The 50,798-nt window shown below is 35.6% G+C and overlaps 1 long non-coding RNA gene, 3 pseudogenes and 4 gene segments (V, D, J or C); 1 reads left to right on the top strand and 7 right to left on the bottom strand.

The window, feature by feature from the left end:
* Nucleotides 1-4,705: 4,705 nt before the first annotated feature.
* On the bottom strand, nt 4,706-5,224 carry LOC122143897 (annotated as a pseudogene).
* Nucleotides 5,225-5,683: 459 nt separating this feature from the next.
* On the bottom strand, nt 5,684-6,351 carry LOC122143882 (annotated as a pseudogene).
* Nucleotides 6,352-19,965: 13,614 nt separating this feature from the next.
* On the top strand, nt 19,966-23,867 carry LOC122143907. Its single transcript, XR_006159427.1, has 3 exons — nt 19,966-20,076; nt 20,214-20,399; nt 23,810-23,867. It is a non-coding gene; the product is annotated as an uncharacterized LOC122143907 (long non-coding RNA).
* On the bottom strand, nt 23,361-23,971 carry LOC109095103. The segment is given in 2 exon segments: nt 23,361-23,746; nt 23,823-23,971. Coding segments are annotated over 2 exon segments (420 nt in total).
* Nucleotides 23,972-27,294: 3,323 nt separating this feature from the next.
* LOC122143889 lies at nt 27,295-27,909 on the bottom strand. The segment is given in 2 exon segments: nt 27,295-27,717; nt 27,811-27,909. Coding segments are annotated over 2 exon segments (384 nt in total).
* Nucleotides 27,910-31,800: 3,891 nt separating this feature from the next.
* On the bottom strand, nt 31,801-32,332 carry LOC122143884 (annotated as a pseudogene).
* A 754-nt stretch (nt 32,333-33,086) lies between these two features.
* On the bottom strand, nt 33,087-34,026 carry LOC109051799. The segment is given in 2 exon segments: nt 33,087-33,761; nt 33,843-34,026. Coding segments are annotated over 2 exon segments (372 nt in total).
* A 9,958-nt stretch (nt 34,027-43,984) lies between these two features.
* Nucleotides 43,985-44,476, bottom strand: LOC122143900. The segment is given in 2 exon segments: nt 43,985-44,274; nt 44,361-44,476. Coding segments are annotated over 2 exon segments (333 nt in total).
* Between the last annotated feature and the right edge of the window lie 6,322 nt (nt 44,477-50,798).

The raw sequence follows: 50,798 nt of genomic DNA, 5'->3' as shown, positions 1-50,798 counted from the left end.
CAGTAGGAGGTGCTTTTGGAACATCAGAAATATAGTGGTTTCCACAGTAATAGCTGTAAACAAAGCAGCTCAGCTCATAAATTATAGGTTATAAGGTATAATGAAAATGTGATCGAAACTTTTCTGAAGAGTTTCTAAATCGGTTCCCTTCAGAGGTTCATTCATATAAAAACTTAAATTAGTGAGAATGAGAAAAGTGTGAAAAAATATAGCCTATATTGATGAGGAAAGTCCACAGATGAGTTAAGCCTACATTTTATTTTAGTCATTTTAACTTAGGGCTGTCAATCAATTAAAATATATAATTACAATTAATCGCATGATTGTCATGAGTTAACACGTGAATAATCACAACTTAATCGCACATTTTTATCTGTTCTAAATGTACCTTAAATTAATATTTTTTCCCATGGTTTTGAATACAAGGCTTAAGCTAGTCCAGGACTAAAATGCATGTTTGAGCTGTCTCAACTGAAAATATCTTGCTCTGATATATCTTAAAATTCATTGTTCTGTGTCAAGATGCACACCTGTAACATTTTGTTAAGGCATTTTTGTAAATGTTGCTTAAATATCTTAATTTAACTAAGGCCTAGTCCTGGCTTAAGCTAAGCCCCGTTTGTGAAACCGGGCACAGGGCTATTTTGGGGATTTCCGCCTGGCATTTTTCCTACCCAAATTCAAAAGCTTCCCATACCCACATGCAGAGGTGTACATACAAAAGTTTGGTATCATTTTACAGGAAATCCTTTGAAATTACATAAAACACTGTTGAAATTGATACAAATGATTTTATATGTTGTCTGTGTTATAATAAATGTAAAAAAAAGGCGCTTTTTGATTTTTTTTTATAAACTGAAGTTTGAAATTGTATAGCTCAGGTTCTGAGAGGTCCAGCCTCCTGCAAACAATTTTATTTGTTTCCAGCACATGTCAGCTAATAGAGGAAAAAGGACATTTGTTTCTATCATAATCTATGCAAAAGTTATTCTATTCCATCTAAAGGGAGGAATAATACCCATTTTCCGCCTACCCACATTTGAAGTCTCCCCATACCCATATACAGTGGAATAAATGCAATATCTTTATATCCTTTTACAGAAAACCCTTTGAAGTTACATAAAAAGCTGCTGTTTGTGACAAATATTATTATTTGTGTTGTTTTTCACATGATGAACCACCTCAATACAAGGCACTTTTTTTGTGTGTTCTAAACACTGTCTTTGAAAATAGATAACTCAGGCCCTGTGTGCTCTAGCAAACTGCATTACATTATAAAACATATCTGGTCTATCACAATCTAAAAACAGAATCCACATTCTCCAGCTTTATATCATTTCATTCATGTGCATTTTGTATTGGTATACTGATTCAGAGCATCTGACCTCAGCATCCCTGTATCACTTCTGCATCTCCAGCATCCTCTCTGTCTGTTTGGTCGCGAGCTGCGGGCTATCCGCTAACCGGAGCTGCTATATGGCCTTCAGAGCGTCAAAGAAACACATTTATGTTCATCCACACAGCACTGTAATAATCCATGTGTATTTACTGTATATTTACTTAAATGCATAATGTACTGTACTTTTCTGTCAATAAAACAGTTTATCAGATTGTCAGCTGACAGCTGTGCTTTCACGTTTCAAAATAAAGATTCAAAGATAAAAAAAAGTAACTAACACGCTTATAGCCTCACCAGACGCGCGTCCATTCCTCTCCACGGCGCCGGTGATCATCCATAACTTGTAATATGATTATTATAAATTGTTTTTTTTTTCCTAGACGCATATGCAAAAGCTTTTCCGCGTGCAAGCTTTGTATACAATAAGCCGAAAACTACATATCCCAGGGTCCACCGCAGTCATCCCCGGTGGACATGGAAGGGGTCACTCACTGCCCCCACCCTTCCCCGCTGATGACGCAGAGGTGTCAAATTCCACAGCTCTCACTGGCTCACTGCTCAGAGTGACATCAGTTCTGACTAATAGCGCTTCACAACTGAGCTCAGATTTATAGAACATAATTCTCTTCAACCCGAGAGCGCATCTGATATAGAAAGCGCGTCTTTCGAAGAACGTGCGCCTTTTTTTCCCTGATGCGTGTCTGGACAAAACGCTTTATATCTCACCGATGGAAGCACGCAGAAACGTAAAAAATGGTCTTGTTTGAAAGAAGAGATTCTAATCTAAAAGATAATATATAGTATATAGATATTTGTGGCTGTTTGCGGCTGACTGAAGCGGTGCTACGAGTGTAAATAAAAATTTGCTCTGAGGTGAGAAACTTCACATTGCGCTTTTATTGAAGATCATTCGATCTGTGATTGTCACACAATAAAATGATCTACATCGTCGAATTTCTGAGAATGAGAGCTTTCTTGTGATATATGACTTGACTGTTTTGTGAAAAATATATGAAATACACATTCTTCGCAAAAAATTATTCGCTATTGTTAGGCGGAAATTTGTGTGTGGGACAAATATATTTCTAAGCTTAATTTCACTACTTTATGAATCATAAAACCCAAAATTCTTTGTAAAGAAGACACTCTAAGCTTTCAAATGAACCCATATATGGGCTGATACCATATAAGGAAGGCTTTGCAAATGAAACACAAACATTTTGTACATAGTTTTTGGACCCAGTACCGGGTCCGCAGAGTTTAAGTTTAATAACGCAAAAATGACAGATGATGAGGTTGTGGGATGTGATGCATCTGAAATACACAATTGAGTTTAGAGTTACAGTGTGTCCGTTTGTTTATGTAAAAATAAAAGTTGTTTATGAAGGCCAAAAGTAGCAAAAAATGGACAGTATGTGGGCCCTTCACAATTTTAAAAGAAAAAAAGTGATATAAGTCGGCAATATAGCGTTAATTATTATTATTATTTTTGTTACTGCATATGTTTATGCATAAACATATGTAATAATTAAAAAAAATAACAAAATGTATTATAAATTCATTTTAAGAGGAGAGAAGTATCCTCAGCTTAACAGAGCTGCTCACACTTACATGTGACCCAAAAACTAAAAAAAGAAAATAACATGTTTGTTTGGAAACACAATTTTAAAGTTAAACTTGTATTTCTATTTAAGATTGAAATGATTGAAAGTGTCTGTTGAGCCGTTGAGACTGTTGAGAGTGTGTTGATAGTCTGTGTAGTTGAATTGCTGAACTCCAGAAAATCAGTAATGAGGTGCTTTGACAGTTACAGATTTGAAAAACAAAAGGTTGGGAATAAAGAACCCTAAACTCTAACACAAAAAACCATTTCAGCATAAAAGGGTTCTTCATAATGCTATAGCTCTAAATAGTACCATTACTACATTTAAAGAACCTTTAAAGAGTCATCTTTTTTTAGAGTGTATTTTCTATATCTGTTGCATATATTTGCACGATCAGGGATATAATACACTGTAAAGAGTGAATGTGTGTAGTCATGTATTCATTCATGGTATTTTGACTCAAATAAAATCAGTTAAGCTGATGTATATTTGTTTAATGTGTTTAGAATATCATGATCTGATCATGAGATGATGTAAAATTTTCCTTATGACTCCCAGACACACTTCACCTTATTACATGGAGTAGACAGAGAATTTCTATATACCGTAGTCATTTTGTTGTCCAAGATGTGAAACTTCAATGTTTTTGCCATTTAATCTTTATTTTATTTGATATCAGGAATAATTGATTTCTACAGAAAAGGGACACCATCAGTCTGTAAGCATAGAAAATTGTGAAGAATATTAGACATGCCACTTTTCTTTATGACTTTTCTATTCAAACACACCTGATTCAACTTATCAGCTCATTAGTAAAGACTCAAATAACTCAAATGCATGTGCCAGCCACTCCAGACCTCCTCCTGCAGTCTGTCTGATCCAAGCTAAGTGCGGATCACTACTAAATCCAGAGAATGTACAGGTGAGTCTGTGAGATCCTCCAGGTTTAATGACCACTGACTCAGACTCAGTCTGTGTTTTACACCAACAGACTGAAAAACAAACAGTTCAACATTAACATTCAACAGGTTTTCAAGACAATCTTACATTCTGTGAGAGCAAACATGAAGATAAAACCCAGTTTAGACAAGATATCCATTGTCATGTTCTGAAAAGAAGAACTTAATGCAGCAAAGTCACAAACAAGTTTTGTGTCTGGAGATGAATAGAGTGGGGGCTTTTTTAAGCAGACAAAGAGAAGTAGGTTTGCATAGGGTGCCCTCTAAAGGTATATTTACATTAACATAAAAATTTAGCATAGTGTTTGTTTATCCTTTTTACTGATATCTTGTATCACTGCTATTATATGCATAGCTGATGTATACCCTCCACTGTTACACCTATTAAAATTTTATAAACTCATAAATTATGCAGCAATGACTCATTTGGAACAAAACATCAAACTAGACTTTTGCATTTTCTGAAGGAATAGTCAGTAGTGTTTGCCCATGTAAATCTCATCCTGGTTGCCAGTGCTTAATGGTAGAATTGGGTAAAAGGCAGGCCTATGCTTAATTTCTTCTAAATTTAGCTTTATTAAGCAAAATTAATGAATTCAATAATGAATTAATATTTTGTGACAAGCTCTTGGGGATGACACAGGAATGGGGATGATATAGGCCAGAAAGAAGGAATTTTTTTTTTTTATAATTTAATATGCCCTGAGAGTAACAACTTGGTTGAGACTGTAAACACAAGATTACAGTGTTATATTTTCATATATTTAAGTTCATTCTTGTAACGGGGTCAGTAGTTTTTGTTCAGCCCTCCTGTTTTTTTGTCTTACTGTGAGTCTCTAGCACAGTAATAAACAGCTGTGTCTTCGGGCTTCAGGCTTTTCACCTCTAAATACAGCATGTTATTGCCGATGTCTTTGGTGATGGAGAACTGTCCCTGTAGAGACTGAGCAAAAGTAGTGGTAGTGCCAGTGTCTATAAATCCAATCCACTCCAGTGCTTTCCCTGGTTTCTGATGGATCCAGTGCATCCAGTAGCTGCTCACTGAGAATCCAGACACAGTGCAGGACAGAGTCACCTGATTCTCCAGGCTTTTTCACCACAGAATCTGAGGAGGTCAAAGACTGACCACTAACAGCTGAAAAACATGGAACAAATACTATTAGATGATTTAGAACAATGAAATTAAAACCGTAATATAGAACAAATGGGAGTTTCTCACATGAAATAATCATCAGCAGGAGTCCATACAGTAGCATCTCCATTACCGCAGCAAAACAGTGATAGTTACACTGTAGTTGTTTTAGTCACTGGACACACGCACTGACTTTAAGTTCAGCTTTTATCAGTTTTTTAGTCTGGGAGACACTGACCCTTCCCACAAAATTATTTGCATCTTGGCAGGTTTGCAGATCTGTAGTTTAATGCAGTAATCTGAGCATTATTACAGTAGACAAGGGGAAACTCTTCACTTATATTTTAATAACTGAGCAAAGTTATTTTACTTCATGTTGTGTTTTTTTTGTACTTTTTTCTCATGGTGTGTTATTTGATATTGACCTAACATGACGAAAGATTAATTATTTATCATCAGCATTGCTCAGTCATGTTCCAAAACAGTTTCTAGCTCAGCAGGGAAGTTTTTTTTTTTTTTTTTTTTTTTTCTTGATTTATGCTTTTTCTTTAGATGAATTTCATTAGTATCAGTGTCATGTTTATTTTGTGGGGTAAGGATTACAAAATCTGTTTGTGATGGTGCTTCAGACAGGCCTTGTATCACTTCAGAGACTCTTCCCCTTTTTCAGCTTGCATAATCCAACATATCTTTTGTCCACCATCATGTTTCTCATGAATAGTTCTTGAACAGCTGCCTGTATTTGTGTTTCCACTGTGTCTCTTGCACAGTAATACACTGCAGTGTCTTCAGTCTTCAGCTGATTCATATGCAGATAGAGATTAGAGCTGTCCTTAGATGCTGTGAATCTGCCCTGCACTGACTGAGCTGAGTTCTTATTATTATCATCATAATAACAAATAGTCCAGTCCTTTTCCAGGTGCCTGACGGATCCAGTACATGTTTGTGCTACTAACAGTAAACCCACTGCAGGCACAGGTCAGTTTGTAGGAAGCACCCGGAGACACAACTACTGACTGTTCAGACTGTGTGAGCACAACCTGACAGTCAATACCTGTGGATAAACACAACATTTAGAATAGAATTATGAATATGTATTTCTGTAAACTTAGAAAACAGTTTGTTTTGTCTGGTGAATTTACTTACAAGACACAACAGCCAGCCACAGCAAGAGAAATGAAGTGAACATGGTTTATATGAAGGTTGAGCTGGTGATGAGTCCTCCACTCCACAGTGTAGCTGTTTAAATATGAAACAGACATCAGATCATTTGCATTGAAACCTTGAATTAGCAAAAACTGTGGAGTCCGTGGAGCTTGAGACCACTGAGGTTCATTTCATGGTCAATAGTACCACCTATTGATATGGAAATTGTACTTCTGTGACATTAGTACATTTTTTTGTTTGTTTGTTTGTTGTGTGTTGGTGAGAGTGGTTAGAGAACTATACAGACTCAAGTGCTCTTGTCTAGTTTTCATTCTTGGCAGTTTTTGTGTGTAGTACTGCAGTTATTTCAGTCACTGTCTCTCTTGCACAATAATATACAGCAGTGTCTTCATTCTTCAGGCTGTTCATCTGCAGATACACCTGCTTTCTACTGTTGTCTCTGGAGATGGTGAACCATCCTTGAACAGACTGAGAGTAATATATAGACTGGCTATTAGATCTGATCAATGCCAGCCATTCCAGCTCTTTTCCAGACTTCTGTCTGATCCAAGCCATCCAGTAGTTAGCCATGTCCAAACCAGAGGCAGTGCATGTCAGTTTATGGGATTCTCCAGGTTTCATGACTGGAGCCTCAGACTCAGTCAGTGTTTGACACCAACAATCTGCAAAATAAAACATGATCACTGTGTGTACATTTAGATAAAGATACAATTCAATATTCTGAGTGGTAAAGTCTAGAATCATACATTGAGAAGCCAGCAGTAATGTAAACCCCAAGATTTCATGCTCCATAATTGTGTACTGAAATATTGAGCTGTACAGTGATTCAGAACTGATTATGAAGGGTTCAAGAAGATGATGAATTTGCATAATCCAACATTTAATAGTTCAATGTTCAGTTAGGGATGTCTTGTATTTAAATAGGGCCATCATATTACTGAATCACATACATATGCATCTTTTAGATCCATACAAGGCATACAAAGTAATGATTTGAAATCTTTGTAAATTAAATACTAATATTTATTAATTTATTTGATGTATATCTGTATATTTCTGGTATTTTTAATTGACTTTTAATTAAAAATAAATAATTACCAGTTCTCTAAGAAATTATCATTCTGTCATTAATTACTCATTTTCATGTTGTTTCAACCCCAAATGTCTTGCTTTCTTCTGTGGAACAGAAAAGTAAATATTCTGGCTGCTTTTTTTCAATGTAAAATAAAAGAGGTTTGAGTCAAAATCCAAAATGATGAAATAAATGCCATTAAATGTCTTATTATTTTTGTTTGGAAAGACAAAATGACACCTTGTTTTGATTTTTGGGTAAATTTTCCTTTAATACGAAACATTCTGTTAGTTATGTGTATTATGGGAATTATTAGTGTTTATCTGGTGAGAACCTAGTCATTAAAGGAATAGTTCACCCAAAAATAAGAATTTGCAAAACATTTACTACACGCATTACAAACACGCAGCTTTTTGCTTCATAAGACGTTAACTGATGGACTAGAGTTGTGTTGTGGATAACTTGTGGATTATTGTTTTTTTTTTTTTTTTTTTTTCAGTTACAATACTGACAAAACAGGATTGGATGTTATGTCTGTAAGTCTGTAAAACTGTCTAAATAAAACCCCCTGAAATTCCCTTTTTTTGTAATTTTTTTTAAAAATTAAAACACTCACTGTGTACAGCTGCCAAAATCAGAAGGATTTTTATGGAGAACATTGTCTCTCCTCTTCAGATAAATCACTCATTTACTAGTTTTAAATAGAAAATATGGCAGTTGAGTTTGCATTGATATATTTGCTGTGTATGAGGACACACAGAAGTGGGTGTGTTCAAACAAAACCAGTTCACTGAGTGTCAGTTTTTTTTGTTTCATTTATCATGGAAGGGTGCCCTCTTCTGGCATCACAATTATTCTTAAATGGGGGTCAGTTGTGCACCCAAGGTTGTTATGTGACATTTGTGACCCGTGCCTTTCAAGGAAAGTTTGTTCACTCGGCGGCCATATTTGCAACACCTCCGGGCAGCTCAAACAAGACTAAGTCCTATCTAAATGAATGGAGGAATCCTGAAATCTCCAAAATTGCTTGCTGAACGCACGATTAAATTACATATTTCAAATCAGCAACAAAATCTGAAATGAACTGCCCCATGGATGTTGTTTCTTATGCTGAAATAGCTTTAAAAAGCCAATGCGCATGCGTAGTTCCAACGCGCTTATGACTGTGCCTGCGCATCGGCTGGTCAGCATGTGCAATGACTTTATCAATCAACAGTTGGCTCTTTCATTTAGAAGGCAGGACTATCCCACCATATTGCGTGTTGCAGTTTCTCCCATTCATGAGTATAGGACTGAATTGTCTTTGTATTTCTATAGACTTTGCACGTGCTGGCAAAATGAGTCGGAATGTGCACGGGCTAATTTGGAGCTACAGACAAAAAAAAGGGAAAAATTTGGTCAATTTTGAGGTTTCCACAAAAATCACAATGATCCAAATAGTAATTAAACATCTAACATTTTCTTTAATGTATGATTTTTGAGAGGAGAACCTTTTTCTTTGCTTGCTTCTTGTGCTGCCGATGAATCGCACAGATAAAGACACAACCATTCCGATGCCCGTTCCACCAACGCGCGATCCCAATAAATATACACATACTGTATACACAGAATTACAATATTCCGATGCCCGTGTCATGCAGTCATAATCTGTAATTTCTTACGTGAACGTTTGGGGAACTGTTGGGGAAGAACATCTGATGTGTAACAAAAATTTGCAATGCACTATTTGTTTCTAACAATATAAAAAAAAAAAATTTGATAATTTTCTGTGATTGTTTTTCTTGTACCTCAGTAAATTTGTTCTGTAGTCCACAGTGTGTGCACAATAATATACAGCTGTGTCCTCAGTCTGAAAGTTTTGACCTTGTAAGAAAACTGTGTTGCTGGAGGTTTCAGCTGTGTAACTGATCTTATTCTTCATTGTGTCACTGGTGCCTGTATTTCCAGAACTACAGAACCAGCCAATCCATCCCAATGCTTTTCCAGCTTAGTGTCGTATCCAGTTAGTACAGTCACCTCCTGATGCTGAATATCCAGTGATCTTACAGCCGATGGAAAATGATTCCCCAGGTTTTATCACCATGAGAGGAGGCTGATTTAACTCAATGCAATTTACACCTGGGAACATACATTTAAAAACATTGTCATTGACTGAAACGAGTTGTGTACATTATTGTCACAAGACCTCTGAACATTACTGTAGACTGATCATTATTTAAAGGAATAGCAGCTACAAGACTTCTTAATAAGCCCGTAGTATAGTGTTGATACTGTTACTCACTGGGTGGTGTAGATAAAATCATTAGCAATAATCTAAAGTACATGATTCTGTCCAAAGTCCTTTTAGGCAAGTCGTGCCACTCGGCCACCATCTTGGCAATGCCTCTGGACAGCTATTTCAGACTAACAAGACCAGGCTCCTATCTAAATGCATGGGCAGAGAGTCAGAACTGCACTTTTACTGGTCACCGGGACATAAAACTGCATGTATAGAAACAGCAGTAAAATATGATAAAAATCGCTGAAAAAGTTTGATGACTTTGCCCCAAAATAAGGTTTAAAACGCCTTTTTCCCCACAGGTTATACTTTTACTACGCATACGCAAGGGTCCACGACACCAACTTCATTTACGTCTCTATCCAGAATGCCGGTGTTGTGCCAAGCACTTAAACAAATGCTCAATGTCATTTGTTTTATCAGTGTACAGTACAATAATTTAAATTATTTTCTTGTGTCTTGTTCTTCTTGTGTCTCACTTTTACTTTGCTTTGTCTACCCCTGATATGGACAGATTTTTTTGTAATCTCATTGTATAACGTTATGTGTTCTGTAAAACAAAATTATTTTTTAAAAACCCTTGAAGAAATGCTGTACTTATTGACGTTAGGGATACAGTCAGCATATAACCAGAGACAAATTATATAACGTTACCATCTATATTTCCACAACGCACACATACACTGCATATCAAATCTGCCGCCTTTTCAAACAGTAACGTATTTTAGCGGACAAAAAAACGTTAGCATCAAGACAGTAGTCCGGTGCCTTCGCGTTGTTATCACCCTCTTCTATGTGGATTCCATCTGATCTTGCACACACCACAACTCGCTGTCGCCGACGCCAAATCGTCTCCGCTGTCATCTATGACACAAATGGCAGACTGTACAGTTATTCAGATTTTTTGCAGAAATTTCAAATTCCTGTTTTGGTTAAGGAGTATGCAATTGTCTTTCATGCAATTCCTTCTGGTATCAGAATGCTGCTGGGAGGCATTCATTTCCCATGGCCACTGACTCACAATATTGATTTATCTGATACTGCTCTGGGGAGTTTATGCTTTTTCTGCGGTGCACCAGACGAAAAAAAAAAATAAAACTATTAGGACTTTATACCAAAAAGATATTGTCACTATACCTTATATAATCCCATATTGGAACAGGTTAATAGAGAATATCCCTTGGAAAAACGTTTGGTCTTTGCCTTTCAATTATATGCTTACTAATAAAGTGAGAGAAGTTACGTTTAAATTAATTCACAGATTCTACCCAGCAAAGTGTGTGCTTAAGCGGTATAAACCAGATATTGAATCTGAATGCTCTTTCTGTAAAAGGTCAGATGAGGATATTTCCCATTTATTTTGGAAATGTTCATACACAGAAAAATTTTGGTCAGATGTCCTTGAATTTATCCATACCTTTTTCATTATGGATTTCTCATTTTGCTTTAAAGATGTTTTCTTTGGTGTGGTCAACCTTAAGACGGACAAGGAAGGAACGTATTTCATTATTAATCTTTTATTTCTACTCGCTAAATATCACATCCATAAATGTAAGTTCAGGGGCTCTAAACCCTTCTTTCCTGTGTTTGAGAGTGAAGTCAATGAATACTTGGACTCCATAAGTTATTCAAAGAACTGTAAAGCGCTGAAGACTGTGCGTATATATTTAAAACTTGTGACATCACGTGACTGAATGAAATTGGAACTCATAACTGTAAGTGATGCTATGAATTGGACTGCTTGTTAATTAGCCTTGCTGGACTTTGCAGACCCCACTGGATATGTTTAATTTATGTATGTACTTTATTTATTTATGTGCGTATTTGTATGTGTTGTTTGTAACTACAAATGCTGTCAATAATAATAATAAAAAAAAATAAAAATAAAAAAAAGTCTCCGCTGTCGCAAAACCTCAACTGTGCGCATGCGTCAGTGGAACCAGACGATAGGCTTAAATGTATCCCGGCTTTACTGTTAAAAGCAGATGATTGGCTTTCCAGCGGGAGGGGCGGGACATGTGCATACAACCGCCATCTTTGCCGTTACGGGTTTTCCTTGTATAATTGTATTGAGGATTGAGGAAGTGGCATGTCCCTTATAAATTGTCTCTGTTCTGGGACTTCCGGTGGAATGGCGAGGGAAGTGGTCGCGTTCTACTGAAGCTGCTCACCGTCCCGGATTTGTTATCATGTAAGACTGATATCTCCATTTTCTAATATCAAAACTGTAGTATACTCACCCTGCGCGGTCAAATCCCTCGCTTCTAAACGTTCGGGACGGGAGTGGCGGAGCATGACTATGCTATGCAAACGGAGCTTACTAACTCCTCTGCTAAGCGGGGAATAGAAGACTTGACTCCAATAAATACACCAGAAAAAAAAACAACAGGAAAAAAAAAGCCTAAAGATACACCTGAAGAAAGTGCATGTGACGTTTTGAAGAAAGACATTTTGGCGGCTATTAATCAACTTGGACAACGGCTAAATGACCGCATGGACGACATTAGTTCTCAAATACGACAACATAGGGCCATGCTAGCCTCTGTTGCAAAAGCAACACAGCTTAACTCGGAAGACATAGAGGTGTGCAAAACAAAAATCAAATCCTTGGAGCAACAGGTTGGCTCTCTCCTCAAAGAGAAGGGGGACCTGAAAGAACGGCTGGTGGAACAAGAAAGGTACAAAAGAAGATGGTGTCTTCGGATTAAAGGGAAAAAAGAAGATGTAAATGAAGACATCAGAGCCGATATCGTCAACCTGCTGTGCAAAGTGGCCCCAGACCTGGCTGATAAGATGGAGGACGCGGTGGACATCGTCCACAGGGTAGGAAGAAAGATAGAGAACAGGCACAGGTAATCGTTCTTTTCTCAAAAAGAAAATATACGAGATGACATCTGGAAAAGAACGAATGTATCAGCGGCGTGCAGGGAGGCGGGGGTCCGGTTTGCAGAGGATCTAACTAAGAATGACCTTCTGGCAAGGCAAGAGATGTGGCCCAAGATTGAACAAGCGAGAAAAGAAGGGAAAACCGCAGGTTTCCGAGGTCCATATGGATACATCAATGGCAAGCGCATCGAGGTGACACCTAAAGGAGCGGGCTGAATATGTGAAAAAAAAAAAGACATTATGGGGAAAGACTTTTCTAAAAATGGGACGTTCACAGTTATTGCTTTTACCTCCTTAACTGATTTTTTTCTGTTATTTTTAAGTGTTCGATGTTGCCACATCAAAATGTCATTTCTTGTTCATCGTTTAATGCAAGGGGTTTAAAAGACTCTGTTAAAAGAAAAGCGATCTTTCTTTTTTGTAAGGGACTAAGGTCAAATATTTTCCTTTTTCAAGAAACTCATTCTGATGAGTCGGATGTCAAATTTTGGTCCCAGCAATGGGGAGACAAGATGATATTTAGTCATGGTTCTAATCGTTCCGCAGGAGTTGCTATTTGTTTTTATAAGTTTTATGGTGAAGTTGTTGCACAAAGGACAGATAGTGAAGGTCACTGGGCAGCTTGTGTTTTGAAAATAGAAGAAGTCATTTTCATTTTGATTAATATTTATGGTTACAATAACGAATTTAGAAACAAAACTTTGCTTTACAAAATTACAAATGTTATAGAGGAGCTAAAAAAACAACCTATGTTACTGATTTTGTAGTAGCAGGTGGGGATTTTAATATGGTTGTAGATGAATGGATAGATCGGTGGCCCTCAAAATATACTCAGTGTCATCCAAACCCCATTATTGGTCATTTTATGAACGAAAATTATCTTGTGGATATGTGGAGAACAAATAACCCTAACATAAGACAATTTACATGGTTAAAACCTAATGGTAACAACAAATCAAGAATTGATTACTGGTTAGTTTCTGCTCCCATAATGCATTTCAAAGTATCTACTAATATTTCTGTAAACCCACTTAGCGATCATTGTGTAATAAGCTTTACCATCTCTAATCAGACTATTTCAAGGAGTAGGAAGGATTATTGGAAGTTTAATTCATTCCTCCTAAAGAATGAGGTTTACTGTCATGAAATTAAAGAATTAATTTTAGACATTAATAAAGACACCATTTTATCCCGGTCACAAAAATGGGAATTTTTAAAATTTTCCATAAGAAAACGCTCTATTGCTTTTAGTAAAAGACTAGAATTGGAAAAAAGAGAGAAGGAAAACTATTTGGTGAAAACATTGCTCGATTACTACTCTAAATTGGATTGGTCAGAAGAGGATAAAATAGAAATTTCAAATATACAGACTCAATTAGACCAGTTTTACCTTAACAAAGCCCAAGGGGCATTTGTTAGATCACGGGGGCGAAGTGGATAGAGGTTGGGGAAAAAAATTCAGCCTTTTTTAATAGGCTTGAAAAACGAAGACAAGAAAAAAACACAATTTCTTGTCTATTAATTAATGGGGAAGATTGCACAGAATCCAAATCAATAGCGAGAGAAATTTATAACTTTTATAGTAACATTTACTCTCCTAGTTACAATGAACAGGAGTCAAAAAAATTTTTTCTAACAATAGAGGATAAGATCCCAAAAATTGATAATGACTTTAAAATGTTATGTGAAGAAGGTTTAAAATTAGGGGAATTAGATGAAGTTATTAAAAAAATAGCATCTGATCGTTCGCCTGGTCCAGATGGATTAACTGCTAATTTCTATAAACATTTTTGGGAAGACATAAAAGGATTACTATTTGATGCAATTATAGAGAGTATTGATAAAAAAGAATTGATGACAACGATGAAACAGGGATTAATTAAACTAATACCCAAACCGGAGAAAGACAAACGAATATTAAATAATTTAAGGCCTATCACTCTCCTCAATACAGACTATAAACTCCTTACCATGGCATTGGCATTTAGATTAAAAGTAGGTCTCTCAAAAATCATAAGCAATTCGCAATCAGGATTCATGAAAGGTAGATTAATTCATAATAATATCAGATTGGTCTTAGATCTAATAGATTACAATTATTTTTGGTGGAAGATGATGCTTATCTTTTTATTGCTTGACTTTCAAAAAGCTTTCGATTCGGTTGAACATCCTTTTATTTATCACGCATTAGAATACTTTGGATTTGGAAAATATTTTTTGGATATAATTAAAATGTTACAAACAGATATTAGTAGCTGTGTTTCCCTCCCTGAGGGTACAACCACAAGATTCAACATTGGTAGAGGGATAAGACAAGGGTGCAGTTTATCTCCACTGTTGTTTATTATAGTTGCTGAGTTATTGTCAATCTGGTTAAAAAAACTCTGAAATTGAAGGCATTAATATAGACGGAAAACAAATACTTATCAGTATAGATTTTCTATTGACATGTGATTTTGAGGTTTCAAAGTTACCCGTGACATTCTCTGCCTTCCACCAACAAGTGCTGCTCTACTGGAAAATGGTTTACAAGCATAACTTTAGTCCACATAACGTCCCGATTTGGAATAATAGGATGATCTTAAGAAGGAAGAAATCAATATTCTTGAAGGATGGTTGGAAAAACAAATTTGGTCCATTGTTCATTTGATGAATGAAGAAGGAAATCTATTAAAATGTGAGGAATTTAGTAATAAATATAAAATAATTTGTACGCTGGAGGACTACAGAAATGTTGTTGATTACATTCCAATGGCTATGATTAATATAATAAGAAATAATTTGGATCAGTCCCTAAACCCGAAATTACATAAAGCACAGATCAATGGTATAAATTTTGATGACAAAAAATGCAATAACCGGTTGCTGAGAAAATTTCTAATTGATGAGATCTATCCTGGGTCCTCTAAAAGAACATATTATTTTAAAAAACCTAAACAGACAAGAAATTAGATCAATTAGAACTAAGTTTTTGAAATTTCCTATTCCTCCTAAATTTAAAGAAATCCATTTTAAAATGATAAACGAAATTTATCCTTCACAAGAATTTATTCAAAAAATATTCAAATTTGAAACGGAGAATTGTTATTTTTGTAAATCATTGTCGGAATCAACAGAACATCTTTTTTTTGAGTGTGAGATTGTACATAATTTGTGGAAGGAAATACATAACTGGCTGATTTCTAAGTCTATTCAAATAGATTTTTTTTCCTGGAATGGGATCAAATATGGACTTTTAATGAAGAATAAGAAAGTTGAATATTTGATAAATAATATAATACTATTTGTTAAATTCTATATCCACAAATGTCGTTTCACAAAATCTCTTCCAAATGTGAATGCATTAAAAAATTACTTTTCTTTATTTTGTAAATCCTTAAAGAAAATTGATACAGTCCCTGCTATCAACTTCTTCTCACTTATATCAGAATATCAGTTGATATAAACCCCTATGTTAGGGAATTTGAATTGTTCTTAAGTTTATTTATTTTTAGTTATATTTCCTTGGTTAAGTTGTTTTTGTTTTATGTACTTATTAATTTAAACACATTATAGCTGATAAGGTCTAACTATTTTGTTTAAATAATTGGTGCTTACTACATTTTGGTTAGGGAGGATTTTTCCTTCGCAGGTTTTTTGTAAGAAGATGTAATGTGAGATAGTCGTTTGTTATGTGGTATGTCTTTTTGTTTTGTATGGTTTGAAGTGTAAATAAAAAAATAAAAAAAAATTGTCTCTGTTCTGTCTCTCGGGTGTGACCTGTGACTCTCTCCACCGCAGGACTTAAAGAGTCTGCATGCTTATGTTTGTATGGGGATTTGCATTTGTATCATTTTTTTTTTAGTGAATTAATTTAATTTGAATGAAAAAAAAAGAAAGTTTATTTAAATTAAATTGACAACACTGAAGTCTTTGCTTTTTGTAAATGAGCCATTAAAAATCATTAAATATCTTCTGTTTGTTTCTTCTTGACACCTATTTTACTAAAAAATTAAGATTTTTCTAATTAATCAAAAGTCGTTATCCCTTATAGTGAGTGCACGAAAAATGTACAGATCTCAAAGCAGCACTACAGAAATTATTTCTCACATTCATTTATTTTGGTGTACTCATGGACTTTTTTCGTTCTTAAATGAAACGCATTGATCAAAGCTGTTAATTTACAGATATTTAGCAAAAAAAATATGAGAATACTGTATAATTTGTGATGAAGTTACTCTAAGGCCTATTTCTGTTTCTTCATAATTTCTAACTTCATAATTGTTTCTGTCAAGAAACAAGCAGTCAGTGAGTGATGTTCGAAAGAGGCAACAAAAACTGCTTGACAAGAGCGCCACCTCTTGGAAATGTAACAGTACTTCTGGAGCATTAGTGAAGTCAACTGTAAAGGTGGTGGTTTTTGTATTGCTTTGACACTGAACTCATTCACTGTGACTCTCTAGCGCAGTAATACACAGCAGTGTCTTCAGTCTTGAGGCTGTTCATCTGTAGATACAGTTGACTGCTGGAATCATCTCTGGACACTGTGAACCTGCCCTGAACTGACTGGGAATAGTACTTCTGAGAACTGGATGTGCCGATAGTTGAAACCCACTCCAGTCCTTTACCAGGTGCCTGTCTCACTGCAGCTGGCCAGGAGCCACCAAATGTAAATCCAGAGGCAGTACAGACCAGACGAAAAGATTCACCTGGTCTTTTTACCACATCTTCAGACTGAGTGAAGGTCTGACAATGAATATCTGTGGAAAAGAGAGAAATATAATAAACTGAAAAGTCAGGAAAAAAGTTTAACTATTTGCTTGCTAAAAGTATTTACAGTAATATTATTATTATTATTTAGAAAACAACAAACCATTTAAAAACAGTAGTATCAGGACTGAATTAATTATTGTTGTCATTGCTAATGATTCTCTTTGACAGAAAACACATACAATCAGTGAACAGAAACACTTCAGTGGCACAACAGCTTATGAGAGATAAACATCCCAGTTTTGCATGAACTCCTCCTCCAACCTCAATTCTTCTTTGCACATGTGCATAAAAAAAAACAGACATTTGTACATAAATAAATTAATATGTGTCATTAAATTTGTGACAATAAATTTGAAAATGTGACATTTATGAGAATATATTTCATAATTGTTAAATGACTATTTAATATTTTTAAAGCATTTTCAGCTGGATGAAATGTGTGAATGGATTAATAAATCCGTATGTGTTAATGATTACTATATTCTGGCACAGCTTGTAAATGACTCTGTACTTCAGGTAAAGACTGTTTATATGGGGACTGGTGCTGGATGCTGATGAAAGGCTAGAAATGCCCCTGGTATTATGTATATCTGATTCTTGCATGTGTTCAGGCTTTTGTACAGAGCTGTGGCTTGTTTAGTTACTGTGACTGTCTTGCACAGTAATACACAGCTGTGTCCTCAGTCTGAAAATTATTTCCCTGAAGAAACACTGTGTTTTTGGACGTGTCCTGGGTGAAACTGATCTTGTTTTTCACTGAGTCTTTAATGTTAGTGCCACCACTACTACAAATATATCCGAGCCATTCCAGTGCTTTTCCAGTGGGTTGACGGATCCAGTGAATGCAATAGCTTGATTCTGAAATTCTGCAGGAGATGGAGAATAATTCTTGAGGTTTCACAACCATAGATGAAGGTTGAGTAAGCTCAACCCAGAAAACACCACCTGAAAATAATAATAAAATAATTATTATTAGTTATGTCTCAAAACGTTTGTTAACAGAAGCTTATTTCACTGTTATAGATTGAATAAAAGATCAGTCAAGCTAACAGGATGCAGCTGCCACCAGCAATAATAGAGCTGATGAGAAGATGATGATTAAAAATGATGTGAATTTCTCCTTCTGTGCCTCAGACACACTTCACTTTAGTACTTGGAGCAGATGGAGAATTTGCATATAGTCACTTTGTTGTCCAAGATGTCAAACTTCAGTGTTTTTGCCATTTAATCTTTAGTTTGTTTGATATCTTGTATAATCTGTTGCACCATCAAGTTATTAGTTGTTCAATAAATGCATTCTTAATATAAATATAAATCTCTGATGTTTTGATATGAAGGCCTGTTTAAAGATTCTTATTGGTCGTTGAAGGTTTTATTTTGTTGCCTAATTCTTTTTATTTATTTATTTTTTTTAAGGAATGATATTTTTGATAATTTTAAACACTGCACTTTTAGCAATTTGTAGCATAAATTGAGACACGTCTTTATACATCTATTGTATAATTTAGGTCTTATAATTTGATGTTTATCAATAAAATCATATAGTGAAAGTAAAAAAAAAAAAGTGCCAAATAAATGCATATATCAAAAATTTCAATGAATACAACAGACACCTCCTGGTAATGAAACAGCATGAGCACAACTCATTGTGATGAAACATATTCAACAAACAATTTAAGTGTAATACTTAGTAATTAATGAACACTGTAATATTTCAGCAGAACTGGGTTTCCTACTAGGCCACAGATGTGTCTGATCACAGTCATGCTGATGTTTGGGAAAAACAGCACGATTTCCAGTGTGATTTTACTTGTATACAAAAGTTCAATAAACAAGCTAATACTGGGTAACTTACAATTTAGTTTTGTCAGTATTGGCATTTACTTTGATTTTGCTCTGTCAATGCCATCGAAGAACAGTTGTGCCTCTACAACTAGCTGTTTTGTTCCTGAATTATTCGGTTTTTGAATTAATCATTCACTGGATCATAAAGACAATTACTTGTCGCCACCTACTGGTGAAACTGTGTACAAACGGTGAAAAGCCTCAGGGATCCTCAACCGAGATACCATTAGCATCTGTCAAAGTGAACATCATGCTCTGAGATCCCATCTGTTTCTGTGACTTTATACATATTTTTAACTACAGTCAGTTAGAAATAGATTTTCCTGAGAAAAGACATGACCAAAGGGAAAAAAAAATATTACTTAGTAGTTCTTTGTAAAACTGTAAGGCAGGATAGACCAGAGATTAAGTATTTGTCTGGGGACTCAGGTTCAAACTACATGCTGTACTGTCAAATAGAAAAATTCAGCTAAGCTTAATAATAATCACCTTGCTGTTGTATGGAACATTCTCAACACAAGTAAATAATGAGAGCTTCACTAAAGACATCAATATCAAAAGTCCATACTGTATGACTTGTGCCTCCATCCAAAATCTCCTGAAGACATTTGATAGCGTTGTATAAGCAAAAATCTAATTATCTTAATGTTTAATTAATTTATTCACAGAGGTTTTATATTGTGAGCTCACTGAGCTGTTTATATGGTTGTTTTCAGATATTGTTCAGAACTGTAGCAGTATTCATCACTGTGTCTGTCTTGCACAATAATATACAGCAGTGTCTTCATTCTTCATATTATTCATCTGCAGATACATCTGTTTCTTGCTGTTGTCTCTGGAAATAGTGAAACGTCCCTGAACAGACTGAGAGTAGTATGTAGTACCACCAGATGAGATGTATGCCAGCCACTCCAGACCTCCTCCTGCAGTCTGTCTGATCCAAGCTAAGTACGGGTCACTACTAAATCCAGAGAATGTACAGGTGAGTTTGTGAGATCCTCCAGGTTTAATGACCACTGACTCAGACTCAGTCAGTGTTTGACACCAACAGACTGAAAAACAAACAGTTTAACATTAACATTTACAACAGTACACATGAATAAGTCTGATTATCAACAGGTTTTCAAGACAACCTTACATTCTGTGAGAGCAAACATGAAGAGTGAAGACAAAACCCATTTAGACACAATATCCATTGTCATGTTATGAAAAGAGGAAGCTGATGCATCAAAATCACAAACAACGGAGTGGAGGCTTTTTAAAGAGGACGGGGAGAAGTAAATTTGCATTGGGTGCCCTCTAAAGGTACATTTACATTTTCTGTGTCTATATGAACTTTTATAACCATGTCTGCCTTTAAATGTATTGTATGTTTATATGTAGTAGTTCAGAAACATAGTAGTGTCTCATATTTGCTGTAATGAAGTGCTCGACAAAGAAGATAATTAAACTAACAGTCTTTAATAACACTCTTTAAAAGACACAGGAAAACATAAAAGATAATATAAACACAACCATGTAGAACAAAGATGCTTCTTTACTACTATCATCGATTCTGCACTGATTAGACTGAAAACCTGTTTGAAAGATCATCATTCAAAGATACTGATGTGCTGAACATTTGCTGATTATAAATGTTCACACAGTGGAATGTTATAGAGCTCAAATTAATTGTAATTTGTGAATGTTTTTATTGCAGCATAAATTCAACATTTCAATTCGATATATCCCTAAAGTGTTATGGAAAAAAATATGTACTGTATAAATGTTTTCTTGATTTATTCAAGTTTACATCAATTTCTAAAACACTAAGAGAATTAACAAGAATTAACAAAAAGTGAAGTGTGCTTAAACATGTTCTTGGACCCTCAGAGATCACATAACTAGATTTTGTTCAGTCCTGCAGTCTTTTGTCTTACTCTGAAACAGTCTTTTTGTCAGGATATAAATGAGAGGGAGAGGTAAGTGAATCCAATCACAGTGTTTTATTTGCAAATCACAAATGCAAGGTGAGTTCTTAGTGACTTCTGGTGCAGGTTCGGTACAGATACTCATTGCGGGGCTGAATGCAGGTGAGCGTGTCTTCAATAGATATGTCAATGCCAAGCCGTCACAGATGGTTAGCACTTGTCTCTCTTTCCTTCAGGTGCAGGTACAACCAAGCAAGCTCGGAGAAACACACTGGGCGTTCGGAGGAACATTGGATCACAGGTAGCAGGGAATTAAGCAGGAGTCCTGCAAGCAGGAGGACAATGACACAGAGGTTAGTGTTTCAAAGGTGAGTATACTTTACGTCCTTGAGTCCACGGTGACTCAACAGGTCGGGAGACAACGGCATATGGTCTGTTCCTGTTGGAGGCTTGACATCAAACTGGGGCTGTGGTGAATGCTTTATAGTGCTCTGTGATGAGGTTGATAATAATGTGCAGGTGCAGGTGATTAATACTCCGGGGAGCGTGATCGCTGTGGGATTGATGAGACCGGGCTTGACTGGTCCCTGACACTTTTCACCTCTAAATACAGCATGTTTTTGCTGGTATGTGAAGTATTGGTCTTTTGTGATGGAGAACTAGCCCTGTAGAGACTGAGCAAAAACAGTGCCAGTGTCAATACGCCCAATCCACTCCAGTGCTTTCCCTGGTTTCTGACGGATCCAGTGCATCCAGTAGCTGCTCACTGAGAATCCAGACACAGTGCAGGACAGAGTCACTGATTCTCCAGGCTTTTTCACCACAGAATCTGAGGAGGTCAAAGACTGACCACTAACAGCTGAAAAACATGAAACAAATACTATTAGATGATTTAGAACAGTGAAATTACAACAGTAATATAGAACTAATGGTAGTTTCAAACCTGAAATAATCATCAGGAGTCCAAACCGTAGCATCTACATTACCGCAGTTCAGCTTATAACAAAGTCTTTCAGGGGTCTGGGAGACACTGACCCTTACCATAAAATAATTTGCATTTGTGTGTTATTATACAGTAGACAAAGGAAATCTCCACTTATATTTTTAAATTGCGTAATCTATGTTTACTTTTGTTCAGGTACCCTCTCTCACCAGTTATCAACAATAATATTGTGTTCAGTAAAACAAAATGCATTTGAATTATAATTATTATGACAACGCGTACAAAACAGTAACAGATGGCTCAAAACTCTGAAAATACCTGTTTATTTTTACTCTTATCTGTTAGTCTGAGACGTCGTTGCCATTGCGATTAATCTGTTGAAAACTACGTAGCTGTTTTTTTTTTTGGAAATTGCTAAAATAGAAGTTGTCGCACTGTTTGTACTGCTTATTGATACAGCATTTAGCGTTGGATGACACTATCATTGTTGGTTAAATGAAGCCCAAGTGCCACAAACAGGCCTATTATGCGACATGTGACCAGTTCAAGTTCAAGAACATGCAAAGGACATTGTTTTTATATTCATTTGCATATACTATTTTACTATAACAATTGATGGCCCTTTTTTACATCTGAGCCCCTGCTCCCGAGGAACTCTCTTCATGTCCCTGTGTTTGTTCTGTAATGTCTTTCATGTTGTGTTATTTAATATTGACCCAACGTGGCCAAGTGGGGCCTGAGGTTGGTTGAAAGAATAATTATTGATGGACATCCACCAGCATTGTTCATTCATTTTCAGCAATCCAGTTTCTAGCTGAGCAGGGAAGTGTTTGTTCGGTTGTTTGTTTTTAATTATTACTACTACTATTATTATTAGTTTATTGCATTTTCTTGTTCCCTGATGAATGCCATTGACTGGTATCAGTCTCATTTTTGGGGTGAAGGGAGTCAACTATATGATCTGGTTGTGATGTCACGTGTATCTCCCTGGTAGGCTGCTTTTGCAGATTGTCAGAAAGTATTTTAGAGTCACTGGATTTAGCTACACTTGTTGTATCATAGTGTGGTGATGATATGTTTAATAGTTTAATTATTCTATAAATCAAAGCAATACTTTTTTTAAATGACCTCCATTGTGACAGTATATATGTAGAGTTAATGAAGGTATGTAGCAGAAATGCTATAAGAAAAAACAACCCGTCCATTATTACTATAAGAGACATTAAAAATACTGAATATAAAATGTACAGGTTATACTTCATACTGAAACATAGTTTACTGTAGAAAACAGATTAGTCAGTATAAATTTACTGAAAACCAAGTGTGAAATTAATAATAAAAGTTTTATAGTTAAGTTTTTAACATATATTTTTGTTTTGTGTTTAGTACATTTAAAACACCTCAGATGGGCCTTATGTTACTTTAGAGCTTGCATAACTCAAACTCATTTCTCGTGATGAGTTTTTGAACAGCTGCCTGTATTTGTGTTTCCACTGTGTCTCTTGCACAGTAATACACTGCAGTGTCTTCAGTCTTCAGTTGATTCATATGCAGATAGAGATTAGAGTTGTCCTTAGATGCTGTGAATCTGCCCTGCACTGACTGAGCTGAGCTCTTAGAAGAATCTGAATGATAATAAATAATCCATTCCAGTCCTTTTCCAGGTGCCTGACGGATCCAGTGCATGCTAGTGCTACTAACAGTAAACCCACTGCAGGCACAGGTCAGTTTGTAGGAAGCACCTGGAGACACAACTACTGACTGTTCAGACTGTGTGAGCACAACCTGACAGTCAATACCTGCGGATAAACACAACATTTAGAATTATGAATATTTACACTAAAAACAGTTTGTTTATCCAGGGAATTTACTTACAAGACACAGCAGCCAGCAACAGCAAGAGGAATGAAGTGAACATGGTTTATATGAAGGATTGAACTGGTGATGAGTCCTCCAGTCCACAGTGTAGCTGTTAAATATGAAACAGACATCAGATCATTTGCATTGAAACCCTGAATAGTGGAATCACTGGAGCTTGAGACTATTGAGGTTCATTGTATGGGCAATGGTATCAGCTATCTTGATATGGAAATTATATTGTACTTCAGTGAATAAATGTGATTATTTGCAGCAGGCATGTGTGTGAAACCCATCAGTTCCATCAAACAGATGTGACATTGTGTTTTGTTCATGAGAAAAGAGGGTAAATAACTTTGGTAAAGCTGTAGAGCTTAAATGAATATCCAGGTAAAAATCCAATAAAAATATCCAAGTAAAAAAAAAAAAAAAAATATTATATATATATATATATATATATATATATATATATATATATATATATATATATATATATATATATATATATATATATTCCAGACTTTTCAAGGGCCATATCTTCCTTTGGGGCCCTGGTAATCAGTACTGGTTTTACCCCCAGTCCGACGCCCCTGCAGATCAGCACTTTTCCAATATCAGGCTGTTGTTGTTATTGATACACTTCTTGTTGTGAAAACATGCTGATCCTGGATAAATAAATACATAATTAAAATATTGAAAAATATGTGACAATGTACTTGTATATCATAATTTTTGTAGTAATAAAGATGTACATCTAATTAGAGCTGAAGATCTTTGCCCGAACCCGACGGGACCCGATGGGACCCGACGGGTTCGGTCGGGTTCGGGCTTTATTTATATCAGTTTACACGGGCTCGGGCCGGGCTCGGGCTTGAGCTCCGGTTTGCGAGGTAAATGAGCGGTCATGTGATGGGTTTCGATTAGCGTGAGAAAGACGTGAAAATGTATGCTGAGTAGGTGAAACGGAGGCTTGCCTCTGGCGATTACGTTTTGGTTGCACCAGCAACTAAAGCAAAGTCTGAGGTGTTGAAAAGTTATGACCATGTTTATAATGAGAATAATGAGCCAGTGGGTTATATTGTTGGATGCACCATCAGTGAGCGCAGGAACGTGCTGAAGCCATCTACAGTGGATTCAATAATTTTCCTCCACAAAAACATGTAGGCCTAGCCTAATATTGGTGAGTAAAGGTTTTTCAAATTATAACTAAATATTAATTGAGTCTTAAATGCATAATGTAGACAGAGTATATAGGCTAATGTTGGTATTATTCTTTTATTAAATTTCAGCTGCAAGTGGCGAAGCAAATCCTGCGGAGCCTTTTTCGTAATTTCGTTATTGCCAAATACCCATCTTAATTTAGAATTTAACTTAATTAAATTTGTTAAGAAAGACTCCTTTTTATTGTAGCATTGGCCTATTTAAAGGCTAAATGAGCCTATGCCTAGGCCTATTTAGAGTGCTGAGATGTTACGATGTTACAGAGGAGTTATTTTATTTCTTTGTTTCAAACTTCCAAGTGGCCTATATCCTAAGTTAGTCATGAATAAATTATGTTAAAACATGTATAAATGACTCATTCTAGACAAAAGGCAAAAGAGCTGTGTGTGTGCGCACATTTGAATAATGTCGGGCTGTAAACGGGTTCAGGCTTTTAAAAAGCTGTCAATCAAAATGTACTTGTCGGGCTCGGGTCCTGTCGGGCCTAACTTTAAAGGCCCGATTACAGCTCTAGATGTTACACCATCTTGGCCTGGTGCTCTTTTCCTTTTCTGTTTCAGGAAGACCTGGCGCACCTCCTCTTCACTGATCTGAATTGCAGGTGTGGGGGAGAGGGGGGTTGCAGGAGGTGTGAATGGTGTGAGTGGTTGTTTGGAGAGGTGTTCAAGGCTGGTTGCAAGAGGTGTAAATGGTGTGAACGGTTGTGTGGAGAGGTGTTCAGGGCAGGTGATGGGTGTTCTTTCAAACCTGCACTCGTTCAGATCGTTTGCCAGTTGTTGATTTTCCGCAGTGCTGGGGGATGCTGTCTTGTAATTGGTGATCTCCTTCAGACTTTTCCACACTGATGCTAAGTCGCTGGAAGTGAACTGAGTCCTTATTTTTTCAGAATAATTCCTCTTTGCCACTCTGATCTCCTTTTCCAGTGTGTATTTAGCCTGTTTATACAAGACATTGTCTGTAAGCATCACTGTAAGCATCTTCTTTGACCTGACAGAGCTGTCTGAGTTTTGCAGTGAAACACGGTTTGTCATTGTTGTAAGTTAGATGAGTCCTGGTAGGAATAATGATATCCTCACAGAAACTGATATAAGGATATCTGTATTCCTACCAGGACTGTATTCACAGGGAGAAAAGCAGTGGGGAGAGAATGTAGGCTGTTACTGAAATCAGGCTGTTACTGTCGTTGGTGTGGGTGCAGTAACTGTTTGGTAGTTGTTAGTAAGTCTGTTTACAGTGGTTTTGGAGGACTGGTGCTTGGATGTGGCATTTTAAGGCCTAGGTAAATGTCCTTTAGGAATCTGAGGAGGTCAAAGACTGACCACTAACAGCTGAAAAAACACATGGAACAAATCACGTTAGATGATTTAGAACAATGTAGATACTATATTACTAATGTGCTGAAAATAAGAGTTTCTAACTTTAAATGATAAACAGCGAAACTATATGCAGTAACCCTTCCATCATCACCCTGAAACTGTGATTGAGACTTTTAAAGTCTTTTTTAAAAGTTTAAGTAACATTGGCCATCCCTACTAAATCATAACATTTGCATATATTCTGAAAAAACAAGTTAACTCTGGCAACACTGGAACTGAGAATGTTTTTTTTTTTTTTTTTATTCTGACCGATGTAACACATAATTCACATTTATTTTGTTTTTAGGGCAGTACAGAGGTTTTCCGACATCTTATTGAACAATATGTTTACAGTAACACATTTCAAACTGCATTAACTCATCAAGTCAACTTAAACGTCTATACAGATAACTTAGATATGAGGGACGTTTTTTTTTTTTTTTTTTTTTTGTTATTCAGTTATTACTTATTCTGTCATACAAGTGAAGAAATCAGGCATGCTACTGTCATTGCTGTGGGTGCAGTAAATGTTAGACGTTTCTGAGCTTGGTGTTTTTAATAGTTGTTAGTGTGTCTGTTTACAGTGGTTCTGGAGGACTGGTGCTTGTATGTAGATGTAGCATTTTAAGGCCTAGGTAAAGGTCCTTTAGAAGGTTGGAGTGGGACAGAGAAAAAGTACATTTGTATATCTACATAATTTGAACATACAACTCAACATTTTGATTTTTCCATACAATGAAAGTATAATGTTATTTAGGTTAAAATCACATTTGCTATTCCAGAAATAATTTATAAGATTTTAGAAATGGTAGAATAGAATAATAAAGAAATAAAGAAAGCTATTCAAATTGCAAGTTGAAGGCTAAAATGTACACATTTTTATTGCAATCAAGAATAAATTTGAAGTGGTATAATGTTCATGTGGATTAAGGTATCAAGCTAATAAATAACATAATCTCACTTCACTTACTGTCAGTTCTTGTAGAGCTGCTTCATCAGATGGAGTCAGTGTGTCTGTCGAGCACAGTAATAAACAGCAGTGTCCTCTTCTCTCAGACTCTTGGCTTCAAGATACTGTGTACTTTGAGACACGTCCTCACTCAGCGTGAAGTGATTTTTCATGGAGTCTGCGTAAATGAGATAATCAGAGCTGGAACTACTGCCAGAGTCAACTCTCCCAATCCACTCCAGAGCTTTCCCTGGTTTCTGTCGTATCCAGTGCATCCAGTAGCTTGTCATTGTAAAACCAGATATTTTACAGGAGATCTTCACTGTTTCTCCAGGTCTTTTTATCTCAGCAGGTGACTGATCCAACCGGATTTCATCACCACTGATACCTGTGGAATAAAAATAAATAAATTACATTGATGTAGAGCATCCATAGTGTATTGAATGCTCTTGGCTAGAAAAACGGAAAATGTCAAACTTACCTTGAGTTAAAATCACTACAATAATGAACAGACAAATGCTTTTCGACCTCATTGTTAAAAAAACCTTGACTGCCTTGACTGTAACTATAGGGGTGTATTCTAAATGATAATTTTATGTTTGCCAATTGTTGAGCTGAATTGTGTTTATATACAGGTGAGGTGGAGAGCGAGTTTGCATATGCCACATTTTTGGGCTGTATATAAAGTTCTGAAGTAAGATGTGGGTGGAAATGTGAGGAGGTGTTACTGAAATGGTGCTCTTGAAGAATTATACATGAACTCCAATTTAACCACATTTACTTTAAGTGAATTTGATCTTAATTGTTTTTGATGACTTTTTTTCTTTTGTGATATAATTTTTTGTCTCTACAGTTTACTTCTTTTACATATAAAAAATGTAAATTGTTGAGACATATATAATTTCAGACAAAAAAGTCAGGTTTTCACTGTAAGTTTGGGAGTCCTTCAGGTGGAAGCATTTAGTAATGTATTATCATTATTACATTCTTCAAGTAAATGTTAACAGTTTGTTTTATTTATTTATTTTTTTTTTAAATTCACAATTGATTGTGTTGCTTTTCAGATTCTCAAATAATAAATGTGGAATGTCAGCTTGTGTGTATGGAATCAATGTCTGATTTATTTATTAATTTATTTTAATTCTGTTTACGGTCTGTTTTAAAAACCAGGTGATGTGTGTTTTCAGTCTGTGAGATATCATTAGCATCTGTCAAAGTGAACATCATGCTCTGAGATCCCATCTGTTTCTGTGACTATATAAATATTTTTAACTACAGTCAGTTAGAAACAGATGCTCCTGAGAAAAAATAAATAAAAATACTTAGTAGTTCTTTGTAAAACTGTAAGGCAGGATAGAGCAGAGATTAAGTATTTGTCTGGGGACTCAGGTTCAAACTACATGCTGTACTGTCAAATAGAAAAATTCAGCTAAGCTTAATAATAATCACCTTGCTGTTGTATGGAAGATTCTCAACACAAGTAAATAATGAGAGCTTCACTAAAGACATCAAAAAATTAGTCCATACTGTATGACTTGTGCCTCCATCCAAATTCTCCTGAAGACATTTGATAGCGTTGTATAAGAAAAAATCTAATTATCTTAATGTTTAATTAATTTATTCACTGAGGTTTTATATTGTGAGCTCACTGCGCTGTTTATATGGTTGTTCTCAGATTTTGTGCAGTGTTGTAGCTGTATTCATCACTGTGTCTCTCTTGGGCAATAATATACAGCAGTGTCTTCATTCTTCATATTATTCATCTGCAGATACATCTGTTTCTTGCTGTTGTCTCTGGAGATGGTGAAGCGTCCCTGAACAGACTGAGAGTAATATGTAGTACCACTAGATGAGATGTATGCCAGCCACTCCAGACCTCCTCCTGCAGTCTGTCTGATCCAAGCTAAGTGCGGGTCACTACTAAATCCAGAGAATGAACAGGTGAACATAAGTCTGATTATCAACAGGTTTTCAGGACAATCTTACATTCTGTGAGAGCAAACATGAAGAGCAAACACAAAACCCAGTTTAGACACAATATCCATTGTCATGTTATGAAAAGAGGAAGCTGATGCATCAAATCACAAACAACGGAGTGGAGGCTTTTTAAAGAGGACGGGGAGAAGTAAATTTGCATAGGGTGCCCTCTAAAGGTACATTTACATTTTCTGTGATTATTAACTTTTATAACCATGTTTGTCTTTAAATGTATTGTATGTTTATATGTTGTAGTTCAGAGACATAGTAGTGTCTCATATTGGCTGTAATGATGTGCTCGACAAAGAAGATAATTAAACTAACAGTCTTTAATAACACTCTTTAAAAGACACAGGAAAACATAAAAGATAATATAAACACAACCATGTAGAACAAAGATGCTTCTTTACTACTATCATCATTGATTTTGCACTGATTAGACTGAAAACCTGTTTGAAAGATCATCATTCAAAGATACTGATGTGCTGAACATTTGCTGATTATAAATGTTCACACAGTGGAATGTTATAGAGCTCAAATTAATTGTAATTTGTGAATGTTTTTATTGCAGCATAAATTCAACATTTCAATTCGATATATCCCTAAAGTGTTATGGAAAAAAAATATGTACTGTATAAATGTTTTCTTGATTTATTCAAGTTTACACATCAATTTCTAAAACACTAAGGGAATTAACAAGAATTAACAAAAAGTGAAGTGTGCTTAAACATGTTCTTGGACCCTCAGAGATCACATAACTAGATTTTGTTCAGTCCTGCAGTCTTTTGTCTTACTCTGAATCTCCTGCACAGTAATAAACAGCTGTGTCTTCGGTCTTTTCACCTCTAAATACAGCATGTTTTTGCTGGTATTTGAAGTCTTGGTCTTTTGTGATGGAGAACTGGCCCTCTAGAGACTGAGTAAAAACAGTGCCAGAGTCAATATGCCCAATGAGGAGGTCAAAGACTGACCACTAACAGCTGAAAAACATGGAACAAATAATGATAGATGATTTAGAACGATGAAATTAAAACAGTAATATAGAACTAATGGGTGTTTCTCACCTGAAATATTCATCAGGAGTCCATTACAACAGTAAAACAGTGATAGATTACACACACTGACTGAAAGTTCAGCTTATAACAAAGTCTTTCAGGGGTCTGGGAGACACTGACCCTTACCATAAAATTAGCATTTGAGTGTTATTATACAGTAGACAAAGGAAACCTCGAATTATATTTTTATATTACGTAATCTATGTTTACTTTTGTTCAGGTACACGCAGAGAGGGGTGCTTTAATGTTCAAGCCCCTGCCCTTTTTCCAAAATTAACCATTGCTTTATCTATGTTTATTTTTGTTAATGTTGTGTTCAGTAAAACAAAATGCATTTGAATTATAATTATTATATAATTAACCATTGCGATTAATCTGTTGAAAACTACGTAGCTGTTGTGTTTTTTTTTTTTTTTTTTTTTTTTTTTTTTTTTTTGGAAATTGCTAAAATAGAAGTTGCCGCATTGTTTGTATTGCTTTTTGATACAGCATTTACTATTTGTTGACACTATCATTGTTGGTTAAATGAAGCCCAAGGGCCACCATCAGACCTATTATGTGACATGTGAGCAATTCAAGTTCAAGAGCACGCAAAGGACAATATTTTTATATTCATTTGCATATACCATTTTACTATAACAATTGATGCCCCCTTTTTACATCTGAGCCCCTGCTCCAGAGGAACTCTCTTCATGTCCCTGTGTTTGTTCTGTAATGTCTTTCATGTTGTGTTATTTAATATTGACCCAACGTGGCCAAGTGGGGCGTGAGGTTGGTTGAAAGAATAATTATTGATGGACATTCACCAGCATTGCTCAGTCATTTTCAATCAGTTTCTAGCTGAGCAGGGAAGTGTTTGTTTGGTAGTTTGTTTTTAATTATTACTATTACTATTATTATTAGTTTATTGCATTTTCTCGTTCCCTGATGAATGCCATTGACTGGTATCAGTCTCATTTTCGGGGTGAAAGGAGTCAACTATATGATCTGGTTGTGATGTCACATGTATCTGCCTGGTAGGCTGCTTTTGCAGCTTGTCAGAAAGTATTTGAGAGTCACCAAATTTAGCTACACTTGTTGTATCATAGTGTGGTGATATGTTTAATAGTTTAATTTTTCTATAAATCATAGCAATACTTTTTTTTTTAATGACCTCCATTGTGACAGTATCCACGTAGAGTTAATGAAGGTATGTAGCAGAAATGCTATAAGAAAAAACAACCAGTCCAATTATTACTATAAGAGACATTAAAAATACTGAATATAAAATGTACAGGTTATACTTCATACTGAAACATAGTTTACTGTAGAAAACAGACTAGTCAGTATAGATTTACTGAAAACGAAGTGTGAAATTAATAATAAAAGTTTTATAATTATTAAGTTTTTGTTAACATATATTTTTGTTTTGTGTTTAGTACATTTAAAACACCTCAGATGGGCACTTTGTTACTTTAGAGCTTGCATAACTCAAACATGTCCTCATTTCTCATGAGTTTTTGAACAGCTGCCTGTATTTGTGTTTCCACTGTGTCTCTTGCACAATAATACACTGCAGTGTCTTCAGTCTTCAGCTGATTCATATGCAGATAGAGATTAGAGCTGTCCTTAGATGCTGTGAATCTGCCCTGCACTGACTGAGCTGAGCTCTTAATAGAATCTGAATAATAATAATAATCCATAATCCAGGTGCCTGACGGATCCAGTGCATGTTAGCGCTACTAACAGTAAACCCACTGCAGGCACAGGTCAGTTTGTAGGAAGCACCTGGAGACACAACTACTGACTGTTCAGACTGTGTGAGCACAACCTGACAGTCAATACCTGTGGATAAACACAACATTTAGAATTATGAATATTTACACTAAAAACAGTTTGTTTATCCAGGGATTTACTTACAAGACACAGCAGCCAGCCACAGCAAGAGAAATGAAGTGAACATGGTTTATATGAAGACTGAACTGGTGATGAATCCTCCACCATCAGTTCATTTGCATTGAAACCCTGAATAGTGGAATCACTGGAGCTTGAGACTATTGAGGTTCATTGTATGGGCAATAGTATCTGCTATCTTGGTATGGAAATAAGATTGTACTTCAGTGAATAAATGTGATTATTTGCAGCAGACATGTGCGTGAAACCCATCAGTTCCATCAAACAGATGTGACTGTGTTTTGTTCATGAGAAAGTGAGTTAATAACTTTTTAAAGCTGTAGAGCTTAAATGAGTTGTAGTAGATCAGCACTTTTCCAATATCAGGTCGTAATTATTGTTGATGCACTTCTTTTTACGAAAACATGCTGATCCTGGATAAATACATAATTGAAATATTGAAAAATATGTGACAATTTACTTGTATATCATAATTTTTGTAATTTTATGTTCAGCAGCACAATAATATAGATGTACATGTTATACAATGTAGTACTGTGCATGTATAAATATATTTAAACTGATTTATGCTATATATGTTGACATTTGTGTACACATACAAATATTGTCCTTTGTCTTTTCTGTCTATTGTATATTTACATATGTAAAAAAAAAAAAAATATTTATAAAAGTTTATGAATGTGTTCAGCTTTAAACCCTTTCAAGCATTAACTCGTGAAAGATTAATACACAAATTAATTGTTTCAATAAAGCTATTACATATAAAAATGTAGAGCAGTTTTTTTCTTCATTGCGATGTATTATGTATCAATATATAGTCATATATGGTGCATACTGCAGGGTATAAAAAAATAGAATCACCAGTCTCCTATAAAGAAATGTGTTATTCAAAATACATTGCATTATATTTTCTGCTATATTCCCATATATTTTTGTTTCATAATGTCATGTATGACAACTGTACAGGTTTTGTATCTTTGCTGATTGATCAACCCTGCAGACTATAATCTTTATGGTGTACCTTAATTAATCCAGACCTTTAGTCACTCATTTATTTGAGAATCTGCTTATGAAGAAGTTTTTAAATGTTTTAAATACATTTCTAAACAAGTATAATTTGTTGAATTGTGGGGAAGTTTGCAATTGCTTCAGTGATGTGATGCATGAATAGTTTTTGTTCAGTCCTGCAGTCTTTTGTTTAACAGTGACTCTCGTGCACAGTAATAAACAGCTGTGTCTTCAGTCTTCAGGCTTTTCACCTCTAAATACAGCATGTTTTTGCTGGTGTCTGTGGTGATGGAGAACTGTCCTTGTAGAGACTGAGCATAATATACAGTTGAGCCATATTTTAGCCCAGTCCACTCCAGTGCTTTCCCTGGTTTCTGACGGATCCAGCCCATCCAGTAGCTGCTTGTTGTTGATCCAGACACAGTGCAGGACAGAGTCACTGATTCTCCAGACTTTTTCACCACAGAATCTGAGGAGGTCAAAGACTCACCACTAACAGCTGAAAAACATGGAACAAATCATGTTAGATGGGATAGAAAAATTAAGTGACAACAATCTGGAGAAGTGAAATCATTCTCACCTGAAATAATTATCAGCAGAACTCCATACTGTAACATTTCCATTATCAATCTAGACCTGTCAAGTGAAGAGAAACTGCACTGCAGCAGAACACAAACACTGACTGAGGATCCTGTTTATAACACAGTCCTTTGAGAGTTTGAGTGACACTGATCCTCCTGATTAAATCATGACATTTGCATACACTGTATCTGCCCTACAAAAAAAGGCAACATGTGGTAAGTATGGAAACACTGGAACTGGGAAAATTAATTAACATATTTTTATTAAATTCTGATTGATTTGTTTATTCACAAATTTTTGTATTTTGTTGTGTTTTTTTGTGTTTTTTTGAATTTTTTTGTATTTCTTTCTTTTTTTTTTTATTTCTTTCTTTCTTTATTTCTTTCTTTATTTCTTCTTTTTTCTTATTACTAATGATAGTGGATATTTCAGTTTGTATATTGTATTATTGATGTGGGTGGAGTAAGTGTTGTATTTTAATTGTAATAGCTGATATGAGGTCTTTGGACAGCTGTTGCTGATAGACTGATGCTTTGATGTGACATTTTGAGGCCCGTCTAAAGTCTAGTGAGGATAATTTTGAATGTCTCCTTTCTCTCAGACACCCATTTCTGGTTTTGGAGTCTCTACTAATGAGATGATGACCTGAATCAGGTGTGTTGTGATTGTGGAGATATAGCTACTTTGTGTATTGTGAAGTGTTGGAGACCCCAGCTCAGGAATAGCTTGACATTTGTACTTGGGACGTCCAGACTGAGCCAATCAATGAGCCAATCAATTTGGATAGTCACACTGAACTTACAAATTCACTTTTTGTGTACCATTCAAGCGATTTCACTATAATTACATAGATCAGCATGTAGGGTTATCATGACAACTACATCGTACACTAATTACTTGTAAGATAATCAATTTTTGTCATGCTAGCTGAAAAATAATGCACTATAAGCGTGTTTGTAAACACAATCTCAAAGTAGACTTTTATAAAGTAAATCAAGAACTGAATTACTCGCCCACTACTTTAAAATATTAATCTTTTGTTGGGTATATGATCAACACACAATGGCAGACACACAGACACTTTATATTTAGTAGCTCTTTCTGAAAAGCAATGATTAATCAGTTTATATTCTAACATCTATGTTTAGGTTTTGGTCTGTGTAAATTAAAATTTGGATGTAAATGGTCCTCTTCCTGAAATAACTGTAGCACTACTGAGGATCACTTTTATGATATTGTCTGTCTCCAGAGTGGTCCAGGAGGGGGTTGTTAGGTCCAGATTTCTCTGCAGTTGCTGATGGTGCACGCTGTTGTCACACAACAGACAAGCAGTAGCTTATGCTATTATCAGCAAAAATGCAAATTTGTCACAGAACAATTTACGCAAATGAGATTGGGGAGACATTAGTAAGTTGATTTGATTTAATAATTTATTTACTTTTTTAAAAAAATAGATATATCTATATCTTGCAAAATAATATACAGCAGTGTCTTCATTCTTCATATTATTCATCTGCAGATACATCTGTTTCTTGCTGTTGTCTCTGGAGATGGTGAAGCGTCCCTGAACAGACTGAGAGTAGAATATGGTACCACCAGATGAGATGAAAGCCAGCAACTCAGCACAACCTGCCAGTCAATATCTGTGGATAAACACAAAATTTAGAATTATGAATATTAATATTTACACTAAAAACAGTTTGTTTTATCCAGGGCATTCACTTACAAGACACAGCAGCCAGCAACAGCAAGAGAAATGAAGTGAACATGGTTTATATGAAGGTTGAGCTGGTGATGAGTCCTCCACTCCACAGTGTAGCTGTTTAAATATGAAACAGACATCAGTTCATTTGCGTTGAAACCCTGAATAGTGGAATCACTGGAGCTTGAGACTATTGAGGTTGAAGCTTTAGTACTTTGAGGTTCATTTCATGGACAATAGTACCACCTATTGATACGAAAATAAAATTGTACACCTACAGCAATTAGCTGTGTCTTTATTCTCTGCAATGTTATTTTTTAAAGACAGACTCTAGAGACCTATAAACTGTTTTTTTTTTTTTTTTTTTCAGCAATTAGCAAAAACAACAGAATAACATAAGCTATGCTGAATTGTTCTTATTCAAATATTATAATATCCAGAAATGCTGTTTTCTAGCTCATCACTATTTTGTGTAAAAATATTCTTATCTGTCTACTGTCTTGGCAGGTTTTGTGAACAGTGCTGTAGTCATTTCAGTCACTGTGTCTCTTGCACAATAATATACAGAAGTGTCTTCATTCTTCAGGCTGTTCATCTGCAGATACACCTGCTTCCTACTGTTGTCTCTGGAGATGGAGATCAGTCTTTGGACAGACTGAGAGTAATATATTTCCTGGCTATCATATCTGATCAATGCCAGCCATTCCAGCTCTTTTCCAGACTTCTGTCTGATCCAAGCCATCCAGTAGCCAGCAATGTCCAAACCAGAGGCAGTGCATGTCAGTTTATGGGATTCTCCAGGTTTCATGACTGGAGCCTCAGACTCAGTCAGTGTTTGACACCAACAATCTGCAAAATAAAACATGATCAGTGTATGTACATTCAGATAAGAGCAGACTGGAAACAAAAAACTAGAATCATACATTGAGAAGCCAGCAACAGTAATGTAAACCCCAAGATTTTATGCTCCATAATTTCTGTACTGAATTACTGAGCTGTACAGTGATACAGAACTGATTATGAAGTGTATGATGAATTTGCATACTCTAATATTTAAATATTTGAATATTCAGTTGGGGATGTCTTGTTTTTTAAATAGGGGCATCATATCATTCTCATACATTTTATGGATACAAGGCATGGAGAGTAATGAGCTCAAAGCCTTCTATATTAAATGATGATTTTAATTTATTTATTCCATGTGTATCTGGTATTTCTGGTATATTTAATTGATGGTTAATTAAACATAAATAATAATCTACGAATACATATGGTGTCATATTCAGCTTTTCTTCATATTCAATTTAATTTACGTACAATTTGGCCTTTTATTTCTTTTTTTTTTTTTTTGTAAATATAAAGTCTATGATGATTAAGGTCTTATCATGGCATTCAGTGTCCCAAACTATTACATGCATGTTAAGATTAGACTAAAGTATTTGTGCACATGTTTTTGCACAAGCATTAAACTGGTAAGCTTGTATACCGAACACAGCAATACACAGCTATGTCCTCAATTTGCAGATTTTGTCATTTAAGATATACTGTGCTAGTAGATGTGTCTCTGGAGATGGTGAACTTATTTTTAAGTAAATCATTGTAATGAAATGATGTATGATGTATCTTATGAGCATTATTAATGTTCATCTAGTTAGAGACCCATCATTAAGGATTCCAGACAACTGATGTTGTTTTTAACCTGACTCTATAACTTAAAATTGTTTAAGAATAAGAAAGAGAGCAAACAAATGTATTCATTTGAAAAAAAAAGTAAATAAATCACTTTAAAAAATGCTATAAATATTCATTATATATATATATATATATATATATATATATATATATATATATATATATATATTATATATATATATATATATTATTACCAGTTAAAATACAGTTGACCAGTTATCTCCCTCCCCCCTTCTGGGTTTTTGTAAGGGTAGCTGAATGAAAACAAGCAAAGTGAGTCTCTTGCACAGTAATACACTGCAGTGTCTTCAGTCTTCAGCTGATTCATATGCAGATAGAGATTCGAGCTGTCTTTAGATGCTGTGAATCTGCCCTGCACTGACTGAGCTGAGCTCTTATATGCAGATAAATAATAATAAATAATCCATTCTAGTCCTTTTCCAGGTGCCTGACGGATCCAGTGCATGCTAGTGCTACTAACAGTAAACCCACTGCAGGCACAGGTCAGTTTGTAGGAAGCACCTGGAGACACAACTACTGTCTGTTCAGACTGTGTGAGCACAACCTGAGAGTAAACACCTAAACAGAGAGAAAAACAAAATTGCTGATAAAATGGGATTGGTTTTATATTTTAACATCCTAAAGCTGCTTAAATAAACACACACACACCCCATTCACCCCTGAGCACAACCTTTCATTTAATCTCTTGAAACTGAAACACTCACTGTGTGCAGCAGTTGCCAAGAGCAGAAAGAGGTTGATGGAGAACATTGTTTCTTCTCTTAAGATCAAAATCTCATTGTATACTTGTTTAAATAGGAAATGTGGCAGCCGAATTTGCATTGATATATTTACTCATGCATGTGTGGACTGAATGAGGAAGGGTGACCTCTTCTGGCTTCTGAATTATTTTTTTTTAAAAAAAGTAATTTGGTCATTTGGCTTATTGTATGTGGACAAAAGGCTATTACATGCCATTTAAGCAGATTATTTTATTATAAAAAACCCTTAAAGATAACTAATTTACAAAGACTTAAGCCAGCAATATCTGCTGAGCCATTGTCTAAAAGGTCTAATATTATGTCAAGAAATTATGTTTTATTAACAAGGTTTGGGAGGAGCATGTCAGATACTTAGCCTAATCAACACCGGTGGAGCACAATCAAGTTAATCAACACCACAGTATAAATACAGCTGACTTACCTTTATCCATTGACAGTTTATTAGCATCCCTCCTCCACCCCATCTCCTCACTTCGAGTTCATTTTACAATTATACGGGGAGGGGGGTACTCTAGGTTCGGGCCATTCCCGAGCTCGGAGCCCTTCCCTGGACAGCACGCCAAATACGCATTATCATACTTCAGCTATTTATATAAGCAGGAACTCGTGAAATAAACTGTTTGATTATTGTTCAGTGGAGAGACAGGTTTTTAAACAGTTTCTGTGGCAGGATGTAGCACAGTGTATAGAGAGCACAATAATACACAACTGCAGGGGCAGATTTAATGAATTGGGGGCCCCAGGCAAATATAGGAATGGGGCCCTATATATTTGCACACATTTACCTAGATCAACCTTGAGGTTCCTTTTTTGTCGTATGCTTGCTTGCTACTGCACAATGGTGCCACATTGTTGTGTCCAATGTTTCTACATTTTTTATGTACATGTTATAATGATTCTTTCATTTACATTTATTCATTTAGCAGACACTTTTATTATTTCATGTTGTAGACCACAAAAGAGCAACTGATTTACCGTTGAGATACAAGTTTTAACAAAATACAAAATAAATTATAAAATGATAAACCTCAAAACTTTAAACCATTTTTTTTTTAAGAAAAGGGATGAGGCGGAAGTATAATTTATTATATTATTTAAAACGAATTTATGTGGGTGAATTTTTGCTTTTGTCAGAACAAAAACTGCAGACTGGATTATTGAAAATGCACATTCATTTTCTGCCAGTAGGAGGTGCTTTTGGAACATCAGAAATATAGTGGTTTCCACAGTAATAGCTGTAAACAAAGCAGCTCAGCTCATAAATTATAGGTTATCAGGTAAAATGAAAATGTGATGGAAACTTTTCTGAAGAGTTTCTGAATCAGTTCCCTTCAGAGTTTCATTCATATAAAAACTTGAATTAGTGAGAATGAGAAAAGTGTGAAAAAATATAGCCTATATTGATGAGGAAAGTCCACTGATGAGTTAAGCCTACATTTTATTTTAGTCATTTTAATTTAGGGCTGTCAATGAATTAAAATATATAATTACAATTAATCGCATGATTGTCATGAGTTAGCTCATGAATAATCACAACTTAATCGCACATTTTTATCTGTTCTAAATTGTACCTTAAATTAATATTTTTCCCCATGGTTTCAAATACAAGGCTTAAGCTAGTCCAGGACTAAAATGCATGTTTGAGCTGTCTCAACTGAAAATATCTTGCTCTGATATATCTTAAAATTCATTGTTCTGTGTCAAGATGCACACCTGTAACATTTTGTTAAGGCATTTTGTAATGTTGCTTAAATATCTTAATTTAACTAGGGCCTAGTCCTGGCTTAAGCTAAGCCCGTTTTGTGAAACCGGGCACAGGGCTATTTTGGGGATTTCCGCCTGGCATTTTTCCTACCCAAATTCAAAAGCTTCCCATACCCACATGCAGAGGTGTACATACAAAAGTTTGGTATCATTTTACAGGAAATCCTTTGAAATTACATAAAAACCTGTTGAAATTGATACAAATGATTTTATATGTTGTCTGTGTTATAATAAATGTAAAAAAAGGCGCTTTTTTTTTTTTTTTTTTATAAACTGAAGTTTGAAATTGTATAGCTCAGGTTCTGAGGAGGTCCAGCATCCTGCAAACAATTTTATTTGTTTCCAGCACATGTCAGCTAATAGAGGGAAAAAGGACATTTGTTTCTATCATAATCTATGCAAAAGTTATTCTATTCCATCTAAAGGGAGGAATAATACCCATTTTCCGCCTACCCACATTTGAATTCTCCCCATACCCATATACTTTGGAATAAATGCAATATCTTTATATCCTTTTACAGAAAACCCTTTGAAGTGACATAAAAAGCTGCTGTTTGTGACAAATATTATTATTTGTGTTGTTTTTTACATGATGAACCACCTCAATACAAGGCACTTTTTTGTGTGTTCTAAACACTGTCTTTGAAAATAGATAACTCAGGCCCTGTGTGCTCTAGCAAACTGCATTACATTATAAAATATATCTGGTCTATCACAATCTAAAACAGAATCCACATTCTCCAGCTTTATATCATTTCATTCATGTGCATTTTGTATTGGTATACTGATTCAGAGCATCTGACCTCAGCATCCCTGTATCACTTCTGCATCTCCAGCATCCTCTTTGTCTGTTTGGTCGCGAGCTGCGGGCTATCCGCTAACCGGAGCTGCTATATGGCCTTCAGAGCGTCAAAGAAACACATATATGTTCATCCACACAGCACTGTAATAATCCATGTGTATTTACTGTATATTTACTGAAATGCATCATGTACTGTACTTTTCTGTCAATAAACAGTTTATCAGATTGTCAGCTGTGCTTTCACGTTTCAAAATAAAGATTCAAAGATAAAAAAAAAGTAACTAACACGCTAATAGCCTCACCAGACGCGCGTCCATTCCTCTCCACGGCGCCTGTGATCATCCATAACTTGTAATATGATTATTATAAATTGTTTTTTTTTTCCTAGACGCATATGCGAAAGCTTTTTCCGCGTGCAAGCTTGTATACAATAAGCCGAAAACTACATATCCCAGGGTCCACCGCAGTCATCCCCGGTGGACATGGAAGGGGTCACTCACTGCCCCCACCCTTCCCGCTGATGACGCAGAGGTGTCAAATTCCACAGCTCTCACTGGCCCACTGCTCAGAGTGACATCAGTTCTGACTAACAGCGCTTCACAACCGAGCTCAGATTTATAGAACATAATTCTCTTCAACCCCGAGAGCGCATCTGATATAGAAAGCGCGTCTTTCGAAGAACGTGCGCCTTTTTTTCCCTGATGCGCTTCTGGACAAAACGCTTTATATCTCACCGATGGAAGCACGCAGAAACGTTTAAATGGTCTTGTTTGAAAGAAGAGATTCTAATCTAAAAGATAATATATAGTATATAGATATTTGTGGCTGTTTGCGGCTTATAGAAGCGGTGCTACGAGTATAAATAAAAATTTGCTCTGAGGTGAGAAATTTCACATCGCGCTTTTATTGAAGATCATTCGATCTGTGATTGTCACACAATAAAATGATCTACATCGTCGAATTTCTGAGAATGAGAGCTTTCTTGTGATATATGACTACTGTTTTGTGAAAAATATATAAAATACACATTCTTCGCAAAAAATTATTCGCTATTGTTAGGCGGAAATTTGTGTGTGGGACAAATATAGTTCTAAGCTTAATTTCACTACTTTATGAATCATAAAACCAAAATTTCTTTGTAAAGAAGACACTCTAAGCTTTCAAATGAACCCATATATGGGCTGATACCATATAAGGAAGGCTTTGCAATGAATGAAACACAAACATTTTGTACTAGTATAGTGGACCCAGTACCGGGTCCGCAGAGTTTAAGTTTAATAACGCAAAAATGACAGATGATGAGGTTGTGGGATGTGATGCATCTGAAATACACAATTGAGTTTAGAGTTACAGTGTGTCCGTTTGTTTATGTAAAAATAAAAGTTGTTTATGAAGGCCAAAAGTAGCAAAAAATGGACAGTATGTGGGCCCTTCACAATTTTAAAAGAAAAAAAGTGATATTTTTATTTTTATTTTTGTTGGTGAATATTTTTATGAATTGGAATGTGTGTTGGTTATTAAAAATGATAAACAAAATGTATTATAAATTCATTTTAAGAGGAGAGAAGTATCCTCAGCTTAACAGAGCTGCTCACACTTACATGTGACCCAAAAACTAAAAAAAGAAAATAACATGTTTGTTTGGAAACACAATTTTAAAGTTAAACTTGTATTTCTATTTAAGATTGAAATGATTGAGAGTGTCTGTTGAGCTGTTGAGACTGTTGAGAGTGTGTTGATAGTCTGTGTAGTTGAATTGCTGAACTCCAGAAAATCAGTAATGAGGTGCTTTGACAGTTACAGATTTGAAAAACAAAAGGTTGGGAATAAAGAACCCTAAACTCTAACACAAAAAACCATTTCAGCATAAAAGGGTTCTTCATAATGCTATAGCTCTAAATAGTATAAATACTACATTTTAAATAACCTTTAAAGAGTCATCTTTTTTTTTCCTTTAAAGAGTCATCTTTTTTTAGAGTGTATTTTCTATATCTGTTGCATATATTTGCACGATCAGGGATATAATACACTGTAAAGAGTGAATGTGTGAAATAAAATCAGTTAAGCTGATGTATATTTGTTTAATGTGTTTAGAATATCATGATCTGATCATGAGATGATGGTAAAATTTTCCTTATGACCCCCAGACACACTTCACCTTATTACATGGATAGTAGACAGAGAATTTCTATATACCGTAGTCATTTTGTTGTCCAAGATGTGAAACTTCAATGTTTTTGCCATTTAATCTTTATTTTATTTGATATCAGGAAAATTAGATTTCTACAGAAAAGGGACACCATCAGTCTGTAAGCATAGAAAATTGTGAAGAATATTAGACATGCCACTTTTCTTTATGACTTTTCTATTCAAACACAACCTGATTGAACTTATCAGCTCATTAGTAAAGACTCAAATAACTCAAATGCATGTGCCAGCCACTCCAGACCTCCTCCTGCAGTCTGTCTGATCCAAGCTAAGCGCGGGTCACTACTAAATCCAGAGAATGTACAGGTGGGTCTGTGAGATGCTCCAGGTTTAATAAACACTGACTCAGACTCAGTCAGTGTTTGACACCAACAGACTGAAAAACAAACAGTTTCAACATTAACATTCAACAGGTTTTCAAGACAATCTTACATTCTGTGAGAGCAAACATGAAGATAAAACCCAGTTTAGACAAGATATCCATTGTCATGCTATGAAAAGAAGAACTTAATGCAGCAAAGTCACAAACAAGTTTTGTGTCTGGAGATGAATAGAGTGGGGGCTTTTTTAAGCAGACAAAGAGAAGTAGGTTTGCATAGGGTGCCCTCTAAAGGTATATTTACATTAACATAAAAATTTAGCATAGTGTTTGTTTATCCTTTTTACTGATATCTTGTATCAACTGCTATTATATGCATAGCTGATGTATACCCTCCACTGTTACACCTATTAAAATTTTATAAACTCATAAATTATGCAGCAATGACTCATTTGGAACAAAACATTCAAACTAGACTTTTGCATTTTCTGAAGGAATAGTCAGTAGTGTTTGCCCATGTAAATCTCATCCTGGTTGCCAGTGCTTAATGGTAGAATTGGGTAAAAGGCAGGCCTATGCTTAATTTCTTCTAAATTTAGCTTTATAAGCAAAATTAATGAATTCATTAATGAATACTATTTTGTGACAAGCTCTTGGGGATGACACAGGAATGGGGATGATATAGGCCAGAAAGAAGGAATTTTTTTTTTTTTTATAAATTTAATATGCCCTGAGAGTAACAAACTTGGTTGAGACTGTAAACACAAGATTACAGTGTTATAGCATTATATTTTCATACATTTAAGTTCATTGTTGTGTAGTTTTTGTTAGTTTTTGTTGTTTTTTTGTGTTTTTTTTATTATCTTTATATTTAATAAACAGCTGTGTCTTCAGTCTTCAGGCTTTTCACCTCTAAATACAGCATGTTATTGCCGATGTCTTTCGTGATGGAGAACTGTCCCTGTAGAGACTGAGCAAAAACAGTGCCAGTGCCACCATCTATATACCCAATCCACTCCAGTGCTTTCCCTGGTTTCTGACGGATCCAGCCCATCCAGTAGCTGCTCATTGAGAATCCAGACACAGTGCAGGACAGAGTCACTGATTCTCCAGGCTTTTTCACCACAGAATCTGAGGAGGTCAAAGACTGACCACTAACAGCTGAAAAACATGAAACAAATACTATTAGATGATTTAGAACAATGAAATTAAAAACCGTTAATATAGAACAAATGGGAGTTTCTCACATGAAATAATCATCAGCAGGAGTCCATACAGTAGCATCTCCATAACTGCAGTAAAACAGTGATAGTTACACTGTAGTTGTTTTAGTCACTGGACACACGCACTGACTTTAAGTTCAGCTTTTATCAGTTTTTTAGTCTCGGAGACACTGACCCTTCCCCACAAAATTATTTGCATCTTGGCAGGTTTGCAGATCTGTAGTTTAATGCAGTAATCTGAGCATTATTACAGTAGACAAGGGGAAACTCTTCACTTATATTTTAATAACTGAGCAAAGTTATTTTACTTCATGTTGACTTTTTTGTACTTTTTTCTCATGGTGTGTTATTTGATATTGACCTAACATGACGAAAGATTAATTATTTATCATCAGCATTGCTCAGTCATGTTCCAAACAGTTTCTAGCTCAGCAGGGAAGTTTTTTTTTTTTTTTTTTTTCTTGATTTATGCTTTTTCTTTAGATGAATTTCATTAGTATCAGTGTCATGTTTATTTTGTGGGGTAAGGATTACAAAATCTGTTTGTGATGGTGCTTCAGACAGGCCTTGTATCACTTCAGAGACTCTTCCCCCTTTTTCAGCTTGCATAATCCCAACATATCTTTTGTCCACCATCATGTTTCTCATGAATAGTTCTTGAACAGCTGCCTGTATTTGTGTTTCCACTGTGTCTCTTGCAACAGTACAACACCGCAGCGTTCAGTCTTCAGCTGACTCATATGCAGATAGAGATTAGAGCTGTCTTAGATGCTGGTGAATCTGCCCTGCACTGACTGAGCTGAGTTTCTTATTTTTATCATCATAATAAACAAATAATCCAGTCCTTTTCCAGGTGCCTGACGGATCCAGTACATGTGAGTGCTACTAACAGTTAAACCCACTGCAGGCACAGGGTCAGTTTGTAGGAAGCACCTGGAGACACAACTACTGACTGTTCAGACTGTGTGAGCACAACCTGACAGTCAATATCTGTGGATAAACACAACATTCAGAATAGAATTATGAATATGTATTTCTTTAAACTTAGAAAACAGTTTGTTTTGTCTGGTGAATTTACTTACAAGACACAACAGCCAGCCACAGCAAGAGAAAAATGAACTCCGCTAGTGAACATGGTTTATATGAAGGTTGAGCTGGTGATGAGTCCTCCACTCCACAGTGGTAGCTGTTTAAATATGAAAACAGACATCAGATCATTTGCATTGAAACCTTGAATTAGCAAAACTGTGGAGTCCGTGGAGCTTGAGACCACTGAGGTTCATTTCATGGTCATAGTACCACCTATTGATATGGAAATTGTACTTCTGTGACATTAGTACATTTTTTTGTTTGTTTGTTTGTGTGTTGGTGAGAGAGTGAGTTAGAGAACTATACAGACATCAAGTGCTCTTGTCTAGTTTTCATTATTGGCAGTTTTTTGTGTGTAGTACTGTAGTAATTTCAGTCACTGTGTCTCTTGCACAATAATATACAGCAGTGTCTTCATTCTTCAGGCTGTTCATCTGCAGATACACCTGCTTCCTATGTTGTCTCTGGAGATGGTGAACCGTCCTTGAACAGACTGAGAGTAATATATGTCTCGGCTATCATATCTGATCAATGCCCAGCCATTCCAGCTCTTTTCCAGACTTCTGTCTGATCCAAGCCATCCAGTAGTTAGCCATGTCCAAACCAGAGGCAGTGCATGTGAGTTTATGGGATTTCCAGGTTTCATGACTGCAGCCTCAGACTCAGTCAGTGTTTGACCACCAACAATCTGCAAAATAAAACATGATCACTGTGTGTACATTCAGATAAAAATACAATTATATTTCTGAACGGTAGGTCTGGAATCATACATTGAGAAGCCAGCAACAGTAATGTTAAATCCCAAGATTTTATGCTCCATAATTGTGTACTGAAATATTGAGCTGTACAGTGATACAGAACTGATTATGAAGGGTTCAAGAAGATGATTGAATTTGCATAATCCAACATTTAAATAGTAAATGTTCAGTTAGGATGTCTTTGTATTTAAATAGGGGCATCATATACTGAATCACATAACATATGCATCTTTTTAGATCCATACAAGGCATACAAAGTAATGATTTGAAAATCTTTGTAAATTAAATACTAATATGTTATTAATTTATTTGATGTATATGTGTATATTTCTGGTATTTTAATGACTTTAATTAAAATAAATAATTACCAGTTCTCTAAGAAATTATCATTCTGTCATTAATTACTCATTTTATGTTGTTTCAACCCCATATGTCTTGCTTTCTTCTGTGGAACAGAAAAGTAAATATTCTGGCTGCTTTTTTTTTTCAATGTAAAATAAAAGAGGTTTGAGTCAAAATCCAAAATGATGAAATAAATGCCATTAAATGTCTTTATATTTTGTCATTTAACTGGCACTTCTCATTTTGTGTTTTAAGAAAGAAAATCAATATTTGTTTGGAAAGACAAAATGACACCTTGTTTTGATTTTTTGGGTAAATTTTCCTTTAATACGAAACATTATGTTTTAGTTATTTGTATTATGGGAATTATTAGTGTTTATCTGGTGAGAACCTAGTCATTAAAGGAATAGTTCACCCAAAAATAAGAATTTGCAAAACATGTACTACACGCATTACAAACACGCAGCTTTTTTGCTTCATAGACGTTAAACTGATGGACTAGAGTTGTGTTGTGGATAACTTGTGGATTAGTGTTTTTTTTTTTTTTTTTTTTTTCAGTTACAATACTGACAAAACAGGATTGGATGTTATGTCTCGTAAGTCTGTAAAACTTGTCTAAATAAAAAACCCCCTGAAATTCCCTTTTTTTTTGTAATTTGTTTTAAAAAAATTAAAAACACTCACTGTGTACAGCTGCCAAAATCCAGAAGGATTTTTATGGAGAACATTGTCTATCCTCTTCAGATAAATCACTCATTTACTAGTTTTAATATAGAAAATATGGCAGTTGAGTTTGCATTCGAATATATTGTTTGTGTATGAGGACACACAGAAGTGGGTGGTGGTTCAAACAAAACCAGTTCATGAGTGTCAGTTTTTTTTGTTTCATTTATCATGGAAGGGTGCCCTCTTCTGGCATCTCAATTATTCTTAAATGGGGGTCAGTTGCACCCAAGGTTGTTATGTGACATTTGTGACCCGTGCCAAAGTCTCTTTCAAGGAAAGTCTGTTCACTCGGCGGCCATATTTGCAACACCTCCGGGCAGCTCAAACAAGACCAAGTCCTATCTAAATGAATGGAGGAATCCTGAAATCTCAAAAATTGCTTGCTGAACGCACGATTTAATTACATATTTCAAATCAGCAACAAAATCTGAAATTGAACTGCCCCATGGATGTTGTCTCTTATGCTGAAATAGCTTTAAAAAAGCCAATGCGCATGCGTAGTTCCAACGCGCTTATGACTGTGCCTGAGCATTGGCTGGTCAGCATGTGCAATGACTTTACCAATCAACAGTTGGCTCTTTCATTTAGAAGGCAAGACTATTCTGCCATATTGCGCATTGCAGTTTCTCTCATTCATAAGTATAAGGACTCAATTGTCTTTGTATTTCTATAGACTTTGCACGTGCTGGCAAAATGAGTCGGAATGTGCACGGGCTAATTTGGAGCTACAGACAAAAAAAAAGGGAAAAAATTTGGTCAATTTTGAGGTTTCCACAAAATCACAATGAATCCAAATAGTAATTAAACCATCTAAAATTGCTTCTTTAATGTATGATTTTTGAGAGGACAAACCTTTTTCATTTTTTGCTTTGCAGGCTTCTTGTGCTGCGATGAATGCCAGATAAATGCCCAAACCATTCCGCTGCCATTCCACCAATGCGCGATCCAATAAAATATACCCATACTGTATACACAGAATTACAGTATTTAGCTTAGGCTAGTCATGCAAGATCGATAATCTGTAATTTCTTACGTGAACGTTTGGGGAACTGTGGGGAAAAGAACATCTGCTGTGTAACATTATATTAGATCCGTGCAGTAGGTCTTATATATTAGGACGCCTTTCATTAATGTTAATCTAACAAATAATAAAAAAAAATATTGCTGCTCTTGATTTAACTGCTTTTGTAGTTTGGATAATTTATTTGTAATGAACACACTAAAGTGATTTTTACATTTGATTGTTTTTCTTGAATACTTTTGTTAAGATGTAAAATGAAAAAATGTAATGCACTATTTGTTTCTTATATTTGTTCTGTAGGTCCTCAGTACAGTTATTGTGTGCGCAATAATACACAGCTGTGAGCTCAGTCTGAAAGCTTTGACCTCGTAAGAAAACTGTGTTGCTGGAGGTTTGAACAGTGAAACTGATCTTATTCTTCATTGTGTCACCGGTGCCTGTATTTCCAGAACTACAGAACCAGCCAATCCATTCCAATGCTTTTCCGGCTGAGTGTCGTATCCAGTTAGTACAAGCACCTCCTGATGCTGAATATCCAGTAATTTTACAGCCGATGGAAACTGACTTCCCCAGGGTTTTATCACCATGAGAGGAGGCTGATTTAACTCAATGCAATTAACACCTGGGAACATACATTAAAAACATTGTCATTAACTGAAATTAGTTGTGTACATTATTGTCACAAAACCTCTGATCATAATTTAAAGGAATAGCAGCTACAAGACTTTCTAATAAGCCCGTAGTATAGTGTTGATAATGATACTCACTGGGTGCTGTAGATAAAATCATTAGCAATAATCTAAAGTACATGATTCTGTTAGCAAAGTCCTTTTAGGCAAGTCCGTGCCACTCGGCCACCATCTTGGCAATGCCCTGGGCAGCATATTTCAGACTAACAAGACCAGGCTCCTATCTAATTGAATGGCAGAGAGTCAGAACTACAATTTTACTGGTCACAGGGACATAAAAACTGCTATGTATAGAAAAAACACAGTTAAAATATGAAAAAAAATCGCGCTGAAAAAGGTTTTGATGATTTGCCCCAAAAATAAGGTTTTTTTTTTAAAACGCCTTTTTCCTGACAGGTTATACTTTTACTACGCATGCGCAAGGGTTCACGACACCCAACTTCATTTTTAAGTCTCTATGCCAGAATGCGTCGGTGTTGTGCCAACGCACTTAAACAAAATGCTCCAATGTCTGACTGTGTTTTTACGCAATTGGCAGTACAACTATTTTAAATTATTTTCTTGTGTCTTGTTCTTCTGGTGGTCTCACTTTTTTCCTGTGCTTGTCTACCCCTGTATGGACAGACTTTTGTTTTAATCTCATTGTATAACGTTATGTTTTTCGTTAAAACAAAAGTATTTATTTTAAAACCCTTGCAGAAATGCACTGTACGTATTGACGTTAGGGATACAGTCAGCATATAACCAGAGACAAATTATATAACGTTACCATCTATATTTCCACAACGCCACACCTTACACGCATATCAAATCGCCCGCCTTTTCAAACCAGTAACGTCTTTTAGCGGACCAAAAAAACGCGTTTCGCATCAAGACAGGTTAGTCGGTGCCTTCGCGTTGTTATCACCCTCTTCTATGGGATTCCATCTGATCTTGCAAAACACCACAACTCACTGTCGCCGACGCACAATCGTCTCCGCTGTCATCTAGACATCAAATGGCAGACTGTTACCAGTTATTCAGATTTTTTGCAGAAATTTCAAATCCTGTTTTGGTTAGGAGTATGCAATTGTCTTCATGCAATTCCGTCTGAGTTACTCAGGAATGCTGTTGGGCGGCCTTCATTTCCCAGGCCACTGCCTCAAATATGGATTATTGAATACTGCTCTGGGCAAAAATGAGAAATCCATAATGAAAAAGGTATGGATAAATTCAAGGACATCTGACCAAAAATTTTTCTGTGTATGAACATTTCCTGTAAAATAAATGGAAATATCCTCATCTGACCTCATGAAAGAGCACTGTGATTCAATATCTGGTTTATGCTTTTCGCGTGCACCGCACTAATATAAAAAATAAAAACTATTAGGACTTTATAAACCAAAAAGATATTGTCACTATACCTTATATAATCCCATACTGGAACAGGTTTAACTTAGAGAATATCCATTGGAAAAAAGTTTGGTCTTGCTTTCAAAATATAGTCCTAAAAAGTGAGAGAAGTTACGTTTAAATTAATTCACAGATTCTACCCAGCAAAGTGGTGCTTACGCGGTATAAACCAGATATTGAATCTGAATGCTCTTTCTGTAAAAGGTCAGATGAGGATATTTCCCCATTTATTTTGGAAATGTTCATAGAAAAATTTTGGTCAGATGTCCTTGAATTTATCCATACCTTTTTCATTATGTATTTCTCATTTTACTTTAAAGATGTTTTCTTTGGTGTGGTCAACCTTAAGACGGACAAGGAAGGAAACGTATTTCATTTTTAATCTTTTATTTCTATTCGCTAAATATCACACCCATAAATGTAAGTTCAGGGCTCTAAACCTTCT

Source organism: Cyprinus carpio, unplaced genomic scaffold (assembly GCF_018340385.1).
Source record: "Cyprinus carpio isolate SPL01 unplaced genomic scaffold, ASM1834038v1 S000006530, whole genome shotgun sequence".
In the NCBI taxonomy this organism is placed as follows: Eukaryota; Metazoa; Chordata; class Actinopteri; order Cypriniformes; family Cyprinidae; genus Cyprinus; species Cyprinus carpio.
Note: the sequence above shows the minus strand (reverse complement) of the source record. Positions and strands in the feature narration are given on the sequence as shown.